Below are 71662 nucleotides of genomic sequence, written 5' to 3'. Positions count from 1 at the left end.
TGCATTCCTAGGTTTAGATTCTAGGGTTAACGATAGGGCGTGGTCAAATTCTTTTCTTTAATGTCAGTAACACCATGTTATAGGTTTATTGTTGACGGACGGGTCAGAATCACTTGCCATGTTTAAAGTTTATTCAGCTTGTTTTCTTCTCAAAATTTTCCAGTTAAGGTTTGCAAATTATACTTCCTTTTCTGTTCTAGTATCTGTTTCTAGGAAAGGGATCCCTTTCTAAGGCCTATGGTTGCTCTATTTGGCTCCTTTTCATTTACTTATTATTTTTTATCGTCAGAATTTATTCAGTTAGCTTTCTCGTCACTTTTTGATGCAGGCTTACTCATTTGTTTTCATTCTGGTTTTCCCTGTCAATTTTCTTTTGCTAAGTATGCTTTCGTTTCCCCATTTCCCATATCACAATCTTCTTTTTATAGGGTTAAGTTTTACTAATCTGTTCTGCTTTTAGTTCTTCCAGTAAATGTGCCTCTGCAAACTATCAGTTTTTAGTTTTACTCATCCGTGTTTCTCTTGGTTTGTTCTTCTAGGGACTAAATGGCACTCATGCATTCCATTTTTTGCAGAAATTGCTTTCTTTTGTAAACATTGGTTATAAAGTTTTGTTTTTTTTCATTCAAATATAATCATTCATTTAGGCTTTCGTTTAAGTAATCTCTTTGTTTGAATAGAATATTGTCAGTTTCATTGTTCATTTCACTTGTAGCATAATGTGCACTCGTAGATGTTTGCATCATCAGTCCTGTTGTTTGTTGAGGAGGAAACATGGCTGGCATAACAATAGTGTTAACTTTTGAGGATATTTCTGCCAATTTGCCATGTTAATTTTCTTTTAAAAAAAAGATGTTAAATGTTGTTTTCTTGAAAATCTAAGTCCTTATTACGTATCCAAATTTGGAATAATTAGGATAAAGTTCTAAGTTCTAGCTATTCATTTATTTTCACTATTCATGTGTTAGTTCTTAGTTTATGTCAAATGCAAAAAGAAGCATTCATCGATATATTTTTGTTTAAACCTACCACATTCATCATTTAAGTTATAGCAAGTGCAGCTTTCTCTCTGTCTCTGTTTCTGCCTCTTCAAACACAATCAGTTTGTTGAAATTCTTCAACATTTTTCTCTCTCGGTCTTTCCATTCCTCCCCCACCTCAAGCTTGGGATGTTGGATTCCCGTCTTATCTCATATTAAAGCTCAACCCTGACTTTATTCCAAATATCTTTTGCAGATGTGACCATTTTCAAGGCACTATTTTTGTTACAGTCTTAAATGTGGGGTTTCTAGCGTTATAATAAGATTTGAATTGAGATTTTTATTTATGCTAATTGCATGCATGTAGATAAGCATACCAACCGTGAGACATGCATATAAGCATACAAACCGTGGGACATGCATATAAGAATAAATACATGGATGCATTCATACGATAATGCATTTATGCATATTTCCATGCTTGCATGTGTGCATATGCGTGCATATACTCATGTTACTAGAGATTCATAAAAAGGTTAAAAACATCATGTAAAACTGTGTCACATGAATTTGTTAGAAGGCCAAAATTATGCTCTAAATTGTTGAAGTCAAATTTAAATTTTTCGAAAAACATTTGTGCCTGTTTTGAATGTATCTCTGCTGGATTGACATATGACTGTATCCATATCATTGCAAAGTAAGACTGCAGCCATATAGCATACAAAAACAATTCTTATGTGTCTTCAAGACATGGTAAATGAGAATGCTTTCAAGGTTGGGAAATATCATGCTATCCCAGTTATTTTAAATGAGCATTGAATGTGTCTCCGCCGGATATGGTGGTATGACTCTATCCTACAGCTGCACAGTTAATCCGCAATCGTATGGCATACGAAAATAACTCTGGTGGGAGCGTCAAAAAAATCGTAAAGGAGCATGTATACCAAGGTTGGAAAAGATCATGCCCTCTCTAGCAGAGAATTTCAGACTAACAAGGCAAGACAAATGGCCAGAGAAAACACAAGTTATGAAATTGTACCAGTGGGAGGTTGAAAGAGAAGGCTGATGAACTTATTGATGTGCACCAATGTATGAGAAGATCAGACAAAGATGTTGATTTCACTGGCAAATTCCTAAACAAGATAGCAACGAAAATCTGAATATTCCTAACTGGTTGCTTAAATTAGAAACCTGATATTTATTGCAGATCCTTGAAGCCGCACCAACTCAAGATGATCCCCCAAAGGGCTAAACCTGCAAAATATAGTTCTTGCAGCCATAAAACCTTAGAATTAGGTTAGTGTAGCTTGCAAAACAAGTGTAGCAGGGTTCTTCCTCCAACAGAAGAGCTGTAATGGCAAGCCAATCTTGGCAAATTCAAATGTGACCATATCTGTAGCCTGTAGGTCTGGAAGGGGTTTGCCTTTATTCTAAAGGCTAACACTGTGGCTAAACTTAAGTCAGATTTTTTATTCAATTAAAGCTTGATTGTAGAACATCAGGCCTTAACTAATTGCAATGCCTAACATTGACCCTATATTGGTAATGATTCATATGATGTTGATTAAATATGTCTATTCTCTAAGGTCCATCATAATGGTTGATAGTTATTATCATGTCTGAGGTTTTATATGATCTATATGCCATGAAGAACTTATCTGATAATAGTTAAAATGAAACAGGTCATGATAAGGAGCGTAACAGAGAGGTTGCCAACTGAGCTACAAGAGCGTTCTACATTTTCTGTTATTGGGGAATGTACTTTCATTTCTGCTGAACAAGATCATAGAAATAACTCTTTATCTTCCAAGGCATTGAGTACAGTAGGTAATCAACAAGTGGAAAACTGCTTACCACAACGAGAAGTGTCAGGTTGCAGTAAAGGAGCACATGGTCACACCTTTCAGAGTGGAAAGTTAAAGAAAAAGAGATCCGATAATGATTCAAATAGTCTCCATAATAGATTGCAAAATGGTTTTGTGGAAACAAGTCGCACTGACATTTGCATGAAAAATGTAGCTGGAGACACATGGATAGAGCTTTTAATTCAACCTCTGCAAGAAGGAAGAAGCCTGTATAATTGGGTTCCTGAAATGCTCAACCTTAGCATCCAAGGTCATTGCTGCAGCCCTGACTTTCATGTATGGTTTGTTGTATGCTTACAATTTTGATGGTTACATTGATTCAATGATTGGATACAGTTTTATGGACACAATAATGTATTTTTTCTCCCTCTCAATATGGCAGGTGATTTTTTATGAGCAGCCAAAGCTTGCAAGCCATCACTACTCTATTCGGCCATGGAATTTCATTTCTCAAACTAGCAAACCTCAAGAAGCTCTTGCGGGTGAGCAAATGAAGGCAGACTGGGTGATAAAGCTTGAGAAACACAAAGAATCTCCTGATATAGCAAGTGTCTCCTCCCTTCTCTTATTTGATGTATTCATTTAATGATGAGTGTTATCCTTTTCTGGATCTGACGATCGAAAGTTTTGTGGATTTTATATTGTAGGATCTGGTGATTCTACAGCTTAACTGTGCTACTGCTGCAGAACAGTCCATAAAGCATTCTTTTGCTTCTCTAGATACCGCTTTTAAGCGGCCTCCACTTAGGTCCATGTAAGATATCTTCTGTTTTTAATGATATATATCACCTTGTATTTTATTTTTATTTTTGGTGTACCTGTTATGTAGCCCTTAGATCACATTTTGTCTTTCCTGCAGTTTAACATCATTATTTCGACATCTTATAGCAGCAACAATCGCTCTTCTAGCTATTTTCTATTATATTTTAATCCAAGCAGGGTTTAACTTATTTAACACATGGCCATTTATACATGTAAATACTATTCTTGCCAAGCTTTTTAAGCTCACACACCGGAATATTCGCATAAGGTGCCATGAACTTACAGGCTGGCCTTTTATACTTTTGTGGAGAGGCTGTGGGTAAGACAATTTGTTGTTCATTCTCAAGGGAGCAAAAAACCAGTCTTCATAAGGTTTGAGTGTTTTTATTCCGTGTCCTAAGGTTCCTCTTAATATCTTGCTCAGGCGGGATCAACAAAATATTGAAGCTGCCCATATAGTTGCATTGGTCCGACATTCTACTTGGTCAGCGATTTTGTTTGATCTGTTTTTTGGGATTTTAGCGGGTGCCTTCTTTCTATGTTATCAGTCTGACATCAATCACTACATTCGGAGTATAGCCAGGAGCCTGACAGATGATATTCTACGAACTGGTTGCATATGGCTCATGGGTGTTCCAGCTGGATTTAAGCTAAATACACAACTAGCAGAAACACTTGGGCTAGTATCATTAAATATGATACAAGTTTGGTCTACATTGCTGTACTTTTTAAAGCCTGTGTTTGGACCCTGCCTCTTTCTGTTTGCGATCTCAGGAATGCTCCTAGGCATAACTGTACCCGCTGCAATGATTGCAGATATGCTTTTCTTGGCCACTTTCCACATCTCAACGCTACATCAATTGGTAGCATTTCTGTATTCCAACCAGCTTCAGGCATTGGCTGCTCTGTGGCGGCTTTTCAGGTTAACTGTTTACACATTTTTTTTGCAAACCTCAAGTTCCAAAAAACTCTAAAAATTTCAATTCCGATCATGAATATCTAAACCTAAACACCCTAGTCCCTATTCCCTCAACTCTAAACTCTAAAAGTACCTCAACCCCTTAACCCTAAAATGCTAATCTGGCTTTTGTATGATAATGAGTGAAGTCTTTTTTTTTCAGGGGAAGAAAACGCAACACTCTGAGAGGACGTATTGATACATATGATTATAGTGTGGAGCAGCATGTTGTAGGCTCACTAATGTTTACACCGTTGCTACTACTGCTTCCGACAACATCAGTTTTCTACATCTTCTTTACAATGCTATACACGTCCCTCTCAATTGTTAGATTGGCACTCCAGTTTTTCATAGCAATCTTGCACTGTTTTCCATATGCACAAGTTGCTACATGGCTTGTGCAACCTAGGAGGTTCCCCTCTGGCATATGGTTTGAGGTTTTGCCCGTTCAAGAACAAGTTTGTAAGGTTCAACAACATAGCTTGCAGAAACAAGATTCATTACCTACATCTGGTGGGAAGCTAGTAAGCTTGCTTGGGATCAAAACTGCTAGTATTGGTACGTAATTCTTTGTGTTTTGGCTTTAGTAATGTACATTATATCTGTTAGAATTGGCCAGACGTAGTAATTGCTTACTATGGCCAAGATCTTCCTAAACGAGGGCAGACTTTAATGCTTCAAAAAATCCAAGTTTAGTGTAAATTGCACTTGTAATATTTGAATAACATGCTAAGTTTCCATATCAAAGTTACTTGTACCTCCAAATTTTAAGAATAAAAGAACTTCAGATATTTAGGTATCTGCTAAAAAATAAGTTGTCAACAACTTTGGACGAAGGATGATTAGCTTTTGGTATTTCTTCATTTAATTTCAACAATTTTAGATGAAAGTTTGATGAGTCAATTGTCTCGTCAATGAGTGTATGAATGATGTTTTATTACTCATGATATGTGGCTTCCAGGGGAGCTGCTGTCTCCATATATGAAACAGCTAGGTGGTGGACTCACTTGGTCTTCATGTGCTTTATGTATTTACAAGATCTTCAGTGGTGAGAGGTATAATCCAGATTTGTTTCTTGGAAAAGAAAAATCTATACACTAATATTTTTTGGGATATTTACCAGAATACCCTCATTTTCAAAACCTCTATTGAACAGTACAGTACTCCTACAATGGGGTATTTTTATAAAATTGGAAAATTTTAAAGTGTGGTAAATATCCAAAGATTTAGGGTTAATTTGATGTTTTGCTCTTTTTTTATTCTGAATGTAAAAATTGTTGGATGATTCAGTCCGGACTATATTTTCTCAATTGATTATCTTCTAGAATGCTAACCATAAGGTTAAAACTTCTTGAATTAGGTGGCCATCGTCAATTGAGCTTGGAACACCTGTTTTACCACCATGGACTAATATCAGCGTGAAAAAATACTGGTGGCTGTGTTATGACGCAGTTTTAGTCTCTATATAGCATACTAGACTTAGGCAACAGCTTATTTGGAATGATTGTTGGAGTCAACAGCTGTGGTTCAATGTTTTTTATCAATAATTGCACTTCATCTATCAAAATTCATGGCCACAGATGATATTTCGGTGACTAACAGCGATGCACCATTAAATTTGAAATTGAGAAATTGAGGCTTACTTATGCACAGATTTTTACATGATTACAGCCTAAGACCTGATGGATGATATGAAGAATCTCATCATCACATTTTTTCTCTCCAATGGAATGATGTCATCGCAGCTTGAGCGTTTTGTCAGATGTTTGGGGGAGAGAGTAAGAGGGCTCACAGATAAAATCTGTGAGCTTGTGTAATAGTGTACCATGTGTAACGGCAGCAGCTCTGCTTTTGTCAGCAGGATCTGAAAGTTTTTAAAGGTTTATTTATTTTTGTCCATTTACTAATTCTTGTTTAATGTTTGAAGTACTTGTCTTTACTGGGAAACTGTTTATTTATGACTTTTATGTCTACATATATGTATGTGCACATGCATATTTTTGTATATACTCATACATACTTGTAAGTTGTAACAGCGTATAGTATAGTATATGCATATCTTGCATACATAATGCACACATACACAAGTCTATGCATGTGTAAGGTGTGGAATGCATTTATGTGCTTATACATCTATGTCTATCTAGTCTTACTCTGATCAGATGGAGTGCAAGAACCATCCTGTAACTGGGTTGTGAATTTGACAGATGTGTCTTTATTGCCTTGGCTTCATCACCAGCAAAAGCTTGAATGCGTGTAGGTATCTTCCAAGGGGCACCATCTTTGTGAACAGAGTCTGAAGGAGGTGTCCCCCTTTATGATGAAAAATATAAAAGGAGCAAGAGATGTTGTCCATGGCCAACTCCTAGAAGTCACTAAACTTGTGGCAACTAGTGTATATGTGTTCAAACACTTGTCTTTTGAGCAATGCCAAGTTTTCATCAAATTTTGCATTAGCAAGGATTAAGAAGAAATGCTTAAATTTAAATTTATGTCTTATTCTCTTTCTCATACCTTTTTTTTCCAAAAAACATATACTCCATTAGTTAAAATATACATAAACTCGATCCCTTTCTCAGGTAGGCCTTGCTTAGACTATCCTATCTTACATAAGAAATCTCACTTATTTATCTTACGCTTTCACATGTGTCTCTAGCCATCCCTTCATACACATTACCTACATTCACTATCCCACATGACATCTCTTTCATGCTCTTGGTTGAACTAATGGGAAGGGGAACAACCATCTGGGTACTACATGCTTCCATTGTATATCCATTACATTTGTTGTGGCCGTCGGTGTAGTACACCACCTCTTTCTAAAATTCAGCCTTATTAATTTTGTAGCATCAATAACACCATCAATCCACTCATATTGAGCTCCTAGTGTAGTTATTAATGTGTGCTCGATTGGCTGTTTTCAATGTTTTGGTAGACATTCACTTTAGCTTTAATATCAGTAGACTGTTGCTTATTTTTGTTGTGTAAACGTCCCACTTCTTAGTTGAGGGTTGGTTCTTCGAACTATCATTAATGTTCATGAAGACAAGCTATCTTTTCACATTTCTGTCTTGCCTTACCTTGTGAACTCAACCTAATCTAGTAGTTGTGCAAACATATTATGTTTGTGATGATTCGTCAAATAGCTTGATGAGATTGTGATAGGGAAAGATACCACTTGCAAACTTAAGCAATGGTATCTTCCAAGGGAAAGTTCTAGATTTTTGTTTCACAATTATATTCATTGTAAGTGATTTTCCATCAATTTCATGGATAATGTGCCAATAGATTTGTGTGTTGAGCTTTCACATGTATTTTGGTGGTGAATCTATTGTTGCTCAACAAGGTTGAGTTGGCCAACAATTTGATGTTCCTTTCAATGCAACTATGATGCTCTCATGTGGTTCACATAATAAAGAGGGAAACTTTGTAGCATGAATCATTATGAAACTCAAATGAGATGAAAATTAAAAGAGATCTAGGTTTTGTGAAAATAATTGACTAAAAAATGGGTAACTTATTCTTTTCAAATATAGTAGCTTACAAAATGCTTGTGATCGTTTTTAATTACAAGCAAATATCAGGCAATAATAGCTATGGAAGCTCTTCTAGTATACTCATTGCTTGTGCTGATTTAGAGATATAACATGGGAAACTTCATGTATGTTATGTATATTAGTTCATGTATGTATTGGAAAAATGAAATATTTCTAATAAATTTGGTATTTATAGACGTTATTAGAAAGAACATTAGGTGATATTGCTTGCATGCTAATGTGTTGGAGGGAATTATTACAAATCTTGTTCCTATGCCTAAAAAAAATCCAATAAATTGATAATAAATGAATCATTTAATCAATGGGGTGAGTCTCACATGAATAAAAATTTGAGATTTGAGTATGACGGAAGACATAGGAGTTCTATTTTGAATGCAAACATAACTTTTAAATGTTCGAATATAGAAATTAGTAAGAAATATTGATATTAAGTGAATCCTCTCTTCCCTCTTTGATGTTTCTTTGTTATATGCTTCACATACTCTTTGAGCTTTAATTTTGGGATACTTGTGTTGGGTCTGGGTCATGATAACGGATGATACCTCAAAGAACATGTCCAAGTTGGAGTGATGTGTGTTAAACGCAAATTGGAGTAGTGGTTGAAGCTTGAATATCTTTGGGTACATTCATTTGTTAAGAAGCCCTTAATGTGCATGCACAACTGGACAAACTAGAGATTCCCTCCAACTTTAAAACACAAAATGTCATTTTCCAAGTTTGAAAGCTTGGAAAAGAATATTGGTAGAAAATAACGTTTCCAATTGTTTGTCCTTACACACTAGATATTGTATAGACATCATACCATGTAGCCGATGCTTTACACTAGAGATTTCAAACACTAATGTGTATCATTCATAAAATAAAATTTGGTTTTACCAAAATAAGGTATTTAAAAACGTACATGATATGACAAGTTAATTAATAATGCATAAAAGGCCTGAAGGCTAATATGCTACATATAATAACATGAGAATGGGTTTAATAAGTAACATATTCATGCAAACACTTGTTACGTCAGGTCCTAGCTTCGATGTGGTCAAGCATGCCACCCAAATCGTAGGGCTAATAAGTCTATTGGTAGGCCCAATTTTATTTTATGGCCACATACTTTCTTTTGTTTCTCGAAAAGTAAAGATGTTGTGAATATTTCAACTTATATGGAGAGCTATTGATATTTATTGAAAACCTTTGTGTGTTGAGATTGTTTTTGTGGAAAGGTTTGTCTTTTGCTTTTCCCTTTTAGTCATTCAACCTTTACAAGTATGACACACATCAAGCCTAGGTCGAAACTTTAAGGTGCATGCTTTAGAATCCGATTGAATTATATCTTTTCGATATAGAGTTCTCTTGAGTTTTCGGAACCAAAATTATTTTCCTTTGAGACAAAGTGACAAATACAAAGCGTCTCTAAAGCTACATTATTCGAAATTTTGTACAATAAATATTTTCCACCAAACAAACAGCATCTTAAATTATTGCTATGCATGTAGGCTTTTACGTCACAACCTATAGGCATGAAACTCTTCGAGTTACTTTAGATTTTAACAAATTTATTCTTGAGCTATATGACACTCTCGAGTTTCGACTCTCAAGTGTAAGTTACATTTTTTGGTCCTCTATATCCAAATGCTAAATGTCCAATGAAGCCTAAATTTCTGGATGCATTAACCAACCCATATAATCATTCATAATATCATAAAATTAAGGTTGCTACCATGCACGACTAAATATTATGAATTGGTAAAATCTCAATATGCTTGTTTGATAAGAATAACCCACCTTATTCATTGTGTTCTCAATGGTTCACATAGGATCTAACCAACCTTACATTTAAAACCTTTCGAGTAAAAGCAAAGGATATGCTTATGTTGGGCATCAAGTAGGGTGCTTGTGGGTGTTTGATTAAAGAAAGTTGTTTCTAATGAATGCTTAAGCTTGAAAATACACACACACACACACACACAAAGGTAACTTGCACTAAAGTGTTCAAGAATTTATAAATGCTTAATTTGTTCCCTTGTATATAAAAACTTAAGATTCTCATTCATTCACCTTGTGGTTAACGTAATAACCAGCATAGTTTGCAAAGAATATGGGAACTTGCGAACCTATCAAGAACATCAATAAAGCAATGGATACACAATTGTGCGACCTACCAAGATAAACAAATGTTCTTATCATCCTGTTTGTCACATTCCGCTACCATGCGAGGTTGCAATGCAAGTTTTGAGTAGACTTTATGAAAATAATAATGTAAATATCGTAGTTATCTTAAACCCAACTCAATACAGCTCTAGTATTAGTTGCCTAGTGAACCGCACCTCAAACATTCCAATCTATGATGTGTTAGAACATTAATGGTGTTACCATAACAAATGGAAAAACATTCCACATGTTGATGTGGTGGTGCATGCCAAGCTAAAGTTTATGGAAGGAGGCAGGTCAAAACTATTGCAGGAAGTCTATTTTGGGCAACAAGCTCTTAAATCAAAATATATCTCCAAAATTGGCTCATAAATATCTATGTAAACTTCTAAAATAGCTTCCACTTGCTCATTTCTTGAATATGAATTTATAGTATTAGGATTAGGGAAGGATATCTCATTCCAATCTTTCATTTGAAATTGAGTGGATTTACTATGTTGATTGATATCTCTTGTCATACACTAAGCGATACCCTATTGGCAAGTGAAGTTTGCAATATGGTAGTGTTCACGAATGTATACTACAAGGGAAACACTTTTGTACCCTTCTGATACATGTAGTGACTTGATGAAATTAATTTGAGCTCTTGCTTAATTCACAAGTCACGAGTTCAATTGTTGCCACACCCTCTTTTGTTGCAGAAACAATCACATAGTTTATGCATGTCAACCATGTCTTTACCTAGAGACCCCATGCCCCCCCCCCCCCCCCCCCCCTCCTCTTGATCAGGTCCTCGTTGACATACTCCTTTGCAAATCTCATCCTAGAGCAAGTCATGTTTTGACCAGGCATTTGTAAAAAATTACAAGTCCCATGTGTCCTTGGAGTTATTGCAAATGTAACTTGGGCTCCTTAAGAGAAATACTTTTTTTTTTCTTCAAAAAGGTATTGTATGCCGGTCTTACGCATGTCGCAGAACGTGTATCGACAGTTTCAACTCTAAAAGATTGATATATGCAACGAGGTATGGGGGGGGGGGGGGGGGGTTGGGGGGGCCGACGAAGAGAATAAGAACAACACACAACAGAGAGAGAGTGTGTGTGCTTTGAATTGTCAATATTTCGACATCGTCGATATCAAGAGCCCTAGACAAAGTGTCAAACTGTACACACACAATATGTACATAATGTATGATGTTATGTTATGTTATGTATGTATGTATGTATGTATGTATGTATGTATGTATGTTATGTATAGATGGATGGATGGGTGGATGTATGTATGTATGTATGTATAGATGGATGGATGCATGTATATATGTATGTTATGGTATGTATGGAGTAGCATAGAAGACTTGCATAAGGGACTTTTTGTTTGTGAAATTAGTAGGGGGTGGGCCAGCCAAATTTGGCAATTTCTAAACTTGGGTCATGGCCTCGCCATCTCCACCGTTGATCTTAACTCTTCACGTCAATCGTCACCGCCCGATTTCATCCCGAGCCATTCTTCTTCTGCCTTTACATCTAATCAATGAATCAGAAAAGCGTGTCAATCCTTTAAAACAGAGTGTGCCAATCCATCAATTAGGGTGATTTAAATGGCAAGCAAAGCAGATGACCATTAGCATTAGACAATAAAGGCTCTTAATCTCGATTAGGGATATCATTAACACTTTCTGCCCTCTTGATTGCCCGTCAGCAGCTGGTTAGCGACTATTTGTAAATCGATTTGGTTGATTAGCAGCTGTTTGTGGATTAATTCGATTGGCATACTTGATGTAGTTAGCGCCCTTTGCAAATTTCATGTGTCTTAAATACTGCGACTGAAATTGTTAATAATTGTCGGTAATCAAATAAATGGAATGAATCATCAGTAGCTATCCGATGACCTCGCATTAGATCGATCGGTTTGATAGAGAAAAATCGATTTAATTAGCGCCTTCTCAGAAGACTCATCTCAAGAAATTATTGCAACAAAGAAGGTACTAATTATTTTTCTGGCTCAACAAATAAATTCAATAACTAGCTTTGCGAAGCTAATAGTTTTCATCCTTCTAATGATTCTGAAATTCGTTGTCGTTGTTATTTAATCCCTCGAAGATTCTGCTGATTAATTTCCATTAATGGATGTTCTTCCTTTAATCCTTTATCATTATCAAAATTGGGTGGGCCTGACTGATTTACTAATTCGATCTGATTTCAGGAAGTTCTATTGCTCATCAATTCCAAAACCCATATTCAAATTTGTTTTTAATGAATCACAAAGCTCGAATAATCAGCTACAATCTCTGCTTCGTTCTCTTCTTGTTCTTCTTCTGTCTTTTTATGCTACAAGACTTCCCTTATTCACAATCTCTATTGAATGATTGGAAGCTCCTTCTCAAGGGCAAAACCCTAGCTATCATTGATTCTTCTCCATCTAATGCAACCTATGATCCCTTCAAAAACCCTAATTTGATCACAACCCAAAACCATGATGAAGAGCAAGTAGCTACCCCTAACAGGACCTCTAATTTGGAGGAAGCCATAATATCTCCAAACTTGGAGGAGGGCCATGATTCATCATGCCAAGACTATCAGAATTGCAAGTCTCCCCCCAACCACCAATCTGGTAGTCTAGGGGAGAAGAGAGAGTTCCAAGCCTTTGGTGTAGGATCCCATCTCTTCATCCACATGTCCACATACAGAGGAGGCCCCAATCAATTCTTCATCAACGGGCTCGGCTCCAAGGCGAGCCACGTGTTCTCGAACGCAAGCTTCGAGTGTGAATGGGTGCCCGAGCCTCCTCCTAGGGATTGGACCATGCCCAATACCAATGCAGGGAACCTCACTCGCCATGGCCATGGTCATACCTCGGTCCAAGGTATTGCTACTAAGATGCTCCCCGATTGGGGCTTCGGGAGGATCTACACGGTAGTCATCGTGATGTGCACATTCAATCAAGACATTGGGATCGATCGCGAGGGCGGGAAGCTCGTATTGTATGCATCGCCCACGGACTCGTTCGATGAATCCTCGAATGTACAAAAAATTGTGGCACTCGAAGAGAAGAAAGGGGAGTATAATGCAACAACTTTCGACAACCCGACTCGGCCTTATGACTACATGTATTGCGGATCGCCCCTCTTTGGAGATCTAAACCCCCAACGCATCCGAGAATGGGTCTCCTACCACATGAAACTATTCGGTCCCAGATCACATTTTGTGTTGTATGATGCTGGGGGTATCCATCCCGGAGTCCGGAAGGTCTTAGAGCCTTGGGTCAAGGCTAGGAGGATCACGATCGAGAACGTGCGGGCGCAAGAGAAATACGACGGGTACTACCATAACCAATTCTTGATTGTGAATGATTGCTTGCACAAGACGAGGTTCATGACCAATTGGACCTTCTTCTTCGATGTCGATGAATTCCTATACTTGCCTGAGGATTCGTCTCTTGAGTCACTCCTGGCAGAACATGCAGAGTTCACACAAATCTTCTTTGAGCAAGCACCAATGTCACACCATCTTTGCATCAACAATGTCCCAAGTGCCAATTATAGCAAGTAAAAATTCCTTCTCTTACTTTTCACCTAGTTGGTTGGTTGATGTTTAAATTGTAATAGAAAAAGCTTAATATGGTAATAAAGACACAAGTTTTTATGCATATTTCTTTGTACTAATGTGTTACTACTATGTTTATTGTGTAGTATGTGGGGCTTTGAGAAACTCGTGTTCAAATCTACCAAAAAGGGGGTGCGACGCGACAGGAAATACGCAATACAACCACGCAATGTTTTTGCGACAGGTGTTCATCTATCTCAAAATCTCAAAGGTAAAAGCTTGCAAATTAGAGGAGACAAGGTGAGATACTATCACTACCATGGGACAACATCCTTTAACGATGAAGTGTGTCGAGACTTCATTAACATCACGTTGGATCACAAAGACACGATTTGGTTTGATAAAGAGCCATTCAATTTGGACTTGAGCATGCACAACTTGGCCTCGGCCATCAAAGACTTTGAGATTGAGCAAATTGGAGAACAATAAGTTTTTCCAATGATTTTTTTATAATCTCTAGTATATAATTGTATACATTTTTAAGCCTTGTGGACAAAAAAAATAGTATGTAACATTAGAAACAACACAAAAGTTATGATAATATAAAAATAGGTTATAAGGCAAGATATTCTTTCCTTTCCATTGTAATTATAAGAAAGTACAAATTTGTTTATTCCTTTTCATTGTACTTATAAGAAATTACATCATTGAAGATTCTAAAGTAAAATATAATCCTCCATTGAAAAAAAAGTAAACTGTGTTCCTCTATTAAACGAAACAATTCATTACAACGAATCGCGTTATTGAAGAGATGGAAGTTAATTCTTCATCCAAGTCTAGACAAATGCTTTGCTATACATATAGCTTGTAAAAGCAAAGTGATTGATGTCATAAGAAGATGAAATTTAACTAATGGAGTATATTCTTCTTTGAAAAAAATAAGAAGATGAAATTCGGTTTGAATAATAGTCATCTTGATGTAATGTGAGGATGGTGGATAACCTTTAGGTGAATTGTGAAGGAAGAACAAATGAAACATGAGTTTGATACGAGCCTTTGAGTTGAATATTGAAAATAAATACGTGAATAGTGATGAGTTCCTAAACTAACCACACTTAAAGTTATTGTTTTATCATGTTGTCATTCATCAAGATCATGAGGAAAATTTTTTTAAGGTACTGCTTTCTACAATAAATGACCTAAGCCCCCACATTTGAAATTTAAGGCCCAAATATTTGTCAAAGCGTCAAGCTATGCCAGAAAAAGGAGAAGGAATGAGGTGATACACATGGCATGTTGGATTTTGGGCCACAAAAGCTAACCAATTCTACTACAATGAGGCCCTTAGATTTTAAAGACGAATTGTAATCTTGGCATTTAAAGCATGTGGAAGAATAGAGTTCTTCCTTATATAAGTAAATCGCTTCATTCTCCCCTTTTGCTTCGAGTGTCCCTCCTTACAAAGGAATCAATGAGTGCATGTTTTCTAAGCTCGTGCAAAATGATCCATCTTTTCTATGAAAACATAAAATATAATGCTATTGCAGTTATGAAATGTTGAGCATGGTTTGGGCACACATCCCCCTAAAACAGGCTAAACACAGTGAGGCACATCCCCCTAAACCTTTCCAAGAAAAAGACACAAACAACATGGTTCAAAAATCTAATGCGAGGAAAAACATTAGATGTCTCGTAGACATTGCAACATGACTAAAGACAACTACGTGGTTGACAATAAAAAAATCTTAACGCGTATTGATGATTGGGTACAATCTATTAGGTGTCTTTATTTTTTTTATTTTTTTTTATTTTTTTATTTTCCAAAAAAGAATATACTCCATTAGTTAAAATATACATGAACACGATCCCTTTCTCAGGTAGGCCGTGCCAAGATTATCCTAGCCTACATACGAGATCTCACTTATTTATCTTACACTTTTACATATGACTCAAGCCATCCTTTCAGATACATCACCTACCTTCACTATCCCACTTGCCATGTCTTTCACACCCCTCGTTCAACTAATGGGAGGGGGAAACAACCATCTGGGTACATCATACTTCCATAGTATATCCATTCCATTTGCTGCGGCCATCGGTGTCGTACACCATCTTTTTCGAAAATTCAGCCTCATTAGGTCTGTAGCATCATTAGTACCATTAATCCGCACATATTGAGCTCTTAGTGTAGTTATGAGTGTGTGCCAAATTAGCTTAATCGATTCAGCTGGAGGGCGTTTGTGTGCGGAAAATACCTTGGTACACCTTGCTGTCCATATATGCCATATAGTAATGGGGGCAAGCAACATCCAAAGATCTTCAAGTTTTTAATTCTGTACACAAGTTGTAGGTACCCCGTTGTCAGGGATCAGCCGAACAATGCCATTCTCCCCTCTGTACTTAGCATTGCATGTGCTATCGTATGTCACCACATCAACGTCAAGACACATCCAACAAGCATGTCCCCAGTTGAGGGTGAACGAACTAGAGGCATGGCAAAGCAAACGAAGTGCCCTTCCCCATACAACCATTGCATCACGGCATTCCCATAGACAATGGGAGATGCTTTCTATCTGTCCACATGCAGTACATCTAGGGTCTACATTGGGGCCTTTACCCCACGTCCCTACCGGCAAGGCTCTATGTGCAATAAGCCATAAACACATCATTATCTTGCGGTCATATTTGTCATGCCATATCATTTTCCAGAATTTATCTAGTCTCCTTTCACTTATGCCCTCCTGCATCCAAAATTTCCTTGCCGCAACCTTGTCATGTTTTTGTTCTAGAAGAATTTGCCTCCCAATCTTCGTGTTATACCTGAAAAATTGAACCAACTTTTCCCCATCAGTTTGTCCTTGAGTTCTCCAAAAATGCCTGGCTGGGTCCCATGATAACTGATCCAAATGCCCTTCTATAGGCCAACACACTGTCACCGGTGTGATCTCCCTTGGCTTAGGGTCAATAATCATATTCTTGCCAGTTTTTACGATCAGCCTAATCGGCTTTTCTCTTTGAAAGACTGGTTGCTCACCTCTTGCCCTTTCGTGCTCTAGTTTGTAGTAGCATACCTCGTTCGATTCTACTTTCATTCCCTTAATGCCAATTAAACAGTTTTCAGCATCTATAAGACCTGTCCACGCAATTTCAGAGGTTGTTACTTCTTCCTCTTCCAATGTATTCTTGTAGCATGCAATGGCATCTGTAATTCTCTTGAGCATGCCTTTACCCCTGCTTATTCTCCATATTCTAGCCTTTTGAGTGCCCACCTCATTGGACAAAAACCTCTCCCACTCCACTAATGCATTCCCTTGGGCATTGATTAACTCAACCCATTTGAAACCTGTTTTTTGGCCTATCATCAGCCCATCCACATCTCTAATCAATGGATTCCACACAATTGGCATGTATATCCGCGCATATGCATCATTTCTCCACCTACATATGATCCCCTTTCTGATTTCTTGCCATGCTTTCATAATTCCGATAGCACAAAGACTCTGCATACTTCCCCAATATTTGGGCCTCATTTCTGGCACAAAGCCCCAAAATGGGCTGCTAGGCCAACATCCACCTTGTCTTGGCAACCACATCTTCCATCTACGCCGCCATAGAACTTTCCAAGGTGCCTCAGGAGGTTGTAGGCTCCGGACCACTAGTTTGCCTAGCAAGGTCTTCGTTTGCATCACGGGATCTATCACCCCCCCTTCACTTTTCCTTTTTATAAGTGTGGTCCAAGCAATCTTTGCAACGGCTTGTTTTTCCTCTGTGCCCCCCCATAAGAAATTTCTAATGATCTTTTTTATCAATTTCATCGACTTGGGCACGATTATCCAGCATGCAGCAGTGTGCCATATAGTGGCCATTAGAATCTGATTTGCAATCACAATCTTTCCCGCAAAGGATAGTTTTCTTGCATTCCACCATATTAGCTTCATTTTTATTTTATCCACTAGTAGATTGTAGTGTTCTGCCCGATCAATGTCCATACCAATTTTGAAGCCCAAGTATCTAGTAGCTTCTCCTTTCCTCAACCATCTAAAATTGGGGTCGGGGACCCAGTTTAACATGGGTTTATTACTGATCCAAATGCCCACAGATTTATTCCAATTTATTTTAGCATCGGATCCCCTACAAAACTCATCAATTGCATTTTGCAATCTGCCCAAGTTGTGTGCATCACCTTTGACATAGGTCATTGTGTCATCAGCATATGCCGTATCAAGCACCATAGCTTCAGCATCGGGTAAGGTAAGGCCTTGTATTTGCCAAGATCTATCAGCAATTTGATAATGCAAAGCTTCTGCTGCAATTATGTATAAATACGGGGCTAATGGGCATCCTTGGCGTACCGAACGTAGCATCTTAAAGCTCTTCCCCATACTTCCAGCCATTAACACTTGGCTGGATGCACCTCTGTAGAAGGCACCCATTCCATGGATCCATTGTTGTTCAAAACCTAGGGCTGCCATCACTGCTTCTAGGAAATCCCATGAAATCCTATCATATGCTTTTTCGAAGTCAAGTAGCATTACTGCTAGGTCCACTTCTTGCTCCTCAGCCCATGCTGAGTATTCCCATAATGTTATCACATTGTCCACAATACTCCGGTTTTCCAAGAAACCAGTTTGCGTTGTATGTATAATGTCCCCAAGTACCATTTTCAATCTCTTACTTACGACTTTGGCCATTATCTTATATGCATTGGTGAGGATCGTCAGTGGTCGCCAATTATCAAGCATTGCTAGGTCTTTACCAGCCTTGGGTATTAAATAAATCATGCCTCTACACATTGTTGTGGGCATTAGTCCTTCTACCATGATGTGTTGCATCCCTGCCAACATGTCATCCTTAATTAGATCCCAATACTGGATGTAAAAGTAAGGAGGGAGTCCATCAATTCCTGCACAACTTTGTTTGTTCATATCCCCAATAGCATCCCACAATTCATGCATACCTATAGGGGTATTTAGTTGGTCCATCATTTGAGCCGTAACTTTCCTTGGTATCCTCTTTATTATATTTCTAAAGGCAACCTGATGAATCAGATCCTTATTGCATACATTTAGTAGTTGAGTATAAAAGATTGTGGCTATTTCAAGCATTTCCTCTTTGCATGTGGTCATTGTGCCATCTGTCTTTTTTAAGCATGAAGGTTGAAACCCAGATCCTTTGCATTTAACACCTTCAAAAAAACCTTTAGTAACCCGATCTCCTACCCTCATCCAGCTTGCTGCCCTACTTCGATAGGCATAGGTACTCCTAAGTTTTTGGTACCTCTCTAATTTGCTTTTGGCCTCCTCAAGTTGCGCCTCAATCCATACATTATGTGGGTATAATTCTCTTAGTCGTTGCATAGAAGCGAGTGACCATTGCATTCTCTGCATTTTCTCTCTTATCTCTTTTCTAATTTCAATCGCTTTTTGTTGAAAAAACCCTGCACATGCCTCAAGTTTCCCAGCCAGCCTATGAAGGTACCTCCATCTGATATCATACCATATTTTCCGTATATCATCGGTCCATTTAGTATCCATAACCAATTCCTTACACACCTTCACATTATGTGGCTTGCAGCGATTGTTTTCTTGTATGTGTAACAGAACTGGGGCATGATCAGAGAACATTGTACTCGGGCAAATAATGCATCTACCTTTCCTATCCATGAGTCGAGGGTCCAAATACCATCTGTCTAGCCTAGACATCGTCCTCCCGTGCACACTTCCTCCTACTCTAGAGTAGCGAAGAGATTTTTCTTTTTGCATTTGAAAGTTAAGGGCATTCCAACAATCTATCACATTATATGCTAAACAAAACTTATCCCATGCATTCTTCTCTGCCCCCTGTACCGTTCCATTTGCATTGCCTCTTTTATCTTCTGGATGCTCCACCATATTAGAGTCTCCTCCAATGATCCACAACTCAGCATCTGGTTTCTTGGCCACTAGTTGCAACCAGAATTCTTGTCTTTCAGCAGCTGAATTTGGGGCATAAATGTTCAGTATGCCCAAGTGCCCACAACTGTGTTTTATCCTTATGTAGACAGCACGACCCTCTATTAAACTACCCCTGCCTGTACAGTCAGCAGTAAACTTAGCTTTCATAGCTATAAGTACTCCCCCCTGAATCTGCCTATCTCCCGTAGCTGCTGACCATGTATTGGTCCAGTTTCCGAGGCAAATGCTTCCTATTTTATCGATCTTGTCCCCATCTAGATGGTGCTCCTGCATCAAGATAATATCAGGCAACACTGCCTCAATGCATCGTTGAATCTCAGCAGCCAACACATTCTTTTTCATCTGGAATTGGGTGCCACCAATTCCTTGTATATTCCAAGTTAGCAAACTGAGATTCATATAAGCTGCACCTTCTGAGGCCCAGCCAATGCATTTTCCGCTTCCAATATGGTAGCTAATATCCGATCTTGGAGATTTTCCTCTTCCAAATGTGTCAGCATTTCAGGGATGTATACCATGAACTCCGTTATCAGATTAGGAAGCTTCCTAAATTTCACATTTATGAAGCATATGCCTTGTTCATTCGCCTTGCCCGAACTCCAAATCAAGGCATCTTTCCATTGTCTTTTCATTTTCATCCCTATTGCAGTACCATATGATGCGTCTACATAAACATCCATTTGTTGTTCCAAACACCCGAGGGCTTCTTCTCTACTATGTGGCTCCTTAGTTCCCAAGGCCAAAATATAGGATAGACCAGCAACCCCTCCATCACTACATTTGCCATATATATTGACTCTACATATGTTGTCCTTCTTCATCTCACTTCCACATAGTTCCTTGAACCACTTTTTGCCCGACAGATTCACTTTGATCTGTTGTCCAGTATTCGAGAGGGGGCCCGCCTTGTATTGAAGATTCCAGTTCACTCTTGGCCATTTACGCATCCCTTTATTTTTTTCCATCCCCTTCATCTCCTCTTTTTTAGCACGCATGTGCCTTTTCATTTTTGCTAGCCCCTTAATATCTTGGGTTGTCACCAATGACTTAGACTACTCTTTCAATGGGCTTACGACCTTTCCTATGTTTAATTCTCCTACCTCGCCTATACTTTCAGGAAGCATCTGGCCAATAACATCCCCTACCAAGTTGTCCTCCTGGTGTAGTTTCGTCATATCATTAATTACTTCCACATAATTACTCTCATGAGTTGCCTTCGTTCTTTCTTCCCTTTCATTAGGTTTGTATTCATTGTCCTCTAAGGTTAAGAGCCCATACTTATTTCTAAGTGGGAGCCATTCTTGTCCGACCATGACTTTTTGTTTGCCTTTATAGGTGTTATGTTTCCATCCATCTTCATTCTTACTCAATGCATGGTTCATTCGTTGATTTTTCTGTTGCATCAGACTTGTTTTACATTTCTGTCCTAGCTTCCCATTTCCATGATGCATGTTCTCCTTTCCTCTAGGGCATTCTCGGGCCATGTGCCCCATCTGTCTACATGCAAAGCATTGCCCTGGGAGTCCCACATATTCAACAGTTTGTACATGGTCAGCCATTTGTTTACTGCTCAACAACATTGATTGCGGTAAGGTCTTTACATCCGAAACAATTAGTTTGATCCTCGGTGTTTCACTTATTCTCTCCGCAAGAGTCTTTTCCAGGCATTGACCTCCCATACTTTTGCCAATGGCCGGGAGAAAGGATTCCCATTGCTTAGGTAAACCAGGAAAAAATGTCGTTACCACTGTAGGATTGCCTATATAAGCATCAGCTTTACACATGTCAAAGTCTGCATCCCAATTGAATACATAGGCCCTCGCATTGTGCCAAATCAGTGGACTGCTCTCAACAATTTTGCATACATTCATTTCCGGCATCACTATAACATGGTAGAAGCCCTTTCCCATAAATGCAATGTCCTTCAATCTACCAAGGTCTTCTTGTAGAAAACTTTGCAGCCAATCACGCAATATTGCTCTATTGGGTCGGCTACCCACCACTTTTACCACAAAGGATTCCCGTTTAAGACATGTTAATTCACTCTCCATTAGGCATTCTTCCTCCTGGGAGAGAACAAAGGCTCCCATTGCATGCATTGAGGGACCATTTTGATTGTCCACCCCTTGTGTTTCCTGTTCGGTTTCAGCATCAATGCGATTAAATAGATGTTCATGACATACCTGTGTCCCATTGATGTCCAGAAGGTTTGGGGCTGATGTTTGTGCAAGCTCTGAAGCAGCCGAGTCGTTTTTCGAAGATCCTTCTGCTGTCATCGCTCCTCACGGCTGAGTCGTAGATCGACGTCTTTGACAATGTCATTTGATCCTCCCTCTGTTGTCGGCGCCTCTGTTACTCTGCTATCCCGTCGTCGCCTCCTGTAGAGCTTCTGTTGGAAAACTAAGTTCTCAGTGAAAACTTAGGCTCAAACTTTGCCCTCATAAATCTTTTCTTTTTAGCATCCAATCATTTTATCACCTTCCAAAAATCCTCCATTAAGTTACATGGAAAAAGGAACTAGTGTCAAAACATTAACAATGCTTTGGTGAAGTCGCATGATTTGGAAGACCATTTATATGTTGTTGGAAGTCACATGATTTCACAAATGGAACTCCAAACAATTTGATATATATTGCATGTCGTGGAACTCTTCTTCTTGGATAGAGATAATAAGAGTACATGTTAACTTCAGATCGGTCTAAGAGCTATATTAGGGGGTATTGGCGACGATAGGATTTAACAACCGTCCACTTGTCCTATGCCATTGAAAATATCACATGACATATGAAAACATTTTGGAAGGGTCATGGGACTCGAATAGAATTTTCTTGCCAACATGAACAGGGGAACATATGTTTGTTGATAGTTGTCCACTTTGTAAATTGGCTTTCCAAAACAAAACATAGTATATGTTGTCTTTTATACGATACATATTCACAAAATAACATAAGGTTCGTGATTGGCAGCAAGCATCTAAGCACATTAAAAACATATGCAAGTCGTACCAAACATTTTGTTAGTTCATGACTCCCAAGTCTCTTGGATCTATGAATACCAAGCTACATTAAATTTTTATTTAATTTTTATAATTGAAGGAATTAAAATAGTTTACATAAATATTCACTCACTATAAGATGTAACTTTTGTTTCGCTAATGTGTGTGAGGAGAGAATAAAATATTCAATGAGAACATCTTAGATAAATTGTTGGAACTTCTGATTAGGCATTCCTTACTCAATATAATATAGCGAAAAGTACCAGGATACCCCTGGAAGTTCCAAATTTACCAAACTACCCCTATGTCCAAAAAATTTCACTTTATAAAGTAATTATACACTCAAATCTACAAGCCATATTTACCAAAATAACCTTCAAACACAATTTTCTTTTCTTAAGCAATTCTTTGGGTCTGTTCTACCTAACAGTTTAGTCTTTCTTTTCTTTCTTGTTCATTGGGTTGATCAATCATCTTTATCATCAGGATCCATAGAAATACTTATTGAAAGAACATCGTTGTGGAAGGTGTCGTGGGAAAGGACACAATGCTCGCAATTGTAGGGCCCCAATTTAGTGATGATTGTGCATTATTATATATTTTGTTGAGTCGATAGATATATTTGATTTTGTGGATATTTTTGGAATTACACTTTTTGTAGACGGATCAAAATTAACATGTATTATTACATTTTGATAATTAATTTTGGTTTGCGAGTATTTTTATGGATCTTGATGATGAAGATAATTCATCAACCCAATTAACAAGAAAGAAAAGAAAGACTACATTGTTAGGTACAAAGAACCCAAAGAATCCCTTAAGTAAAGAAATTTGTGTTTGAAGGGTATTCTGGTAAATACGGCTTGTAGATTTGAGTGTATAATTACTTTATAAAGTGTATTTTTTTAGACATAGGGGTAGTTTGGTAAATTTGGAACTTCCAGGGGCATTCTAGTAAATAGACAAACTTCCAGGGGTATCCTGATACTTTTCCCTATAATATATTTGTTATAGATGCATTTCATGCCAAAATCTTTCATATAAAGTGTAATTAGATTGGATCATGATTTTTGTCACTATAGCAAAGGCATTTCTCATCAATGTCACCATCATTTGGGTCAAATGTATGAAGTTGAGGAAATGAGAATATACATGGAAAATGCTCACGTGATTAATTTATATCAACTATATTCAGCATTTCATTACTACATATAATGTTATCACTTTAAAGATGATATATTTGAAGCTCTAAAATTTCCTCATCTAGAGTACTAGGATTAGATGCATACACGAAAATGGTTACAATAACTACACAAGAATGGTTGCATTATGTAACCATTTTTGGAAGGATTCACTTGCATTGATTAATCAAGAAGAATACAAAAAAAATGATGATCTATTAATGCAAGGATGAGAAATTGTTTTAGAGATCAATCAAACATGCATGAGTTTCGATATCATATGATTAAAGGGATCATTTCCATTGACAACAAAACTTAGGGGGATGATACTTATTTTGTCTGTATCATTAGTTGCACATTAAGAAGGGTTTTCCTAAGATGAATAAGATCAAAACCAACTCTTTCGTTAGAAATTAACTTGATGGTTGTCAACGATACACTTAAATGAGGTTTGTGGTCATCCATACAACAACCAGATTTGATGAGGTTTTGTAGAACGAACATTTTGATGCTTAGATTAGTATGAAGAAAAGAAGAATCGGACCACGAATAACAACATAATGTTGTTCGATGAACATGTTCTGGCATGTGTAGAAATATCATCTTTCTATAATATTATTTGGGTTTACATTGCCAATAGTTTTTCCGTGGTGTATTACATCGTCTTTCTACAATGTTTTCTGTCAGTTAGCTATGAGAAAAATACAAGTTATTTTTTATGAAAACATATTCGGTGGATTTATGAAAGTCCCTCATTCATGTACTTTTGGACAATCAACAATATTTTAGAATGTCAATGTATAACCAACTTAGAACTTTGCCATCCGAAAAAGATTGACATTTTTATAATTTATATATATCCCATGAATTTGTCGGTTGCATGTCAAATCCTAAAGTTGGACGCTTGTAATGTTTACCATGGACCACATGTAAGAGCATCATAAGATGGCAATGACAAGTGTGGAAGCGCACTTTAGAGTCATATGAAAAACATGAAATTGCAGGTTGCATGTCAAATCCTAAAAGTGACGTTAGTAATGTCAACCATGGGCCACATTTAAAGACTATATAATAAGATGGTCATTACAAGTATGGAAAACACATATTAGAGCTACACTAAACAATGTTCTCAAAGAGGAACATGGAACAATACAAAGGCTCATTGTACACATGAACCCAATTGTGAGCTTCAAGTGACGAAGAATATTTTGGTTAGTGTGAAAGAAATAGCATCAATCTCTTTTTTAAATAATAGAAATTATGAAAATTTGCCCCAAAGTTATTTTACATGATAATGATGTAAATTCCACCTTCTTTATATGGGTTCCAAATGATATATTGTTTTCTTTTTAGCATACATATATTACATTTAGATAAAACAAAGGTTTTCCCAATATCTACAATAATTCATGTTTTTTCATTGTTTATATAAATTGATGACAATCATTTCTATTTATTTTATCTAGTCTCCACATTTTTATCTACTTGTAAGATATTTTGCTACGAAGTCATACACCTTGGCACAATAGTGGGACAACTCTTTTAGAGCCCAGCTAACCTTAAAACCACCACTTACGCAAATTCACCCTCTTGTAAGATGGGCTTTCTATGATTGATAGTTGACCAAAAGGCCACCAATCAAAGTATACGTCAATCATTTCTATTTATTTTATCTAGTCTCCACATTTTTATCTACTTGTAAGATATTTTGCTACGAAGTCATACACCTTGGCACAATAGTGGGACAACTCTTTTAGAGCCCAGCTAACCTTAAAACCACCACTTACGCAAATTCACCCTCTTGTAAGATGGGCTTTCTATGATTGATAGTTGACCAAAAGGCCACCAATCAAAGTATACGTCAATCTCACGGCCCCATGTTCCACTCCATAGCATAAGGCTCGAGGTGTAGCATGTGCCATGTATATAAAGTTTGTGGGAATACCTTACACATGACATGAAGAGAGTGACAGAGAGACTCTCACTATGTGATTAACTCAGGCATCATTCAACTTGGATGGTGTCCTAGTGTTTTAATTCAAGCTAGTGTTTTATCCTCCCCTTAATATAAAGTACTTAGGTTACAACCTTCATTTGCCTTGAAGGGTACTTAGGTTACAACACGAGGGCCCATTTCGGTGAAATAGTTTCTAGTATTGCTCTTCCAAAAACCTCCAGAGACCTTATTTCGAGTAAATAGACCATTCACACCTTATAGATTAAAATCTCATACCTTCAATTTTCCATTGACGAAATGACTCAGGTCCACTACCTCCCATAAAATTTCCAATTAATCTTTAAAACACATTCCACAGAACTTAAAACCTTAGCTTTACATAACAGCAAACAGTTCTCAGGGTTTTGTTTGACTAATTTCGAGATAGCTCAGCATCTCCATGTTAATAACCCGTAAGCTGTTTAAACTGTGATACACCAAGTGACAAAAAATAATATTTGAGTTCCCAAAAGACTAACTATTTTCTTCCCTGAAGGTTCTGCACCACGAACAATCCAAGTGCATTTTTCTATCATCAAAATATTTCAGCAGGCATCAAGAATTTCAGTACTACATGGTAGACGGATGACAAAGCTAACAGAAGCTATATATAAAACATTCATCATCTCCAACTTGTGCATTAAAGAGGTTCCAGATTTCCTCTTGTGATGGCACTTCCTGAAGCCAACTATGACTAGTAAAAAAACAAAACATTCTTCTCCACACATAACAGGATTGTGACACTAACATCTTTTTCTTTTTCAGACCATTTTTACTATGCTTGGTTGCTGCTGAGGCATGAAAATGTTTCCTCTATGTAAGACATTTGATGATAGGAAGAACGAGATACAATCAATCACCATGAAAAGGTTTCCACTATGTTGATAATAACCAGCAAAAGAAAATTGGGAAATCTCGAATAGTCTTCCAAACTCCCTGCTTTTTTGCAAAAAATCATCATTTAGCTGTCAGACTCCATAAAAATAAAACAAAAAATTATACATTAAACATTCATCGTATCTATGCAAATGCTGATGATAACATTATTCAGGGGTAAATTGCTTTAAGAAATAAATGAACTTGAACATAAGAAAGGTCGCATTAACTCCTATACAATCCGATTCATCGAACTTACACCAAGCCACTATTTTTATCCATATAACCACTTGAAATAGAAACATGCCTTCAATGATACAAGATTGCCAACAATTCATTTTAAAGAACTTTCACCAAGATACGAATTTTTAAAGAACTTTTCACTATGAACTTTTTTTAAAGAACTTTTTTTCAGTATAAAATCCCCCCTGATCCGTTTTCATTATTGAGTACTTACCTAAAGCAAGCTGGCATAGGAATCACTGTCCTTCGGTGGTGGCGGTTTATAGCCAGGAGGTGGATATCCAGCCAAACTCAAGATCCGCTTGTCATCCACAGGCGATCCAATGGTGAAATGGTAGAGGCTTTGAAACTCTTTATCTTTCAACCCCAAGATACGATGAACTACCAAAAGAAACACAAGATAAGATATGTGTTGTGTATTTATATCAAATTGTACGGCTTCCATTTGATGTGTAAAGAAAGAAACCTTCGTCATCAAAATAAGACCCAATTCCTGCTCCTGAAATTCCAATTGCATGGGCCTCAAGATATAGAAGTTGTCCCAATACTCCCGACTCCCATAAGAGTCGCGGGTACATCCACGCACCACGCTCCTTAATAACATCGCAACGCCCTATCATTGCTATGCAAAAACAACTATCTCCAACTATATCCTGAGGATAAAAATAGACCAAATAAGTATAACAAATGAAGTTAGCTGGAAGCCTTGGAAACTATATGCTGCCAGTGTATAAAACACTCATAGTTAAGTACAACAATCAGGAAGATATAACAGCATATATGCACATGTAGTTAGTACAAAGAACTTGGGAAGTAAGATGTATACAATATGCAATTACCATGAAGCTTGGTAAGATATATATTAGATGTAGGTAAGAATGAAGAATACCCAAACATCCATATAATATATAGCTGGAATGAAGCTTAGAAAGAAATATACCAGATTTAGTTTATCAAGATTAGTAAGATATACAATTCATGTAGTTTGCTTGGACCATAGTATATCATATACCTACGTGGTTCGCATGAAACTTGGTTAGATATATATAATGTGCCAAATGTCATTAGCTTGAAACTTAGTAACACATATAACATATGTTTAGCACCAAAACTTAACAGAATATACACATTGGCAGCTCTCATGAAACTTAATAAGATGTATACCATGTACCAAATGTAGTTACCATGAAACTTAGTAAGACATTTAACAGATACCTTTTGCACAATACTTTAGCTTGCATAAAACTTCATAGGATGTCTACCATGCACCAAATGTACTTAGCATGAAACTTCGCAAACCACATAGCATGTACCAAACGTAGTTAGCCTGAAACTTAGGAACACATATAACACATACCTTTAATACAAAACCTTAGTTCACATGAAACTTAATATGATGTATACCATGCACCAAATGTAGTTAACACGAAACTTACCAATACATATACCATGTACCAAATGTAATTAGCATGGAGATTAGTTAAGACATATGATACATCTTTAGCACAAAAAGTCTTAAAAAGAGATATACATATGTAGCTCACATGAAACTTAATAGGATATGCACCAAATGTAGTTACATGAAGCTTGCTAAATGAATTTAAAGCCAAAAACGAAAAAGGAAAGTCTAAATATATATACAACGTGTATTTGGTATTTACAAAAACACAAAAAAGGAGTAAAAAAGATACAAAGAAGAAATAGACCTGATCACAGTGTAGCTGTTTGGAAAGCAATTCGCAGTTGGATTCAGCTAAGAGGTAAAGTGGCAAATGCTGAGGGCACTTTTCAGGTTTTTCCCACTTGAAATCAGGTCTCAGAGCTTTTCGCAAGAGCTTTTCATGGTCATTATTCCTGACCAATATGTAAAGACCCTTTGCAAGCCCACTCACTTTATGTACAAAAATAGCCATATGCATCTCCGACTTCCATGGCAACACTCGGAAAGGGAACTGAATCTGATCACCTTGAACCTGATTGTTATATCCTGAAGGCATAGATTTCCACAACATCTGGTAGAATGATTCCCTTTGCAACACAAACTTCACATCCATGTCAATGGCACTTCGCCTCTTATGAAGAATTTGTCTTAGTGTTAGGTTTAGATACGAAGATGCAAACGACATCCATTGAGGCATCGGCTTTGTACTCACAACATGTGGCTCAGATCGCTTCACAGTAGCATCAGCAGCTTTGTCAATCAAATTCCACCATAAATGTTCATTGCTAAGCTTGTTAGGTTTTCCTTTCCATTCCACATTGGCCATACGGGCACCCAATGTATGCGGTAGTGATTCAATTGGCACTGTGACATTGTTCATCTTATACACACTATCATCACGAGGGCGGCTGCGAGCAGAGAAGTCCGGTTTTCCTCGGACGGTCATTTCTTGATGTGCACGGCTAGGATGGAAAGCAATAATGCAATGTGCATGTTCTTGTTCTAGTTCGGGAAATACACCTTTCTTGGGATAATCACCATTCTCAGGTAAATTGTCCAGAGATGGACGCCTCTTCTGGCCCGCTAAACCTAAAAGATGGTCTAGGTCCTCATTACCCCACCCATCTAACAGCAATGAATCCCAACCCATAGCTGCACCTGCCATTGTGACAGACCCTATAGCATGACCTATATCTAACTCACAATACCTATACCCTCTGTCTCCATACTTCCACGCTTGTCGCCAAAAGATAGACGAAAAGCAGACAAACATGGTACCTGGAGGGAAACCTTTGGTGAGATCCTTCCAAAGGTCCGCAGGAACCTCAGCGCGAATCTCCATGGAATGAATCTTCGAGTGATAATGTGCAATGAAAGGAGAATCTCCGACACCAGCCAGAGGCGGACAAATCACATAAACTTCTGTCGGGTGGAGATTCCCACAGCTTGGGTTCACACGCAGCGGCCATTTCACATCACCTGCTTGCTTCCAAACCTCTACCGAGAAACTATCATACAAAAGCTGAGATACCGACGCTTTTGTAAGTATGCATGGATTCACAAACTCTGAAAAACTTCTAGAGTATTGTTGATCTGTGTTTATCCCATATATCGGAGGGAGATGCCGTAGCGATGAATCTGTCGCTCCTTTGTATCGACGAAAGGCCCGCGGTTGATCTTCCCATTTCAATCCCTCCGCTGAATCCGAATATTTCGCAGTTGTGTGCTTAGTTTTGTCGTGGTAAGAGAATATGGTTTGTATGTTCTCTTCAGGCGAAGAAGAGGGCGACGGTGATGATGGCGACGATGAAGGTTTGCTGGGCGATGGTGTTTCTTGAAGCTCTGCTTGTGCAGAGAAGGGGAATACAGTTGTTTTTCTTCGAAAGCTAGCGCCATAGCTGACAGCTCGAGAGCTTCGGAGACGCAGCATGTGAACGATATACAGGAGACGAAGAAGAAGGAACAAAAATCCCCTGCGAAAACCCTAAACCCTAAAGACTCTGTTCTGTCCCCTCTCTCTATATATATAAACATACATATACATACATTATTACATATACTGTATACATATGTATATACATACATACATATACTGTATACATACATTATACATAATGATATATACATAGACATATATACTGTCATACATATGTATACACACTTGTAAAATGGCTGAGATTGTGGCTTCCAATACATACATGAACTCATCCCTTAACTTGCGACACATCCATTCAATCAGTTGGTCATCTGTAACATTAATTCCCAAATGGATACCCCAAGTGTCGAAAAAATAGAGTCTTTTCTAACCATGTATAACTGCTATCCTGGATATTCTAAATCCCTTCCTTTTAGTACATAAGATGATGGGTAGTAGACATCCTCCAATTAATATCTAATAGGGATGCCAATGCAATTTGGTTCTATACAAGCATCCCCTTATCAAGATTCTCACATGAACCTCATTGAAACATGAAAGAATAATCTAGCAAAGCCCACGCTACTAGTTGCCCCCATATAGAAGATGCACTCACAATGACACCATTAGTTGCAAGCTTTTGATAATACCACCAACAAGGGATGATTACAATAGAAAACAACAATGGGCTAAGTAGGCATCCTTGACGAACATTTCTCTCTCTCTCTCTCTCTCTCAAGTGATATGGTGTTAATGTGTCTACGATATCATCTACGACAACCTCCCTACATACACACTTTTGAGATTTGTGTGTTTGTATCAGTTCAATCAAAGCTCTTAGGTGCCTGCAATACAATACATGCTCAAGCATGTCATACTTCGTAAGCACCTATAAACCCTCTGATTAATCAAATATGCCTCTAAAAGCCCCTCATATGCTCACGCAAGTGTATGTGTCTACTCCGGAACACATGATATCCATATAAATATATGCACCAAAAATGTCAAAACTTAAAAATGGTGAAGAAATGTCGAAATATTTTCGTATATCAAATGCTTGTTTATTGATATTTCATCCTCATAGTGGCATACTCCGCCCCATATTTACTAGATTCGATCTCGTGCAAAAAAGTCGTTTCCTTCTTAAGTTTGACTAGTTGTTGTCCATCATTAATTTATTGATATTGTGTTTGTGATCTTACAATTCTTACAAATTGATTGTTGTAAATGCAATACTAGCATATATTATCGTGCAAACATTTTGATTTCATGACTAGCACAATTATTGTCTCTTCAAGTGCTTCAATCTTGAGACTTGTTGAAGTAGCACCCAATTCCATGTTAATTGCATCTCCTTCGATACTCCAGATTTTTTGGTGGTTTCAAGGGTCGTCATTTCATTGTTGCACAGTCACACGACCCTTGATTTTGTTGAGACACAAGTCCCTCCGAATGGGAAGAGAAGAGCCGAGTTTATGAGTAACTCGGCCGAGGCCAAAACCGAAATCGAGGATATAGCCAACTCGGGAGACTATATTTGTAAATAGTTGAAATGTGCCCCATGTGGGCTATGTATGTAAATACCCATGAAGTTGTATAAGTATAAATACAACTAGGGCAAACTTTAGTAATGTGTGGTAGATCATTGTTGTATGATTAGGTTGTGAGTTACAAGAAGGTAGTGGCCTCTGTAACTGTGCAAGACAAAGAAAGAGAGTGTTTGTGTGTGAGTTAGAGGGTAACTTTGCAGATGTTTGTTGACGAAGAAGATCTCGAGGTCGTTGCCTCCGAGTTTCTTGTTGTACTTCCTCTCTACATATAGTGATCTGTTTTGGAGTTAGTGGACTCCAAGTGGTTTTTCCCGATTTGGGTTTCCACGTTAAAACTTGTGTTTCTGCTTGTGTACTACTTTCTTGTGTTTCTGCTTGTGTACTACTTTCTTGTGTTTTGCACCCGAACATTACCAGTGAAAATGGTTGTGCTAACAGATTTAACACCAACATGAATTTGCAAATGTTTAGTAGTGGTGGGTCTTTGTTGATAGCAACCTATCCTTCAAGACTTTCTTCTTGACGATCATAAAAGAAACTCCCTCTCTTCCTGCCATTAGCGTTGAAAATTTAAACTCAACCCTTGTGTATGGAGTATGGACATGCTCATTGAAGAACATGTGTCAAAGTCACTTTTGTAATAAGTATATGGGATTATATTCTCTATATTAAATCCACGATATTCCACTCACTCTCCCACAAGATTGAACCTAGGCCTTAAGATCAATGCTCGACTTTCATCCCTCTCTATTATAGCACATATAGTTTACTTAATTGACTAGGTGCAACTGTGGACTGTTTAACCAAGTTCCCATTTCTTAAATTCCAATTATACCACATAATCCAATACCAATGGTAGTAAAAAAACAACATTGTATGGTGATGATAGTAAAGTTACGGTTTCCTAAACTAAACTCCACACTCTGAACATTATTGTTGGGTGGGGGGTGAAGCCTTTCTCCCAAGGGGGTTACAATAGAGAGAGAGAGAGCTAGAGAGAAAGACAAAACGAAAATGACATAAAATGTGAGAGGGGAAAAGGGTATATCCATTACATGCCCCATAAGGGGTTTATATAATACATAATGTAACAGTAAATAATGACCGTTACACTCTTGTCACATGCACATAATTGTGCATGTGCTCACACATACTCATCCTCACACATCCGTATACATATTACATATTACATATTACATATTACACACCACACCATACACATTATACCCTATTCATCCCGTACACCTATACAGATAACAAACATAACCCAAATTATCTTAGAAGTTGGGCATCTAAGGAATTTGTGCTTGGCATCCTCCTTGGTCACTAAATAGAAAAAACATGCCCTCCCATTGAAAATGTGGGTGTTTTAAGGCCATTACCAAATGCAACCCACCCACTATTGTGCGTCAAAGGAACACTTTCTCATCGAACAGTAGACAATAATGGCACCATTGTATACAATAGGTAGTATACCATGTATGTGAAACCTTCATCACTAATCAAGCTCGAGCTTCAATCAACTTATGATGTACCTCATCGTATGCACAACTAGTGGCAATTTCTTAACGTCAAATAACCAATTGTCCCATGGTTCCTCTATCTCGAATCGGAACAAGTGCCACAAGAATGGACATTGTAACAACTAATTACTAAATATAGTCATATCTAGAAGGTATATGAAACCTAGCATGCACTATCCTAAAGGCTATGATTTGCAAAACAAAAGTTTGCATAGTTACCAAGCCAAGCTTTGCCATATGATTAAACTCAAACTTGAGTTTTTCTTTTCCCTCCCAATGTAATAGTCATGATACAAGCACCTCTATTGCTAGAGAGTTAGCATCATTATTATCATGTGTCCACAAAACTTTTTTAGAGTCATTAAATCAATTAGACCCTCATACACCAAACAATATTTGTTGCTAGAAAAGCAAGCACTTTGATTACAAGGTTCATCATATAGAAGAAATTGGATATGTCCAAAGGGAATGAAATATTGCGTAAATTAGCATCACACAATCATGTCACATGATGGGCTATTGAGACATAGAGCACATTCCCAATGCATCAAGAACTAGAACTCACGTCGAATGATTTAGAGAAGAGTACAATGAAGAGAAGTTTGTTTGAAGGTAAGATTGGGTAGGATGGGCTTTCTTTTTTCGTATTGATTACTTGAGATATCAGTTCATATGTTGATTTCTTAATTAGAGTTCAAGGCATTTCATGTTCAAGAGTATATTTGTCAGATCCAAACCTTGGGTTTTCATTTGTTCACTCATTGTGCAACGTAGAACTTCTTTGAAACAAATATGCTCGAGTTGAGAAACCATGTTCTTTTATAAAGAAGGATTTTTACAATCATGACATCACCTTGTACATTTCTTTACCATACGAGAAGAAGGCCAATATGGGCTTCAACCTTGTGGTATAAATAATAATACAAAGTCCTTGTTACAAGACTGAAAATACCAAGGCAATAATGGAGGCCCTTGCCTTGTAAGCCATAGCCAAGAACTCAACTTACCCTCCCCCAATTAAGAAAGAAAAAATAACAAGAAATTTCTCTCAACATGTGTACAACTTTTCGTATAATTTAGAACCTTGAGGGTCATTATCATGTCTACTTAAGGTTACATACCGGAGCCAAATGCGGTTCTTCCCCCGTAGAGAAAGTAGACTTCGGTTGTATTTCTTAAGTTAATCTCTCAAAGAACCCCCAATAAAGTGAAATACACAACAATACTCGCGTGATGGCTCAAAGCTCATCGTGTGAAAAAACGCCACCTTGCGTGTCTAGCCTTTGTTGGAGAGCCTACATTATTAAGACACCTCAAAGATATTACGTACCGAAGAGAATTGAATGAAATCTTCAAAAGTATAATTAATTAATTAATTAATATATTGATTTATTATTGCAATGTTCGCTATAAATTTATACATTTCCAATGTTCACTAAAGAGAGAGAGAGAGAGAGAGAGAGAGAGAGAGAGAATTTAATGAAATCTTCAAATAAAAAGAAAGTTTCTATATAAGTTGAGAGCAAGTTACCACTAATCTCTCCTTGAGACAAACAGTTGGAATCAAGAGTTCAGCAACATATCTACAGGAAAATTTCAAACCCTTAAATTGATTTATTCAAAATTACTACATCCATCTATAATCGTTAAGAACTCGCGCAACTTACTCGCAACGGCTTGGCTCGTCCACATCTCGCAATTCAACTTTCAAACCACAACGAAGCCGCACCTATACACACATGTATCGAGTTTCCGCTTTATATATATATATTATTCACAAAGCCCTCACCAAACCATTTTGAGTACCAACTATGTTCTCCATAAATGATAGTTCAATTCATCGATTTTCAATCTAAATAATTGAGACCAGTTATGAGAGTCACAAATTCTCTAGCATATGGAGATATATGTGAGTGTGTCTGCGCGCATGTGGATTAAAGCAAGTCCTATTTAGCAAAATCTTCAATCTTTCATTTTGAGTACCAACTATGTTTTCCAGAAATGGCGATTGAATTCATCGAAACCGAGAGCAGTTATGAGAGTCGCAATGTCTCTAGCATATGGAGATGTGGTGAGTCTGTGTGCACGCGCATGTGGATTCAAGTCAAGTCCTACTTAGCAAAATCTTCACGAGGAACATTCTTTCTTGAGGACTTGTAAATGTCAAACACACAGTTTCATAGGCTGAATAAGGACATTGGCCCCATCCCTAGGTGACTAAGATGCACAGAAATATACACGTGCAAGTGTATGTATGTCCATATTTATACATACACCATACCATGTATGCATGTGTATTTTTATGAACATTGCATTTGTATTTATGGTAAACACCATGCAAGAAATCCATGACCGTACTGAAACTGATTGTATGTATTCTCTATACCTTCAAACTGCGATCCGGACCGTTCCAGCACTTTGCACCACGTGTGAAGTGCATACTTCTGTAGTCATCTTTGAAACCATCCCAATTTCTGAAAAGGCATTGCTTGTTGGTGAATACCTCAAAAGGGAATAAGAAAAATAACTAGAAAAGAACAATATAGAAAATGATCATTATCGAAGTTTCAGAGCAATGACCCTAATGTGGTACTTGAATGCCCCTCCATCTGTAGTGCATGTCTATATGGGCAGACCTTATATGTATATCTACACAACAAGTATGAAAACATGCATTCAGAGGGCAAGTTTTTAGCACAATTCATGTTTCTGGAATCATAACGCTAAAAAAAGTCATTACTGTATATCCTCATTACTTATTTTCTTCCAATTCAAAGCATTTGTCATAAAGACTGTAAAATTCTCCATCCTTTCCTATACCATAAAAACAGCAAATATGAGTTCTTGCACTTTGAATTCCATAACAACAAATAATACACAATCAGAAACCAGAGAAATATCAAAAGAATACATACCAAAATCCTGCTTGAGTTTTTTTTCAAGGTCAGATATCTTTAACCGGATATCACTTAATTTTGTGTTTGACTGTTGGTATTCTTTACGTATCTGATCAGCTTCTGTGTTTAAAGGACCGTATCAATAATCAGATATTGTTTAAAGAAAGAGAATATCTCAACAACATAAACTATATGTATATCTACATAATTCCAATCAGAGTTTTAACTTGCCTGATTTATCTAATGGCAAACTAGGCAAACTGTAAAATCCTGAAAATGATTTTAATACATTTTTCAATTTGGTCCACAAGGAGGGTTCTGCACGAGAACCCTCCACCTCTAGATAGCATATACATATGAAAATACGAGTCAGCAATTAGTGAGTTTGGAACACATTAAAGAAATTAATACATCAATCTGATTATACATACCTGACAAGCCATTTGCCTGTTTTTCATCCGAAATTTCATCCGCATGAACAACTCCTTCACCTTGTGAGTCCTCTTCCTCTTGCTCATTCTCCATATTGTCATCATTTTCATTTTCATTTTCATCGTGAAATTTTTCTTTACCATCAATAGTTTCTTCCACATGATGATCATCTACCTGCCCATGGGATTCTTCTTTCATAAGATTTGGATTCTCCCCCGTCCATCTAGATGCCACAAGACGCCCTAAGTCTTCTCTTGACAAGCCTTCAGTGTTTTTTTGCTCTGATGAATCGTTCCCATTGTTGATTGTATCTTTCTGTAAAGATTTCAGAATTTAATACGGCCAAATATAAAAAGGACTCTAAACCATGTAATTCTTATACATGCATTCTCTTTTCTTTCTGTTACACTATCATTTTTTCAAAAACAGCAGTTGTTTCCTTCACAAGAAATATGGCGGGTTCATGTTGATCATCATCATGTTTTTGCCTACATTACAAGCCCCATAATTTGTAACCCAGTTCTTACCCCTCACTTTAGGGCTTATCAGACATTTGTATCAGCCTCCCAACTATAGGTTTCTCCATTTTATTCAATATCACAGGGCCCGGAGCTTTGGAAGTAAATGCCATACTATACTTCTATTGGAAGGTTGGAGAGTTCCATCATAGGCCTGCATTTGAATCCATCTTTACATCTGCTACTCATCCTAGTTCTCCCACATCTCGGATGACCTAGTGATAGAATTCAACTTCGAGAATCCCATCACAAAATGAATGTGACGTATCATGTACCCTCATATTCAATAGTATAGTTGAGGTAGTTTACTAGTCCTTTGTATTATTTAGGCATGAATATCTAAGCTTCAACAATCATATAGTGCAAATATGGTGTAGATATGAGAAAGTCATGAGTTTAAAAGAATAGCATGGACAAAAACATATATTGAGCTGACATGCTGAAGGCTGAAGCACACAACATAAACGAAAATAGCTTTAAGTTGATGTGCTGAATTGACTACTTGTAAATAGGCAATGTAATCATTTCAAGTTTGCAATGCAATGAAAGAATAGCTTATAATAATGTCAATCCTACTTAATGCAATGATTTTCAGATCATTTCCCATTATCAATAGATACTTTCTGTATGCATATTTCAAACGAAGAAATTTTACAAAACGACATTAAATCTGACCTGTTCTCCTTTCGGTTCTATTTTTGCTTCGAGATCAAGTTCTCCTTCCGGTTCTATTTTTTCTTGTTCTGTATTTTTCTTCTCATCCTTTTGCCTGTCTGTCTCCTCCTCCTCCTTTCTTGCATTCTGTTCCTCTTCCCGCGCAAGTTTCTCCTTTTCTTCTGCCTTTTCAATTGCCTCTTTCATTGCTGCACACATAAAAAAAATAAACGTTGTTGATAACTCACCAAAGAACTACCAATTAGCAAGAAAATTGAATAGACAGAATGAAAACTACTAAGCCAGTCCATTATTCAAGCTTTTTGGGCGTAGGTAATATAAGACATCATTCTAGCAATCATGATAGACAGAGAAACACATGTGCAGATGAACAATTAATTCATGATGCAATTTGAAGATGAGAATATATATACCACCAAGTTTCTTCACTACATCTTTCAGCTTCTTCTCTTCCAGCTTCAAGTTTGCTACCTCAAGTTTATCTTTCTGAATCATAAGTTTCGAACGTTCAACATCCCGATTTCTAACTTCAAGACCTGCTTTAAATGTTGAGATCTTCTTTCTTAGCTTATCCCTCCAAACTTTTCCTGACTCTGAGCAGGTATTCACACATTTTGCTTTCCCGTCATATTCATCACTTCCATCACAGCAATCTGCATTATATTCAGAATGAACAATCAAATCATAAGGCAAGAGTTACAATTATAGGTACAAGTGAAAACCTATCATAATGACCAGACCTGAAACAAAGCCTTCTATAACATTCCAACCAAAGAGGGCCCTTACCACAGATACCATCATTAACTCTTGATGAAAATATCCACAAAGGTGTATGTCCTTTGTTCTGACAGTAAAATTTTCCATTAGCACAGGCAGATGTTCCTGCATCCCCAGGAAGATCCACGTTAACAAAAATGTAAGAAAATAAAATAAACTTTCGTTTTTTCTATAATGTGGGTTTTTATTATTCGAATCAAGTCAAATCCATTCATGGATCAAAATGGCATAAACCATACCTATAAGACATTGACAAAGAAACCACACAACCTGATCTGACCAATGCCATATAGGGCCCTTATATTTTGTGTAAGAATTATGTCGTGACTACCTTAGCCCTTACAAAACCAGACCTAAACTAAACCTTAGTCCTTAGTCCTTGGTGATAATACAAATTTGATGATTATGTTAGCACCATGAAATCCTTCAATATAAAGGCATCTGTTATGCAATGAGTTTCCCCCAGATAAGTAATACATTATTTGATAATTGGCTAAATAGCACACTGTACTTCTGATGTCATCTCCTGGAATTCCTTCCATAAGGTTGTCTGCTATTGTTAAGCACTAGATTGCAATATTAATGTTATCAAGGTTTGCATTTATCAGGGCTTACAGGATCTAAATTGACTGATCGTCAAAGAATCAATTTTGTTGTCAAATTGTATGCCACGATATAGATATACAGCCATATGACTTATTGCAACCAGATCCACAGTGTACCAAAAAGATTGTATGTGTATTGGCCGTATACTATATATTTCAAATTCTTGGTAACTGAGCATGAACGTTTACCCACAGATTGACCTCAAAACATATATTCCATTAAAATTCTCTGTTTGTAGTATATGCCTCATACCACTTATGTGTTATCCATGCACATTGACATGATTGATAGGTAATCAGATCCACAGTATACCAGCAGATTGAGCGGATGTACTCAAACAAAATAATTCAATCAAATTTGAGGCATGTCGCCTCCAAATTATGTGTTTGTATTGAAGACTTTATACTCTGTGTTTCATTTATATTCTAAATATGTACGTTGACCTTATACTCTATGTATTTTATTCAAATTTAGGTTTATCACATTTAAAGACTAGATCAGAATCCTTAAAATAAGAAGAATACTTACCAGGTTCATCAGTACCATCACCACAATCACAGAAATCATCATTCAGATAATTAGAAGAAAAACTCTTTGATCCATCTCTACACCATATAATTCCTGTCTTATAATAATTCTCATCTACAAATAATATTAAAAGAAAATAAAAAGGCGATATTAGAAATGAAAGAATTATAAAAACATACCACTAAATTTGTTTTATAACAAAAGTCATTCCAAAGAGTTTAGGAAGGAATCCATTATGAATGCAAAAGGGAAAATATGTAATTCATCAGTAATATATTTTCTAGGAGGAAGAAGAAGCGCGACGACCCGTTTCAGGCAAAAATCAATTTGCTAATATATTTGCTAGAATGAGTGACCGATGTTAAGCTTCTTTACCTTGAGGAGAGATGCCTCTGAAGTTAATAGATGAAGATGAAGATGAGAGAGCTCGGGAAGTGAGAGCGACGGAGATAAGAGTGAGACAGAGAGCTATGGCGCCCATTATACAGAGAGATCGAGAATGCTCTGTAAGCAATCGAACTCTCTCTCTCTCTCTCTCTCTCTCTGTCTGTCTCTAACTCACACTCTACTAACTTGACCATGGTTATTCTTTAACCCTGGTTAAACATTTGTTGCACTCCTTGTAAACATTGAGGTGCAGTTCCATGGGTTTAGTTAGGAAGTAAATGGTTTCCTTAAGTCATCACTCCCAAGTAAGTCTGAAAATGGGTAACTACATATATGTATATATGTATGTATAGTCTTCATATCCATGGGTTTATTTAAGGCAATTCACATGAAAGTTGCAAAGGACTTGAATACAAGGTGATGGTAAGACACATTGTCCATGAAACAATTTGTTTAGTCTAGGTGATGACTCTATCAGCATGGGGTAGTATCTTCGTGATGGGTAATGGCAACCCTCTACTAGCCCAAGTGAGTTGGACTCCTTCACACGCAAAAAGGATGGAATTTATTAAGCAGATGTCGGATCTTCTATTAGAAGGCAATATTTAGCGATCTGAGAAATCTAATCTTTATGGGTTTGTTATTGACCCTTTGTGACACAAGAGTAGTCGATCTTAGACAAATAGGCTAGATGAGGGCTCTTGGATCATCATTACCCATGTCTCTTTCTTGTATGGTCATTTCGAGGCGCCTAGGTTGTCATCTCGGCGTCGGTATGTACGCCTCATGTGCTTTGAGGTTGTTAGTGCCCTTCATGGATCCGATTGTCATCGTGCATATTTTGGGGTGTCTTTAGTCATTTGCGTAGTCTGTGGTGGTGGATTGGTCTCGTGCGAGATCACCAAAGTACCCTCAACATATGCATTGATCTGGATCGATATCCATCTATTCCATTGCAATTGAATGCATCAATTCAATTAATACCGTTTACTTAGGTCGTCATCGATTTGATTCAAATTTGTTAAACGTATGATCCATTTTCTTGGGATGTCTACTTTGATACCATTGCGATCGATTGGATTTAAATTCGTCAACGTATTGATCCATTGCAATCGAATGGATCAATTCAATCGATACCGTTTACGTATTTCATACTCCAAGATCGCCAGAGTTACCCCCCTTGAGTTTTTGATAATTACATATCTGCAATTATACTCCAAGATACCCTTGACAAGTTTCTAGATATTTACATATATTTGTATTTGATACTCCAAGATCACCAGAATTACCCTGAGTTTTTGGGTATTTACATATTTGCATCTGATACTCCAAGAGGGGTATTCGGAGAAATCTCTCTGCTTTCTCTTACATGGTGAAGGGAAGGGAGGTCGTGGAAGATCAAGAGTATCCGTCAGAAGAAACAGAGCATGAAGAGTGTTCTATGTAGAAGAACACTCGCTCTTCCTTTTACCTTTGTGGGCGATATAGCTTCTCTGAGAAGAAGAAGAAGAAGAAGTAGCAGAGTAGGAGGAATTATATCCCACCCTGTTTCCCACAAGAAACTTCTCCATTGCAGTACCTCAGAAGAAACAGGGCACTTCCAGAACGACCCAATCCCGCAAATAAGCTTTAAACCTCTCTTTGAGCGGTGCCCAACTCACCGTTACACTGTGAAAGAGGTATTTTCTTGGACAACATGGGCCCAATCCATGGCCATGGAGGTTGGGAAGAAATATATGGAAGCAGATGGTGGTCCTTCTTCAGAGGAGCTTCTGAAAGAACTAGAATGGATGATAGAAGACGGATTTTCAATGAAATGGAGAGAGATTAAGCACTTAAATGCTCACCAAAGTGTTATTGTTTACTCAAGAGCTAGATTAGAAGAGTTTTCCTCATTGTGGACACAGAGGGTGCAAGATAGGAGGCCATTTCAATATGTTGTAGGATGTGCTCATTGGAGGGACTATGTGCTTTGTGTGAAAGAAGGAGTTCTTATACCGAGGCCAGAAACAGAGCAAATGATAGATATAGCTCAAGAGGTTGTGAAATCATCTCCTCATCTCAGTAAAGGTTTGTGGGTTGATATGGGCACCGGAAGTGGAGCCATTGCCATTGGACTTGGACATTTCCTTGATCCCGAGAGTGTCGTTTTGGCAGTCGACAATTGTGTGGACGCTTTGTCCATCGCTTCTCTCAATGTTCGACGGTATGGCCTCCAGGTATGAACCATCGACATGTTTGTGTCTGCACAAAAGAAAGGGTTCTGGTTTTTCATGTTGAGAGAGAGAGAGAGAGAGAGAGAGAGAGAGAGAGAGAGAGAGAGAGAAAGAAAGAAAGATGTATTAACGTCTTCTAAGGCCAAATTTGGCCCATGAGACAATTGGTTTACAACAATAGAGTATTTATCCAGTCATCATAACTAAAAATAAAATTAAGTAAAAAAAAATAGAACTTAAACTAAAAGAGTAGTGTACAATATGTAGTATACTCGAAAGTGACTATACACTAAGCCTAATTTTATTTCCACCCAAGCCTCTCGAAAAGAAGTGGGGGGTCAAAGGGTCTTGATGTGGGTTCCAATGTAGAGAGTGCCCTAGCCATGGCTTCTAGGCGGTGTAGCTCACGTTCCCTTATTTTCAATATTGCTTCCACATCACGTTGAGTTGCTTTGAAACCTGGCACCCGAGGACGTCTAGTTCTTCTCTGGTTTTCTGCCTCATCAATGGAAAGGCCGAGTGGTGCAAGTGTGTCGGCATTCGTTGTCTCCTCAGGTTCCTGAAAAACTGCATTTGTTACATGTTCGTGATCATTAGCAACATTATTGTCAACATTTTGTAATTTAGAGAGAGAGAGAGAGAGAGAGAGAGAGATTGCCGATTAACAATTTGCAACGGTTCGGTTCGGTTCAGTTCAAGAGTGTCAAAACCGAACCGAACCACGAAACCGTTAAACCAAACTGTTAAAAAAAATTCAAAACAAAATTAAAATATTTCATTATTTAAAATTTAAAATATTTCATTATTTAAAATTTAAAATTTTCAAAATTTTAAAGATTTTACTAAAATGTGAGAATAAGGCTTGAAAATGAAAATATTGTTTAAAAACAATTTAAAATTTAAGGTTTTCTTAAAAAAATTAAAAATAGTTAAAATAAAAAATCTTTAAACTGCGGTTTCGCGGTTCGGTTTAGTCGACTGTTAATTAACTTCTTCTACGACCAAAATTGGTCCATGAGACAATTGGTTTACAACAAAATGGGGTATTGACCCATTCATCGGAAGTAAAAATAAAATAAAATAAAATAGAACTTAAGCTAAAGAGGTAAGTATTATGCAAAAATATGTTATGATGTAACATGAGTTATAGGACAGACCCAAGCCCATGGCATGGATCGAACTTGGGCTGTCTATTAAAATTGATGACTTTTAGTGTTGTGATATAAAACTCCAAGACAACAACCAGAGGGAGAGAGGAATATAGGAAGGTTTGAATGTGGGTGCATGGCCGAGGTAAAAACTTGGCTTACCCTAAACCATAATGAGAGAGAAAGAAAGCGAGTGAGCAAATTGGGACATAGTGGAGATGGTCATGTCGACAGTTTGGATATTGCAAGGTCATTTATTTGACACAATTGATGTCATCTTTGAAGGTCAAATATGACCTATGAGACCAAAAACATAACATTTTCATGTAATACATGTGAAAGTGAGTAGCACCTCTCTATGTTCAAGAATGTCACTTTCGAGAGTGCACACTGTGACTGTGAGAGAAATTCGTGGAAGGGTTGGGTTTGGTCGATGATGTGTGGAAAGCATAGTTGGATGTGATCAAAGATAGAGGATTGTATCAAAATGTGATACTCGAACTTGTTTAGAGCAAAGTGTGCATAGTTTATTACTCTCATCAGTTGTGCCCCAATGCCTTGTTTCATACCGTAGTTAAAGCTTGGAAGCAATGGTTTGGATGGCAAACAATGGGATGGGCTCTAACATGTATTGATGTGTGTGGTTTCCTTGTTTGGTGAAAAACATGGTTTTATAGTTAAGTGGAACATATGTAATATAATGTGTGAAGTGTGAGCCCCATAACTTTTTTGAACCTCAAGTATGTTCTCGACAGCCATAGAGAGAGAGAGAGAGAGAGAGAGAGAGAGAGAGAGAGAGAGAGAGAGAGAGCTAACGAGACACTTGAATCTAAGAATAAGGTGAAAATTGTACGAGGTTCATGGTTTTCGAGTTTGGAAGATAGAAGAGGAACAATAGCCGGAGTACTAAGCAATCCACCATACATACCCTCTTCATGTCTTCACACTTTGCAAGCAGAGGTAGGAAGACATGAGCCGCATAAGGCACTTGATGGAGGAGTCCACGGAATTGACGATTTGAATGTAATATGTGATGGTGCAGCATGGGCACTTCAGAAGGATGGATGTCTCATTCTCGAGGTCTTTATCCCTTGTATTTCTTAATTGTCTCTGTTGATTGAAGAGTAAATTTCCAGTTCTTCAACGTGTGTTCGTATTTTATTGGAAATTTCTAATCATAATAATAATAATAAAATACATTGGGATATGTTTACAGACAAATGGTGGAGGCCAAGCTGAAATTATAGCTGAGCGTTTGGAACAAGGACCTTTCTATAATGTGCATATTATGAAAGATTATGCTGGCATCACTCGATTTGTAAAAGCCATTCATGCTTGATAATGCTCAAACTTTACATGGAGGTGATACCTATAAGGGACTTGAGGTCAAATGTTATGATCATAATATATGATAGATCATTGGTTCAATCATTAGTTGTCATAAAGTGGGAGCTATATACACGAAAAAGGTCAATTGTGCAAATAGCATGATCGGAAATGGCATCGCCACACCCCAATCATCTTCACGAAATTATCTTGGGTTTGAAAAAGAAAAACTTAAGGCATACCTTCTTATGGTAGGTATTTGACATATGGTAAGATGTAATATGGGAATGGACATGAAAGCTTCACATCTAATGCTGAAAGGGATATTCAACATTTCATGGTAAAGGAAAGGGGGAAACTTGTGTTTTAGTCCTTCCATAAATTGATGGCAAGCACATTCCATGATGTTTGTAATATGTAAGTGAATTGTTATAAAGGGAAGTTCAGAACATGAGTTTCAAGTTGTCATTTTATTTACGTGAATGTGTGAATGGAATAAAATCACAAGTGTATTTCTCAATTTCAATAAAGATCAATTCCATCAAGCATTTTTTCAAATGAGGTACTTCTTTGTAGAAATTGCTTATAGTTCTATTAGAACACATCAAGAATGCTCCTTTAAACATAGTTGTGCTCAAGTCTATAGTTATGGTTGTGCTATTCATTGTGTTGTTGATGGACTCTAGAGTTCCAAGAAAAGCATAGATAATTGTACGGAGATTGGCTATGTGGCATCTTAAAGAAAATCAAACAACTTAAGCCTAGGTTGATTTTTGGAGTTTTTTGGGATTATACATGATGAGTGATATCCATATAGTCCAAAATCCTCAAATTTGGGAACTATATATATATATATATATCAAAATCCCTCATGGGCTTAACCTAACTTCTCTTTGCTTGTTTCGTGACACATACATAGGATAATAATTGTCATCTACCTTTGTATAATGAAACAACAATTCATCGTGATGCTCTCATCATAGTGATTATAGGATGCCTTGGGTCTATACGGTGAGTAATCAGCCCTCGCCCAAGCATTGACCCTATGGTTGTACTTTGGCTTGGCAATGTGAGGTTCCATGCATGAGATTAAATGTTGTGGTAAAATAGCTAGTGGAGATGGTTTAGGTGGTCTAGGTGGGAACTTGAGTTGTTCTGCCTAGGGCCCTTGACCTAGCCAGTCTTCATGGCCTTGAGAACAAAATAAATCCTTATAAGATGTGACACTAAACTATTGTGTAACATCTTTTGCCTGTAGAAAATTCTACGTGTTTTTGAAATTGAGTGATCCAATAGATAAAATAGTGAGATAGGTACCACCACATGAAAGATCATCGTAGTAGGCTAAGGTAGAGATCCAAATTAATCTCAAGCATTATTGCATTTTCTCCACCAAATTAATTGGTATCTATGCCGTAAATGGTTGTCTTTTCCCCTCATCCACGCACATAATAAAAATATGATGATATTATTGTGAATTCATATGCCTTCCATTGCATGCAATATCACATTAGAATCCAACTCCTTAAATATTTTGATATCACATCCATGCCACCTATAGTTTTTGCATTGGTTCGCTTAAAGACAATCTTTTGTCAATGATAATAAAATCTAGAATGGGGTAATTTTGGCCTTCTCTTTGTGTGAAGTTTTTGTAAGGTCAAGAAAGAAAGGGTAAAGGCAAGTTTTGCTTTTTCTTTCATACTTTTCTAGCTAGATATTAGAATAATGTATTTGCAAGTTTAATATTAGTTTGTAACATATTTTTCCACTATTTGTTCTAGGCTCCCTTTACAACTTATTGTAGTCAATCTCAAATTAACTTATTGTAGAAAGTCGATATCCATCTTTGCCCTGAAGTGATAGTGTGTGAATGCCAACACCCACTATCTTGGTGTCAAATAACAACATGACAAAGCTTTCCAAATTGGAGAAATGTAACCCCAAATGAGATGAGCAATCAAGAATAATATAAATGATGAGTTTTATCTTTGGCTTGAACTGTGTAAAAGAAGCAACAACTTGTTGTGAGTCTACATCTATTTAGAGCAAATCCCAAAGGGAAACCCCCCAATGAATACTCTCCAAATGAAGACCATTTACTAAAAGGGGCAATTTAGAATGCTAACTATGTTTCAAGGTTTACCTCCATCCATAATCAATGTTACATACCTTCAATGCTTGGTTATCCATAATTGTCATTGAACAAGCTCAATGGAGCAATTGCACCAATGATTATAAGTCACTTGTAAAAACTGTGTTTAAGTCCACCAATGCCACTTAAACTATGGTTACTCTTCGTTTGTATAGTAAAGGAAATTGTCTCAAGAACAATAAGATGTTTGCTCCCACAACTCGATTAGGTATATTCTCATCAAAAGTTAAGGATATAAGATTATTAATTAACTTTTCATTGTTTTAGGCTCATCAAAATTGGCAAAAAAATGTTGTTGGTCGGAGGAAGGTTGACGAATGCTTGAGTTTGATTGATAATCAAGGCTTAACAAGTTGGTTACCATGATGCCAACATGAAACCTTTTTATGTGTGTGTGTGTATGGGATAACAAGGAGCTCCATAGATTTAGATACCTCCTCTAATGCTCACCCTTGGTTTCACTCCGTAGAATAGAAGGTATGATAAAGCACAAAACCTCATCTCATTGGAAACTTCTTAAGTTGTTCACAAGAGGTAGCATTCTCACTAATGACATGCAACATTCTACTTCTAACCACAAATTAATATCTATCTATACTATAATAGCAACAAACAAGGACAATTGTGACAACATTATAACATCACTCTAGCAACTAACAACAACCCTTTCTCAAGTTAGGTGGCATAATATTGTGTCGTGATCAATGATAATTCTTCCCTTATATTAGCTCATTTCCCTCTAATAAATTTCAATCATAGTGTTTTTGAACTATTGATCATTTCATAATCCCTAATATTCATCGACAATGTACTTGAGCAATTGTCTAGAAGTAATGGATTCTTAAATTTGAAAATGGCTACTAGTACACATGCATCGAGGCTCGCCTACTTCATTGAATTTAAGTCTAGTTGACCTCTTGAACTTGTGCGTCTTGAATTTAGGCAAGCCCTAAACTTGGCAAACCTTAAAAAGACATTTCAATGATATCATATGACGACTATGAATTCTCCAATGCATTGGACCTCTACATCTACTGCTTTTAGGAAATCTTCAATCTTAATCCTCCCTCAATTTTGTCAAATGAGGTTGGTCTTTCTTGGAAGAAAAATAAACTTGTCCATGTTTTGCCATCCAGAGAGAGAGAGAGAGAGAGAAACATAATTTTGAAAATACGGGCATTTCATGAATCTTGAAAAACATGAGGCACCTAGGAAGTTTTGTGGAAAATTAAGAGTATTTAGTTGGTTTGCTTCATTTGAGTACTTTAGAAGATAAACTAGTAGAGGTATTTGGTTAGTTAGCTTACCTTTATGTGTTTTTAGAAGATAAATTGTTTTACTTTTTCACAAGGGTATGTAGTGATATCATTGCATCCTTTTGATCTTTCCCCATAATTGTTTTCCCTGGTATAAATATATGTGTGTTATTTGTGACCTTGAAGTTCACGACTACATGTGATACTCATGAAGGCCAATGGTGGGGTTGGTTCAATGTATGTGTGTGTGTGTGTGTAGTGGAAGACCCATTTCAAAAGGTATGTGCACGAGGGCTTGGACTTTGTGATTCATTAATTGACAATGACCTATCTATCACTTAAAACCAAGCACAGCCTCCAAATTCGATCACCAAAGTAGTTTTAAAAGTAATATCTAGATATAAAAGTTAGGATTTTACAATAGTCTTTTTTATAAAGAAGTCAAATAAGTGAAAATATAAATAATTGTATGAGTAATGTTGTCTAAACAAATTTGGATGATATTCTCAATGTGGTGATGTAATTGTACATCACATAAATATGTGAATTTTTTCATCTATAAAGCTTAGTCTAAGAGTTTGAGCTTGGTGCACCAAAAGAAACAAAAAGTCAACATTGTTGAGCATATATACAAGCCCATGTGTTTGCCCATTGTGTATGTGTGTAGTTTTATGCATTATGTGTAGTTCGGACCATTCTTTGGGTTGAATGTCATGCCCTTAGAAGCTTTATCCCATGTACGACATAATGGATCATTTTAGTCACCTATGTTCTCCAAAATAGTAGTGAATTACAACATCAAGTTGACCCAATCTCTTATGTGTTCGCTCGTGTACTTACCATCACTATCGTCTTTTTCGAGCGATATTCATTGCTTCGTAAGCAAAAAAAAACAATCCTCATCATGTTCATGAACACAATGAGTTGCAAAAGTTATATAGAAAAAGGTATCATTTTTACAAAACACTTTCTTGTTTTATAAAACATCAAAACGCAGCATAAACATCCACATCATTGTAGCAAGTTGCCACCCCCTCCCCTCTCTCTTTAATAATGCAAAGCATCCACATGGGTGAGTGTTGGTGCATTTTCATTCACACCTTCATTGATTGCATTACTTGATTATTGTGATATTTATATGAAATTTGCAAGATGGGGTACTTATTATACAAAAAAATAAACTCTAATTCAGATAGTGCACAAAGTATGATATACACACAAGGTAAAGTGAAAAGAGTTGAAACGTCATCGATACATTGTTTTTATATTGCACTCACACTTAAAAATTTTATCTAAGACATGGATGGCATGGGAGAAGTTTGCTCCACATTGCCCACCATCTTTGACCTAGAAAGACTACAAATAAATAAAAACGCTTCGAAGGAGGAAATAAAGACACTAGATGGAAATCAACCTCGTATAGGGAGCAAACCCAAATGCATTTCAAAAGAATGCATGGTTATCATACAAAACGCCTTTCATGTAACTCGATGACAAAAGAGTTTGGACAATGTGACAAATGCTTGCAATATCTCCCAAATGTGAACACAACTCCGATGGACGTGAAAGGAGATCTACAAGCTCAAATTTTAGTATGGGCTTCGGCCAGATCTTCGAATATGAGCATGACAAGAGACTCACTTGTCCAAAATGTAAGTGAGTGGTTTGATTTTGCCGGTGGATCGAAGCACGATCCTCACCCCCCATGTCCTCTTAACTCGTCATTCGTACATGAAAACAAAGGCTTCGTGTTGAAACAACTTCAATGTGTTGAGTGTGACTTGTGTATGGAAAACTACATCATTGGTTGTGCTGAAGCCATGGTAGAGGAGGACCAATTGAAGAGATTAAAAGGATCTACTTCATAGTTTGGCACACCTTCCTCTACATCTACTTCTACACCATTGGATCTATTTTGCCTATGAAACTCGTCAAACATGTCTGCAAAAAGCGTGTGATCGTGATGATGGTGCATGTACGATGTGGCATCTTCGGCACAAGAAGCGGAATCCAACAAAGACACCGTGGGCAACAAACAAGCCGTTCTTATGTTCAAGCTAGAGGCCATTGGAGTCGAACACATGTCCGTCGGAGTTGCTCTCTCATCGGCTATGGTCCCTTCCTCTCCATATTGTTGCCTCGATCTCATCTCCCCAATCCCATCATGATCCGAATGGGGTGACAACCCCACATCACCAATCATTGCATCATGATTCGAATGAGGCGACAATGCCAAGGGCTCGATCTCCTCATCCTCGATATCAAGACAATCTGGAGTACTAAGCTCACTATTGCTACAAGGAGACTTCTCTTGCATCGAACTTGTAGTCATGGTTTTTGAGCTCATTGCCGTGACCGTGGATTGTGAGTGTGAAGGCTTCGTGGATCCGGCCAATGCATTGATTCGATGGGTGGGCCAAGGATGGTTATGGTCGGACGTATAGGTCACCACAAGCACCGATGGGTCGGCGGGGTTCCTCTCTACTTGCTTCCGGGCAGGGCAGCCCTTGGAGCTACTACATCTATAATAACCCCTGCAAAGTGCAAAAAGACAACATAAACTAATTCACATCAGCACCTAAATAAACATTTAGACCCCAAATGAAGGCAATTGTTGTAAATTTATATCCATGGAGATGTGTGTATCTGAATGTATATACGAAAATATATACATACATAAACACATACATACATGCATACATACATACATACATACATACATACACACACACACATCTATGCATACACACACACATACATACACACATATATACATATATACATATATACATATATACATACATACAATTACAAAGAGACACATGCATATACATACATATATAGACACACATACATACATACACATACATATACAGGCATACACACATACTGACTGATATATACAGATACAGATATGTCTAGTACCTTGGGTGAGGTGAACCCTTGATGGGTTTTTGGCCATATTTTCTCCAGGCCCAAAGATCAGAAGGAATGGTTTCCCCTGTAGCACCAGCTCTGCTAATTGAATTAGCACCCCCAGCCCCAGTGGCAGGCATATATACAACCCTTTTTTGCTGTGCTTTTCTACTATAAACCAAACATTAGGGGGGGGAAACATTAGGGTAAAGAAATGAATGTGTATGAAGGTGCACATGCATCTGTATGTATGTAGCCTTTTGTTACCTCTTTTTGGGAGCCCTTCCTTTGATGGGATGATTTTGTTCCTGGGGGAAATGATTCTTATCTTGTTTGAGGGAGCTCATCCTGATAGCTTGAGAAGCTGCAGCTTCTGCCAGAATCTGTGCAACTAAGCTTCCTCCTCCATAACCACAATTGCTGTTATTATTCTTGCTACTAATGTTGTTGCTTATGATGTTATTGGTAGTGTTAGTGCGTAGAGGAGATGAAAGACTTGTACAGTAAGGGGCCATGGAAGCAAGTGGTGGAGAGAAGAAAGAAGGAAATGGAAGGTGGGTCTTGAAGAGGGGTATATTCGAGTTGGGTTTAAAGGTAAGGTTTGTGTTAGGGTTTTTACAGAAAGGGGGCTCGAGCAGAGGAGGGGGAGAAGGACAAGAAAAGGATGGAGAAGGAGAAGAAGAAGAAGAAGAAGGTGAAGGTGAAGAAGAAGAAGGAAATAGAGATGGAATTTGGGTTATTTGTATTCGTGAATTAGATAATGGTGATGATGATGATGAAGAAGATGAAGAAGAAGAAGAAGAAGAAGAAGAAGAAGAAGAGAAGCTTGAGCGAACAACAGCAGAAAGGTCTCCATCATCAGAAATAATATGGAGAGAATCCATGGCGGAAACAAAAGAGAAAAGAACAGGAGGAAGATTACTGTGTGAGAGAGAGCAGGGGCAAGAAACAGAGCACTCTCTTCTCTAAGTTCTGATGAAGAAGAAAGAAAGAAAGAAAGCAGACACTGGCTGAGAGACAGAGAGACAGAGAAGCGCTGACTTTGTATATATATACATACATACATACATACATACATACATACATACTATACATACACACACACACATACATACATACTATACATACATACACACACACATACATTCATACATACATGAATGCATACATATATACACTGACTTTAGTAGCTATGCACATGCATACATACATTATACACACTCACATGGTCATATATGCATGCACACACATGATACCACATACATCCCATATCATATCACTGTTGCTTTCATGCTATGACCATGCACACATGCAATATGCATCCGTACCATGTGGCCATGTATGTACCATATGCACCTCGCACATACATGATCTTTGACCATATATCCATCCACATACCCCCCAGCCCATACTTATATACATATGTGAAACCATCATGGCATCACACTTCATACAGTCCACCCATAGGGCCATATCCTTATCATATGACTAAGTCTCTCCAATACACACATACATACATTATACATACATACATGACCAATAATCATACATTGCATGCATATGCCATACATCCATGACCACTTGCTTATCCATGTATGTCAGCATGAGTCATGCCCCGAGCCTGCTAGTCACCATCATATGTGTCAAAATACGTTCTCGTTGTGTCGTTTATGTACTCCTCGACCGTGGGGGGGGGGGCGTGAAATCATGACTGCATAAATTTTACCTCCCAATATCATGAAAAATAATTGCATGTATTGCAATGCTTATGGTTAAAAATGAAGAAGGAGAAATGAATAATATTTTTATCAGCATAAATAGATGCCTGCGAAATCTATATAAAACACAAGAATCGCTTCGTTCTTATTTAAAATCGGATAACCCTCGTCCTCTCGTACGAAGGTTTCAAGCCCTTGAGTCATCGAACAATTGCTACTCGCTGTAAACACAAGGATCGGTTCATATTCGGATAAACCGACAAACTTGATCTCACTTAGGAAGGTCTCTAACCCAGTCATCGAATGATCGTGGTTCGTTCCCACTTGGCCTACTTAGTGTTTGAAAAATACCCGCAATTTATTATAAGCTACATTTTCTTTTCAACGTTTAGTGTAAGTTGGAGTTGCATGATTTTCGGATTTTAGTGTAAGTTGTAGTTGCATTGATCAAAGATCGTCTTTATGTTCTGAAATTGAAATGGTATATTCCTCTAAAGTGTTGTGTGTGTCATAAGAAGACAAGATGAAATACTCAAATACTTTGCTAATAACTAATTTCAAACAATCATTGTGAGTATGAGTCCGTAAGTCACCATCCTATGTCAAAATAAGGCACCCCCGTGTATGGGCACTCTTCTCATTGTGTTCTCTCCTTCTAGGAGGGGGGTCTCATGTCCAATCTGCATTGATGTTCTAAGATGGTTCACATTTTACTTGAATCACAATCTCGAAGATACCAATAATAGGCACCAAATTATTGAGATATTGAAGGTAAAAACCTTGGCATAACCATCGTTTAGTATCTAATTTCCATCATTCAAAATTCCATTTAATTTTGAAATTGAAAGTATAGACACATCTTAGCTACGACATGTTTTAGATGAAAGACCATCAAATATCGAGACATTCTGTTGTTTAATCATTACAACAAATTTTAATGAAGTTTTATTATTACACTTTCATTAAAATTATGTTTTTCAACACGTACACAACACCTCCTTTATTCTAAAAGAACACCATTGTTTCATTCCCCATTGTCGTCCATAAAGGAAAACTTTCAGGGCTTTTTATGTACAAATTGTTGCTTTTCAATCAAGGCTTTTGAAAAACTAGGTTATCTTTGTACATCCCAAAATCAACAAGATTGGCCCAATTTTGCAGATTCGCGGGAATATTTGTTAACAACTTAATTTTACAAAATTTTGAAATCCTACCATTATGTATATAGGCCTTGTTATGTATGCTTTAGCTCATCAATAAACTGGATCTGGGCTCAAAACCCTACAAGTATATCTTTGTGTAGTATCCATGGAAACATCTAGATCTTTTAATAGATCTTCCGCGACATCATGGTGAAGTAATAAACGTAATTGTGAGTCTATGGGAGATTGTTTTTGGGGGCATCTAAAAGTCCCTTATGTGATGCGTAAATGCAAATTGCAACTCTCTCATGTTGCTTGAATGCATGTTATCCTGTTTGAAATGTTAGAGTCAATGTAATTTCTTGCTCTTTAACTCGATTTGGAAGATTGTTCACTCTCTATTTAGAAATATTGTCAATATTATACTCACAAGTCCATCAATGACGACTATGGATTGGCTTGAAATTGTTGTCTTGTGTACATGGGGTCATGTTTGTTGCATGATGAAATATTTATGTTGGCATTCCTTCCCATAACTCAAAGTTGACTTGTTGATCCCATGGTTGGTTCACTAACCTCTCTTTATTGTATTTTTAAGCATTCATGCATTGCATGACTGAATTTTGGAGATATGTCACTTACCGGATTAATACCACCTTTATAAAGGTCTCTAAATATGTGTAAAATTTGCTAAAAAGGAAAGACAATCTATGAAGGTAAAAAACCATGCCATATCGACCATCACGTTATATGTGTGTCTGTGTCTGTTTGTGGACCACTATTATTCAAAATAATTAGCACTTTGCTCCATGTGCACGCATAGAGCATAGGCCCTAGACCCCACACACTATGCGACAAAATATATTTAGACGAGACCCCACACAACAACTTCATGTAAGGGGATAAGATTGTTCTCATGTTTGGGATGAAATAGGCTCATGCGCTAATACTCCCTCTCCAAGTGCATGTAGCTAATAATTCATCAAGGAAATGGATTTCGAAAAGGAATTCCATCCATTAGAAATGATCTTGAAAAGGAATTCCATGCAATAAAAGTTTAACTCAAAGTAAGAAACTGCGACATATTAAAAAACCTTAAAGGTACCATGGATGTATGAAAATTTTGTAAGTGTCGTTGTGGGATGTTCTCTAGGTCAAGACTTTAATGACATGAAATTCTTAAATGTGTTTATCGTCTCTCAAGGCAATATGATGGTTGAAAGATTTTTAAACCATGTCAAGCAACTATATAGTCAATATATAGTTTCGTCAACTACTTGGGAAATAGCCATGAGTCCACACAGGGAATTGAAAGATGTCACATTCATTCACATTTACACTTTTATAATGTTGTCTATCCAACCAGGTTTTCTAGCTTGCCATGAGTTATTCGAAAACTAGATTTCTAAGATGAGTTATATGAAAATAAGAGGCTTTCTCAAGGAGGTAAAATGGTAATACAAATTTATGTCTTGCCTTCCTAAATGATTTTTTCTTTCTTTTCAGGGATAAACAAACAAAAAAATTCTGATAAAGTTAAAGTTAAACATCAACATCAACATCAAAGGAAAGGGGGCATTCGATGTGTGAATGAACGAGGGCATAGATTGCAAAGTAGAGGAGAGGAACGAGTTGCATGACACATCTCTAGAAACATGATTTCTGAGTGAAATTTATTTTTATCTCTAAAGTTGTTTGTCTCGTTATTGCACTGACATTCTCTAGGTAGGTTCAAATCCAACGTATAACTTATTCACCAATGTAATGCATTGTTTATTTACCATCCCCTAGAATAAACTTTCTATATGCTTGCACTATCTCTCTATCACTACCCAAAACATTATTGCCATTTGGAACGTCATCGCACAAAGTTAGTATTGCAAACCCTTTCTTTAAGAATTTGTTTCCTTTGCAAAACTAGACCTCCTACCCCTCATTATCATAGTATTCTTCATGTTTACAGAGCCACCTACCCTTATTTGATGTCGTATCAACTCTTTTGGACCATATAACGCTCTAGTGGAAGTTTCATAACTTTACCGTGGAAATGACTCATTTGTAAAACACATACAGGGAAAATAAGATGAATTTATATTGGTAGTTGTGAAGTTACATCACGTACCACCTCCATTGAATACAATATACGTACTAATTTAGCTTATCAAAACTAAGCGTCTACCTAGATTAGTCTTTTATGTATTTATAAATTTAATGATGCACCAATACAAGCACGAGGAAGTTCTGACCTTGTAACTAATGACTTCCGAGTTTGTTACATTAGAGACAACAAAGGAAACAAGGTCAACTAAAAAATAGTCTCGCTTAGTGATTGTTTTATTACGAGTTGCATGTTCAAGAGGTTCTTTGTAAACCTAATAAGCTAGACTTTGGAAATGATCCAATGATGTTTCAAGGGGATGAACCAAATCTTGCACTATTGATGCATTTGGGGGTTAGTAAAGAATCTAAGGCATGGGATATGCTTTCGCCAAGTGGCAGAATAACAACAAACGCTTAAATATGCACTCATCTCAAACTTGATATTAACATCAAACTGTATTTGAATGCTACTACTCTCCTTCACCAAATACCATATTCAAATATCGTGTTAGTGTATTGACTATGATTTGACAATTTCTTGACACTAGTAATCAAAGTATGATTGGATTGGTGTGACACAAATGACATAAAACTCACAAATTTGCACATTATTACCGCGTATCTAAAGGAGACTATTGAAATGTTAAAATTTGGATTGGTCATCAAGAAAGATTAGATGTTTTCTCATGTGCTCATGTTGCACAAATATCTCCAACTTTATATCGTAACCAAAACACATGCTAGATCAACACACCACCATATAACACAAGCACTATAACAAAATTGTGCTATTATTTTAGTCCAAGTACAAGCATGATAATGCGTGCACATACCATTATCACATCCACACGATACCGACTTGGTGATTATAAACAAGCATTACAGTACATGCTTAGCAAACTACCATAGTACCATGTTGGTGAGTATGGACATCAATGAACAAGCATTATTGCACATGTTTGGCAAATTAGCCTTTTCAAAGCTTTGGAGTGTTAACCAATAGAGTATTCTACGAAAAATAATTACCTGCCAGGCAATGCTTTAAATCAACTTCATTTTGATGGACATCAAAATCAATTTTTGGCTTGGATGAAACAAGTCGCTTGCTTTTCTAATTGGCTTGTATTCATATTTATACTTGTGGAAATCTAGAAATATTAAATGGCAAGTAAAACTACAAGTTTGGTGCTGACACTCGCATTAAACATATTGTGCAAAATTACGAACAAGTTTCCACATGGGTAGGACAATTAAGGTTGGGGTTCAACCTCGTTAATACATGATATCATGAATGTACAAAAACAGATTCCCTACTACCTAGTCTTAAAATCCATGGCCATAGTTTTGCAACACAAGGTTCCCACATGGGTATTGCATCTAACTCTATTTTTAAGGTATGATATCATGTATGCATATTGCCACCCCCCTACCTCCGTACCCTAGACCTAATAAACACTCAGAGAGTTTCTAGTTGTAGAAAAAATAAATAAGAATCTTGCGAGTAGGAGTTAGGGCCTCTAAAGCTTCATCTAGCTTTGTTGTTATAATGTGATATCACGTCACATACAATATAATGTTGGTTCGCTCGTATTCACTTCCTAGACGTAAAACACAAACATATCATGAGGTAAATGCGATGTCGGTCCCCTCACATCCGCACTCTACTTTGAACGTTTGAGAAGGTGTATTTGGTAATTTCAGAAAGCAACGAGAGACTTTCTACATGGGCAAGGAGCCAAGAGGACATCCAAGGTTTTCATGAAAATTCATGACATGTCACACAAATCTTTTGTTCGATCATTCAAGTTGCACTCTCGGAATTTCTTATATATAAGGGAAGCATTCTCGATGTCACGGTATGAATCACGAGGACAAGAGCTCATAAATGGGATTTCTAGTGATTCATGCCATGCCATTGCCATTTTTGGCATGCAAAGGGTACATTGAGGTTTGGTTAGTAGCGGTTTCGAGAAAACCACGGTTTTTGCAAAACCGCTGATAAGGAAGGTCACCGTTACGGATTGTCAGCCTGAAGCTGTTTAGTAAATGATGAGTGAATTTATGAGGAAATAAAATATAATAATAGTTTATCATCTACATATTCAAAAATGAATTAATAGAAGCAAGAGAAATCGTACACAAGGAAAGGATTTCCTTATTTTTATGTTATTTTCATTTTAATTATCTTAATTTTGATTTTTTGATTTTTTTGAGAGTCGATAAGTCAACTATCCTCGTTAAACGCAATTCACATGCCTTTTCCTTTTCCTTTTCTTTTTTTCTTCTAATTTCCTTTTACCTTTTATTATTATTATTATTATTATTATTTTAAGTCAACAAGAGGCGTTTCATGCGCCGGCTCCACTTTGTAATATGTGTCCGCATCATTAATACGTGCACACACACACACACACAATGCCTCTCTCTCTCTCTCTCCCTCCCTCTCTCCCTCTCTCTCTCTCTCTCTACCAATCCAACTTGGTATGCTAGGGATGGTATTCATACCTAGCATTCATCAACCTCGGGCCAACATACAAGAAAAGCACAATCTTCGTATCCCGATTCCCAACTAACCCTCATCTATCACTCACCACTTTGGAGGAGCTTCGACCGAAAGAACTACTTATGATTTCCTCGCTTCAAAACATTACAAGCTTTGTTGCCATAGCCATATTTTGTAGCTCTTAGGGCCCGCGAGATAGAGAATTCATGTATATACAATCTTAGAAGACAAAGACCGAGCCCTAAACTCCCGAAGACTCTATTTTATTAGTATGCAACTAATTGTAGAAGAAAACGATGCTCACAAAGAGTACCATATGGAATGGGAAAACGTGGAAAGACTACACCATGTTGGTATCACTCATGGTACCAGCAAAACCATGAGCTCTACTCTACATTAAATATTTAGAGAAAATTTTGAGAGCAACGGATATGGTAGTTACACATATTTTGAGCAATGAGTTTGCACCACCTCCTCCATTTTCCCTCCTCTTCCATGGAATTAGTAACCATTGAGTATAAACAAGGTTAGGCTTGCTTGGTACACAGAGAAAAATACCTCCCCCTTCAGCTACTATTGGATGACCACATTTTTGGAACTTTATATGTTGAAAGTGAATTGGGTTATAAAAGTTGACATACCAAGGTGGTGATGTATAAACTCATTGACAACACATTTTGTCTCGAACAAGTTCACAAATCTCATTATCATAGTCTACAACTACATTGTGTGACCTTTGGTCATATTCAATTTTGTTCTCCCCACATTTTCAACCTTGATCTATCCATCACATATTTTTGTCTTAGTCACGTTTTCCACTCTTGATTGCAATGTTTGTTAGTAAATTCTTGAACACCTAGAGTTATGTACCAACTTCACAGACAATAGGTGAAAATGTTTCACTTTGATCCCATAGGTCATATTTGATCTCTAAGGACGACAATAATCTCATGCTCAGTCAATCAATCACTCACTCACTCACTCACTCACTCACTCTCTCACACATTCTCTGTCTCTCTGTCTCTCTTTCTCATGGGTACACATCTCGTTATTGTAATACAATTTATCTCATGGGGCAATTTCAGTATTAGAAGACGTCAACATATCTTTATTTCTTTCTCGTTCAATTGTGTGAATTAAAAAAATCTCCGAGTTGATACATCATACTCCCCGATTTTTGGGGTTTGGGGAAACAATGCTTTTTGCAACGACCATAGATTACACAACTATTTAATGAGCACTATGATAATTTAATGAAGGTAAACTTATGCAAGGAGGTAGATCTTCCAAGTTCCAAATGCCCAAATTTATGAAAAGTAAGTTTTAAACAAATTGTCATCCTTTTCATGTCTTGCAAAATTCAAGATAAAAACTTTGACTACTGGTGAGCTAACTTTCATGAATTTCAATTGAGTAAGGTGAACTCGGCCCATGTTCACTTGATGAAGTAAAGATCAAGTTTGTGATTCCATCACTTGCTACATCAAATGTTTTTCGTGACTGAGGCTGCAAGGTCAAAGATGACATTTTCTCCATGTTCACACATCGGTGCAAAACTCTTGAAATTTTCGACATTAAGTATTCTCTTGGATCATGTTTATTGGTCTCTTAGGTAGTGTTACTCTCCTCTTCATGTAATCCATATCTTACCTCTCCAAATTCTCTTAGTGGTCACTTGAGAATGGTAATTGTTTTAACTAAAGACCAATCAAACATTTGTTATTATTATTAACACATGGAAATGATAGAATAATTTATTATCTTTTGTAATAGAGAGTTTAGAGGAAGAAGTCATCACAAGATTGGGTTCAATTGAGCACCCTTTTATGTTGTTGAATATTGGTAGGCCATCTTCCACATAAGATTATTTGTCTTATATAGAGATATGTCAATGAAAGGCCAATACAAATGACAAGCACAAATCCCAATCATTAAGGTGATCAATTTTCTTTCGTACTATCTCCTATAATTAATCTCTATATTAGATTCAATATTGTTACGACATTAGTATACTAAATTTCGAAGGAGATTGGTTTATGAACATTGTTTCTTACTTTCTTCTTGTTGGCTAGGTAGTTTATGTTGTAGTATGGAAAGTTATAACATTGACAAAACACACCAATCCTTGCTATGAGGCTCGACCCCATTCTTAATATTACAATATAGAGATATATCAATGAAAGGCCAATACAAATGACAAGCACAAATCCCAATCATTAAGGTGATCAATTTTCTTTCGTACTATCTCCTATAATTAATCTCTATATTAGATTCAATATTGTTACGACATTAGTATACTAAATTTCGAAGGAGATTGGTTTATGAACATTGTTTCTTACTTTCTTCTTGTTGGCTAGGTAGTTTATGTTGTAGTATGGAAAGTTATAACATTGACAAAGCACACCAATCCTTGCTATGAGGCTCGACCCCATTCTTAATATTACAATATAGAGATATATCAATGAAAGGCCAATACAAATGACAAGCACAAATCCCAATCATTAAGGTGATCAATTTTCTTTCGTACTATCTCCTATAATTAATCTCTATATTAGATTCAATATTGTTACGACATTAGTATACTAAATTTCGAAGGAGATTGGTTTATGAACATTGTTTCTTACTTTCTTCTTGTTGGCTAGGTAGTTTATGTTGTAGTATGGAAAGTTATAACATTGACAAAACACACCAATCCTTGCTATGAGGCTCGACCCCATTCTTAATATTACATTTTGGTATATTGTGCTCTAATCTATCTATATCTCCCCCCCCCCCCCCCCTTCTCTCTCTCTTTCTTGCAATGACTCCACCCGAGAACATTCATACCAAAGTTAAGGAGAACAGGTGGCCATTTGGCAAAAGCCAATCAATATTTTGAGCTCATCATTTGGAAAGTTTTGTAAAGGGAAAAATAATGACATAATGTTTGCATTTTATTCTGAAACTCCTATAAAATTTTGGGTTTCACCCTAAATGCGTACTATCTCAAGCAAGAAATGAAGGTTTTATCTACTATTAAAATAAGCACTTGTTAAAACTTTGATTAGTTTCCCATTCTTAAGCATGGATTATTATACAATAATCTTCATTTGCTTTTTTACTGTTGACAACATGTAGTGCGGGGGCAATGTTTGAACCGCAATCTTCAGGTCATGAGCCTGACGAGTTGGCCATTTACTCCATCCCGCAAGCAAGCAAGCAATTGATCTCTCTCTAGCGAATCGGAATTTATTTTAGAAAAAAAGAAGCCAGCCAACTCCTATTCAATTTGCTTCTTGTTAGTCAATGATCCATAGGTTGCTAGGTATAGAGCATTGCAAATGTGATAAGGTTGCATAAATCTCTTTCGATCACACGTATATATGTGATTATATGAGCATATGTAAACATAGATACATGTGTAGCAATCTTATTAGGTTAAAGGGGCCAATCGATAGATGGGGATAAGGATGAACAAGTTGGGCAAGACAACTTGCATATTTGTAGCAAGTTATAAAGTTTACAAAAGGCCAATGTTCCAGTCTCGTGGTCCTTGCATTTATTCGTTTTCATTAAAATGTCTCCTTGAGTGTCAAATTATTTATCCTAAAATATGATGAACATATAAAACCATGTATCTATCATATTTCTCTCTAGAAGCATACATTTGAATTGTTGCCCCTATATTTAGAACATGTCATGGGCTATATACCATTTTTGTATAAAATTATGGATGGAAAATATCAAACTTGAAGGAAGTGTTCAAAGTTCAAACCCTTTCAAACCCTTTACCCCATTGGAAAGTATTAGGATAAAAATGTTGTGTGTCAAGTTAATGATGTAAGTGATTTCATGTTAATGCAGATGTGTTAGTTGCTCCTCTATTTTTAAAATTAAGGAGAAAATTGTGGGTTTGGGATTCAGTTGACCTATCATTTGAAGGCCATGTACTTGTAGCTAATTAAGTTCTTCTTGCAACTATTTGGTATATCACTTCTACTACGTTGTTTGCTAGGTCATGCATTTTGCACGAGCAACGTCTTATTCACAATTACATTTGGGGAGGAAAAACAGGTCAAGATAAAAGGCCTAAAGTAGCTTGGGCAATATTGATTGATGCACAACAAAATAATGGGTTGGGGTTGGTGGATCCGGAATCACAATGTAAGGCTTTGCTCTCTAAATTTGTGTGTAGAGCTATGTTGTCAATGCAACGTGTTTGGAGTCTACTATGTGTTTGACAATAAGTGGAATATGACAACCCTCACTAAGGTGGGCATTTATTTAGAATTTTCATTTCCTTAAAACAAACTTACTGGAAGATAGATTTTTTAATGGAATTCTTACAAGTTGGGCTGCTATTAAGAAATTTCTGGTTCGGAAAATGCCTTTGACAATGAATGACTTGTTGAGACAGCCATTGACCTGGAAATTTCTCTTCTCTGATGCGAGAGGTTTTTTGCTTGGTAGCCATCCTAGGCTAAATTGGGCTTCTTTGGATGCATCAGTTGCATGTAATGTTCTTTCATGGGGATGCCATGTTATGAATTAACCGTTACAATGTTTATCAATGTATTCAGTTCAAGGAGGTGGTATTATTTGTAATGATATGCAAATGACATTAGGAAAATTTATGGCTTCATTGTCCCCCTCAAGTAATCAGATATGGTTTGTTTTTGTTTCTCCTTTAAAAGTTATTTTAGGAGCTGAAGTAACTAATGCTACATGTGATGCTATGTACTTTAATGTTGATGATGATGGTAGGTTGTGGCATGTATACTCTGTATCAGATGTGTGGATGTCCGCCAACACTTCTATTATTCGAGTAGTTGCAAGATAGGGAAAAAAATGGTCTTTGGATCCACCCTTTCAAGAATGCTTGCTTTATTACTCATTGTGGGTTTTTTTAAAAAAAAACCTCAGACTTCATAATTTGGACTAGGATCCGTCTGATTATCAATGGAAAAAGCCGAGTTTTGGTGGAAATGGTAAACATTTGGAGTTTTTCCAATATTCGGTTAAGCTAGGTAGAAATTTGTTGTTCTAGTCAAAGTATAAATGCCCTACTGAAGCACTGGTTTGAGAATAATGTGTAGGAATTGCAACTTGCAAAATTTTGGAAATGGTTGTGGAGCATGCAGTTGCCAAAAAACGTTATTTGATTTCGTTAGTTGTTGACTCATTATGCTCTTCTTGTTGATGATTGGTTGAGGCAACGTTAGCAATATGGTTGTGGATTGCATTGTGACACACCTACTGAATCAATTTTGGATGTGTTTTGGTTATGTCCCAAGATTAAGCATTTTTGGAGTAAGTTGTTTTTATTGTTGAGACAGCACTATTCTCGTTCAGTTTTCTCTTGGGATGCAGTATTGTGGGGTGTCCTTCATGGAGAGGTTATGAGGTATGAAAGTATGCATGCTTCTCATGTTTTTCGTTTTTCTTATGGACACCTCTCACTTACCTCGTTTCCTTCTTCTATTCAATGGTTCAGAATTAAAAATCTGGTTATTTGGCGTACTATTACGTCATTGGCTCTTTGGATAATATGGAAAGCGAGATGTGATTTTGTTTTTAATAGTGTTCACATACATCTCAACACTATGCTTATTGAATTCTGGATGTTATTTGTCCACACACTACGTGGTTAATATGATGATTTACAGGGTTCAGATGATGTTCTGTGGCAACAACAAATGGCCTTTAAGAATCGATGGCAAGGACTTCACTTATTTTTGGATACAACTGCTAGTTTGAAGTGGAATTATGCCATACCTTCTTTTATGTTGGATAGTTGATAGTATTGTTCTACTTGTTTTATTTATGACATCATATGTTTGATAAGATGCTTATACTAGATTTCGTATCTTACAATAAGAAGTGAGATGAAATCTCTCCTTCTATTTTCTTTATGTATAGTTTTCAAGTAATATATACTAAGGTGCATCTTTCTAAATAAATAAGTCAATAAATAAATCAATAAATAAAAAAAAGAAAATGTAAGTGACTTAATGCCCATTGTCCCTCTATTTTGCTCGAACCATATATATATGGTATACTCTTCGGTGCCGGATTGTGACTTTTATTAGTAACACTTTCTTTTTTAATCTACATTGTGACTTAACTTTAGATGACATTTCTTTGTTTTAATATGAATAAATTGGCGTTTGTGAAGGAGATTTAACCTTATGAGCTTTAAGAGAAGATAATATATGATTGTTTTCTCTTTGCCCTATTTTAAAATAGGGAAAAGTACCAGGATACCCCTAGAAGTTCGTCTATTTACCAGAATGCCCCTGGAAGTTCTAAATTTACCAAACTACCCCTATGTCCAAAACATTACACTTTATAAAGTAATTATACACTCAAATCTTTTGTAAATAGGGCTAGTTCGTGTCCATTTCTTCCATCTTCGGTAAATAGGGCTTGTAGATTTGATTGTATAATTACTTTATAAAGTATACTTTTTTGGACATAGGGGTAGTTTGGTAAATTTGGAACTTCTAGGGGCATTCTAGTAAATAGACGAACTTCCAGGGGTATCCTGGTACTTTTCCCTTTAAAATATATCTTTTGGCTTATGAGTTCCAACATCAACTGAAATGTTGGCTTGAGACTAAATTAGGTTGTTGAATCACAATGTTGCGTAGCGACATGCCATATGTATGTATTCCATCCCAAAAAACTCTTGGAAAACCCTCTTCCTTTTTTCCTTGCGTAATATGTAGGTAGGGAGGATCTCTCTAGGAGAGATGACAAATTATTTCTTTAGTAGGATTTGGCACCCAAGAGACATTTATGCATGTACACGCCTCTTGATAAAGCAAGTCATATTGTAAAAATAATTTTCCTTTAGTAAACATTAAAATGGATTATTGAAGGTTAATGATTAAGTGTGGCGTAGTTTAAAGATGAATATGAACAATGTAGTAACCATTTCCTTAATTACCTTCAATGATTTTAACAAATAATGCATGATTTGGCTTCATTTAGACTATACATTAAATTTGTCTACAAAGTTTATTATGCCCTTTTACTTCCAATTGTCGACATAGATAATGGTGAATTCCTAAAATTTCATGATTTTACCTACAATTGTGGCATCCATGATTTTATTATCTCTCCCTCCACATGTTCAAAATTCCTAAAGTGCCATATGTCACAATATGCTTTGGTATTAGGCTAATTCACATTCATTGTCTCACTAGTGAAACAATGAAATGTAACTTTTCAAGATGAGAAGACTTGGTTGTCTTGCACATCTCTCTCATGGTAATAAACTTCAACAATGATGACCACCAAGCAAAAGGGCAAGATAGTTTTATCATACTTTCATTTTGCAACATGTGGGATTGATTTACTAATTGTTGCACAAGTTTACCTTCAACACATATACGTAATAGTGTTGCTTGGTAGGTGTACATTCATCAATCTTCACAAGACAAAAAGACGAAAGGAGGATCTTGAGTCTCGACTCTCAACAAACACAAATAGTATATGCATGTATGAAATATCCAAAGAAATGTCCTTTCGTACTAAAACTAAATACCATTCCTTAATAATAGAACATTATGACACATGCAATGTCAAAAGTGAAAAGACATAAAGTGACAAAGAGTACACGGGTTGTTTGTCAAGGTATAGTGTACATTATCAAAACAAGAGTTTGATTTAGCATCCATACACCATATTATTATAAATTATAAGTTTGGACTGTCTCCAACCTTGACTTCATTAATTCTATATAAGAAATCCCAAATCTCACATAATTCATGATTTATTTAGATCTTTTTCATTCAACACATTGAGTGCAAACACAAATCCCATAACTAGTGTGGTACTATGAAAGGCACAAACAAGGAAGTATTTGAAGGATGAGAACATCTCATTCGACATGCCACAAGGGATGACTTTAAGTCATAATGCATGGTCATCTAAAAAGGGAGACCTTCGGCAAACAATAGGCTTTGACTATACAAAGTCAAAGCGAGACTTCTTGAGCTATGTTCAATATTTACATTTAGTTACATTTACACCAAAAGTTGCTTTCAAGAGTATATGCAACATATTCACAAAGATAACATATTTGTACATGCATTGATAGCAATAGTGTGATGCTCTCATATCTCAGTGATAAAAAGCTCAAATTAAATTGAGATATTTATTTGTGTAATTATTTTGCATCATTGAAGGAGAAATCCCTACATTTCCATAACACAATCCATGGCTCGAATGAGTTAATCCTATATTTTGCATGGTTATATGCCTGCCTCTCTCTTGTTGTGTTGTGTTGTATTGTCAAGCTTCACTCCCAATGCCATCACTTTCATAAATTCTTCACATTGTTCCTTATCTTCTTAGAAGAGTATCATCAATCCTTTCGCCATCTTTAGGGACTTTTACAACTCCATCTTTGTCTTCCAATAGCATTATCTCAATTGATTTCCTTATGAATGGAAGAATTTGATGTTTGGACCACTTTTCAGTACTATGGACTCCTCCACCTTATGTTTCATTGTTTATGATAATTCCATCATTCACCTTGTGATATCCCCACAAACGGTTACAATGAGATTTACAAATTGAAATTGTAAATAAAAAAGAAATGCAAGCCCACTCAAGTTACCCTTACGTAAAACGAGATGTGGATATGGGTGATTATTCCCATTAGCCATCAAAGACAACAAATGGAGTGCACAAATGAAAATGGTAGATTTCATTGAGAAGTACCTTAGCTAGATCTGGAATGTAGGAGTTGAGGAACATACAAACCTTTAAATATATGAAATGTCATTGTATTGGGAAAGCTTATGTCGTAATAGTAACAATCTTAGTGATATTTGATGTGACAATTTTACGTAATGGAATCATATTTTTACTTTGAGATAATATAAACTAACGCGTTGGTCCTAAAATTTGGCTTTTATAATATTGATAGTGACACATTTTCTGAAATACAAGACTCAAGGGTGGAAATGCTAGCATTACCCCTTAAAAAGGTTTTCGTGCTTTGATTTTGAGATCATGCAAACTAACAATTTCCTCCTTAACATATGCCTTTACAACATTCCAATCGATATTAACACACTTTTACAATGATTGAAAACATTAGCTTTGGCCTTAAAAAGGCAATCAAAACTAACAAAGTGGAGGGGCTAGCTATGAATATATGTATGTATGTATGTAAGTTTATTGTAGGCATGTATTTCTTCTCCATATACACCATTACATAAAAGCAAGTGTTGTCAATCATAGTTTTCACAAACTCTGTTGGACATTGTTAGTTATGTAAAACTATGTAACCACAGGAAATGCATTCAATTGTGTCAAACATCGTGCTTGATGGATTTCCTATTTGTCCCTCAACCACAACCATCACAATCAACCACCACTAATCTATATACTACCTTTTCATAGTCGTCGCCATTAGCTCGGCATGCTTTAGTTACTTTTCAATATAACATAAAGCATCCTATACTTTTTTGTTTGAATGTTTTTGGCGGTAAAAGTTCCACAAATTCATGTTTTAAGGATATTATATAGTTTGTTGATAGAGGTTCATTACTTGGCCAAGCCGTCATATGTGGTTACATATTTATGTAAAACTACGTAACCATAAGAAATGTTTTCAATTGTGTCAAACATTGTGCTTGATGGATTTCCTATTTGTCTCTCAACAATGGCCATCACAATCAACCACCACTAATCTATAAACTACCTTCTGATAGTCGTCGCCATTAGCTCTGCATACTTTAGTTACTTTTCAATATAACATAAAGCATCCTATGCTTTTTTGTTTGAATGTTTTTGGCGGTAAAAGTTCCACAAATTCATGTTTAAGGATATTATATAGTTTGTTGATAGAGGTTCATTACTTGGCCAAGTCACCATATGTGGTTCAAGCTAAGAAAGGAAAGCAAAGTAATCCTCGAGGAGAGATGAGGGTGCAAACCGTATGTGTTATTGGAGACTTCTTGGTTTGTATCGTGTATTCATTCGCTATGGGATTTCACATGTCTTGAAATTTTCCACATGTAATATAATGTATTATAAATAAAAAGTGTGCATGTGTGTGATAGATAAATAGAGGGATTTGATTTGATTGATGTATTTGGTGGTCAAATATGACATATGGAACCAATGTTAATCATGTTCACATAGTATGTGTGGAATTGATAAGTGACCCTTGAGTTAAGGACACTAATGATTAAGCAAATAGGCGAGTAAATAATGAAAAGAAAAGGATAAGGTCTCTTTTCCACCCAACCACTTCCAAATGAGGAACTAATACAAATCTAAAACACCATTGGCACCCTATACCACCAAATATTGCCTAGGATTGTACCTCAAGTTCAATCAATACAACAATATGATAACAAGAGCCTCACCACACTATTGTTGTTTCACAATGTTCCAGCTAAGAAGGTTGTCTCGCTGGTTTCGCGAATTTAGCTAATCCTATAATATTGCAAATTGTAGACCCTCAAGTTACCACATGTCATGACCCTGCGTGAGTTGCCTCAACTCCTAGGATAATCAGCAAATTAATTATCCTACCCCTAAGTCCATTAAAATTCACCCTTAAATGATACATTAAGTTTTTGCACATAAAATGCACTCTTACCATAAAAATGTAGGAAACACAATTTTTAACGTTCACTTTTGTCCCAAGCAACATCAATAATAGTTAATCTTGCCATTTAAGCTTAAATTTTCAAATATATTTACCAGGAAGATTTTTAGCTCTAGAATTGAAAATGTGCTTTAGCACATGCTTGATTATAATACAAATCGTGAAACATAACTAGATCATTAACTGATACAATGTTGTTATTAGAGCCCATAAGTTATTTCACTAATGTGTTGAAGGATCGAAAATGATCCTCAATAATGCAGGACTAGTTTTGCAGTGTTGTCCACTCTATCTTAAAGTGGTTTTGATATTGTGTTCTGCAATATGCACGTTTCTTGTATATCCCTTAAAATAATTTATGTGCTCTCTAATTCATCATGGAATGTATTATCATCAGTTAGGTTTTTGGAGAAAAAAAAACATTTGTTAGGGCTCATGGTAATTGGAAGCTATACATAAACATAAAAGGACTATATCCAATAATGATTGCGTCATCTATTATAAGCAAACTTTAAAATAAGAAGACATTGTTGCCATATAGAAGTCTTTTTGTGACATAACTTGAAACATTCTCTTTATGTTTGGTTAGCGTGATTAGTCTTTCAAGCAAATTGAGGATGATCAAAAGAGCCCGAGCTCAACATAATCTCTAGCTTTCAAAATGCTTGGAAACTCTATCCATTGTAACTCATAAAGCAAATTACTAAGCTAATTGAGTTGTCAATGTTGTTTTTGAGGAGATAAACATAGCCAATTTTGTTAGTTGATAAACAATAACAATATAGTGTTGTGACCCTTTTGTTCAAGGAAGACCAATAATAAAGTTGGTGCATAAGAAAAGAAGAAAAATTCGTCAGACATGGAAGCCAATACCTCTATGGTTGGATGGGACACATGAAAACTATTGGAATTATGTGCCACCACGATGGTTGTTTCCTCCGCCTAATCCTTTCTTATTTCAGAGCACATAACAACATAACTTGTTTATAAACATAATAAGTCATTTGTTTGTTGTAAAAGGATGTTGTTATGGGAGGAAGAAGTGTTCCTATGATGTGATAGGGAGATATTTATAGATTTCTATTCAAAGTAATCTGTATTGTTGGATACTTTTCGGCAGGTTTTCTTGCTTACCTAATGGACTATGAAGTAGTGTCGTTGGACATGATAAGTGATGCTGTTGGTGGAAATCAAGGACATGGCAAGCCAAAATTTGGTGCCGATTAGCGAGATGGCAAGATGGTTATTGTGGACGTAAGAAGCAAATTCTTTTTGAAGCAACATTCTTTTGAGGGATAAGGACAAGTGAAGTGGTGTGGGGTTTGAAGCATCGTATCATGAGTTGGTGAGGGTGTTTTTTACACTAATATGTTTGCTGTCTATAGGTCAGGATGCTTTATGGAATCTGAAAATGGACAGATGGTTGATGTTGAAAATGAAGCAGATTTTCTATAAAGATGGTGTTGGAGGGGGAAGCAGTTTTTTATGAGTGCTTGAGGAGAGTATTCATTCGATTTTTCTGAGGGTGTATATAATATTATACTTTATTATATTTATTGTTTGTTGTCTATATGTCAGGATGCTTGATGGAATCTAAAAATGGACAGATGGCTGATGTTGAAAATGAAGCAGATTTTTATAAAGATGGTGTTGGAGGGGGAAGCAGTTTTATGAGTGTCTGAGGAGAGTATTCATTCGATTTTTTGAGGGGTATATAATATTATACTTTATTATATTTATTGTTTGCCGTCTATATGTCAGGATGCTTGATGGAATCTGAAAATGGACAGATGGTTGATGTTGAAAATGAAGCAGATTTTCATAAAGATGGTGTTGGAGGGTGAAGCAGTTTTTATGAGTGTTTGAGGAGAGTGATTCATTCGATTTTTTGATGGTGTAGGGGCTGAAGCATACTTTCATGAGGGGAGAAGGAGAGCACATTGGATGTTGGTCATCGCGTATTCCAATCTCAAGGACCTTCGTAGTAAAAGATGACAAGGATGACTAACAAGGATGATTGACGATGGTGTCGAGGGTAGAAGCATAATTTCATGAGGGGATACAGAGAGTAGTGTCATTATGTTTTTTCTTGTACAGGGCTTCGGTGGTCTGTTGGATGGGGAAAATAAAACTGTTTCTTGTTTGATAAGGATGAGTCATGAGGTTGGCGGGGGTTGAAGCATACTTCACGATGGGAGAGTAGATGCATTTTCTTTTTTCTTTTTTTTTGTTTTACGAGTGTTGATGATGTGGATTTGGAAGCTTTT

General features: G+C 36.8%; 6 protein-coding genes and 1 non-coding gene across 10 annotated transcripts in view; 3 read left to right on the top strand and 4 right to left on the bottom strand.

Annotated features, from left to right (window-relative positions):
- LOC147864714 (N-acetylglucosaminyl transferase component family protein / Gpi1 family protein) overlaps nucleotides 1-6470 on the top strand; it is a 7391-nt gene extending 921 nt beyond the window's left edge. Inside the window, exons 2-9 of the mRNA XM_087318844.1 lie at nucleotides 2663-3121; nucleotides 3228-3389; nucleotides 3493-3599; nucleotides 3705-3926; nucleotides 4032-4529; nucleotides 4729-5123; nucleotides 5527-5620; nucleotides 5926-6470. Coding sequence (XP_087174970.1) covers nucleotides 2663-3121; nucleotides 3228-3389; nucleotides 3493-3599; nucleotides 3705-3926; nucleotides 4032-4529; nucleotides 4729-5123; nucleotides 5527-5620; nucleotides 5926-6034 — 2046 coding nt within the window. The 3' untranslated portion in view covers nucleotides 6035-6470. The remainder of the gene's footprint in view (nucleotides 1-2662; nucleotides 3122-3227; nucleotides 3390-3492; nucleotides 3600-3704; nucleotides 3927-4031; nucleotides 4530-4728; nucleotides 5124-5526; nucleotides 5621-5925) is intronic.
- Nucleotides 6471-11899: 5429 nt separating this feature from the next.
- On the top strand, nucleotides 11900-14433 carry LOC147864713 (galactan beta-1,4-galactosyltransferase GALS1-like). Its single transcript, XM_087318843.1, has 3 exons — nucleotides 11900-12248; nucleotides 12470-13811; nucleotides 13956-14433. The coding sequence occupies exons 2-3, from the start codon at nucleotides 12520-12522 to the stop codon at nucleotides 14296-14298; spliced, it is 1635 nt and encodes a 544-aa protein (XP_087174969.1). The 5' UTR covers nucleotides 11900-12248; nucleotides 12470-12519; the 3' UTR covers nucleotides 14299-14433.
- Nucleotides 14434-26521: 12088 nt separating this feature from the next.
- Nucleotides 26522-30492, bottom strand: LOC147864712 (uncharacterized). Its single transcript, XM_087318842.1, has 4 exons — nucleotides 28761-30492; nucleotides 27521-27707; nucleotides 27269-27435; nucleotides 26522-26871 (listed from the first exon to the last, which is right to left on the bottom strand). Exons 1-3 carry the CDS (start codon nucleotides 30423-30425, stop codon nucleotides 27269-27271), a joined length of 2019 nt encoding a protein of 672 aa, XP_087174968.1. The 5' UTR covers nucleotides 30426-30492; the 3' UTR covers nucleotides 26522-26871.
- A 3784-nt stretch (nucleotides 30493-34276) lies between these two features.
- Nucleotides 34277-40462, bottom strand: LOC147864711 (glucosidase 2 subunit beta-like). 2 transcript variants are annotated; one of them, XM_087318839.1, is made up of 14 exons: nucleotides 40292-40462; nucleotides 39917-40030; nucleotides 38792-38887; nucleotides 38419-38658; nucleotides 38006-38193; nucleotides 36812-37127; nucleotides 36612-36719; nucleotides 36399-36500; nucleotides 36240-36297; nucleotides 36064-36132; nucleotides 35870-35957; nucleotides 35151-35212; nucleotides 35015-35066; nucleotides 34277-34778 (listed from the first exon to the last, which is right to left on the bottom strand). In XM_087318839.1, exons 1-14 carry the CDS (start codon nucleotides 40395-40397, stop codon nucleotides 34722-34724), a joined length of 1656 nt encoding a protein of 551 aa, XP_087174965.1. In that variant the 5' UTR covers nucleotides 40398-40462; the 3' UTR covers nucleotides 34277-34721. The 2 variants fall into 2 exon arrangements, with proteins under 2 accessions (XP_087174965.1, XP_087174967.1); XM_087318841.1 differs by lacking the exon at nucleotides 36612-36719 and having other exon boundaries at nucleotides 40292-40461.
- Nucleotides 40463-41671: 1209 nt separating this feature from the next.
- On the top strand, nucleotides 41672-45188 carry LOC147864710 (RNA methyltransferase family protein). Of its 2 annotated transcripts, none has more exons than XM_087318838.1 (3): nucleotides 41672-42522; nucleotides 44508-44747; nucleotides 44884-45188. In XM_087318838.1, the coding sequence occupies exons 1-3, from the start codon at nucleotides 41731-41733 to the stop codon at nucleotides 45004-45006; spliced, it is 1155 nt and encodes a 384-aa protein (XP_087174964.1). In that variant the 5' UTR covers nucleotides 41672-41730; the 3' UTR covers nucleotides 45007-45188. The 2 variants fall into 2 exon arrangements, with proteins under 2 accessions (XP_087174964.1, XP_087174963.1); XM_087318837.1 differs by having other exon boundaries at nucleotides 41673-42522; nucleotides 44502-44747.
- A 4439-nt stretch (nucleotides 45189-49627) lies between these two features.
- Nucleotides 49628-52298, bottom strand: LOC147864709 (uncharacterized). Of its 2 annotated transcripts, none has more exons than XM_087318835.1 (3): nucleotides 51588-52298; nucleotides 51330-51491; nucleotides 49628-50938 (listed from the first exon to the last, which is right to left on the bottom strand). In XM_087318835.1, the coding sequence occupies exons 1-3, from the start codon at nucleotides 52202-52204 to the stop codon at nucleotides 50200-50202; spliced, it is 1518 nt and encodes a 505-aa protein (XP_087174961.1). In that variant the 5' UTR covers nucleotides 52205-52298; the 3' UTR covers nucleotides 49628-50199. The 2 variants fall into 2 exon arrangements, with proteins under 2 accessions (XP_087174961.1, XP_087174962.1); XM_087318836.1 differs by having other exon boundaries at nucleotides 51330-51488.
- Nucleotides 52299-66884: 14586 nt separating this feature from the next.
- Nucleotides 66885-66954, bottom strand: LOC147864708 (small nucleolar RNA SNORD36). The gene has a single exon (XR_015529734.1). It is a non-coding gene; the product is annotated as a small nucleolar RNA SNORD36 (small nucleolar RNA).
- Nucleotides 66955-71662: the final 4708 nt, after the last annotated feature.

Source organism: Azolla caroliniana, unplaced genomic scaffold (genome assembly GCF_043228905.1).
Source record: "Azolla caroliniana isolate FFs.n. ecotype wild unplaced genomic scaffold, voAzoCaro1.0.p SCAF_4, whole genome shotgun sequence".
Lineage (NCBI taxonomy): Eukaryota > Viridiplantae > Streptophyta > Polypodiopsida > Salviniales > Salviniaceae > Azolla > Azolla caroliniana.
The sequence above is the reverse complement of the archived record's forward strand: the minus strand, read 5'-3'. Positions and strand labels throughout refer to the sequence as shown.

Bases quoted from the DNA above. Each gene is read 5' to 3' on its own strand.
- LOC147864710 (XM_087318837.1), top strand. From the start codon at position 41,731: ATGAAGAGTGTTCTATGTAGAAGAACACTCGCTCTTCCTTTTACCTTT. The intron at 42,523-44,501 runs GTATGAACCATC...CTTGAATCTAAG, and splicing joins TTCGACGGTATGGCCTCCAG to AATAAGGTGAAAATTGTACG. The intron at 44,748-44,883 runs GTCTTTATCCCT...ATATGTTTACAG, and splicing joins ATGGATGTCTCATTCTCGAG to ACAAATGGTGGAGGCCAAGC.
- LOC147864713 (XM_087318843.1), top strand. From the start codon at position 12,520: ATGAATCACAAAGCTCGAATAATCAGCTACAATCTCTGCTTCGTTCTC. The intron at 13,812-13,955 runs GTAAAAATTCCT...TTTATTGTGTAG, and splicing joins CCAAGTGCCAATTATAGCAA to TATGTGGGGCTTTGAGAAAC.
- LOC147864712 (XM_087318842.1), bottom strand. From the start codon at position 30,425: ATGCTGCGTCTCCGAAGCTCTCGAGCTGTCAGCTATGGCGCTAGCTTT. The intron at 27,708-28,760 runs GTCTATTTCTTC...TTTTATCCTCAG, and splicing joins AACAGCTACACTGTGATCAG to GATATAGTTGGAGATAGTTG. The intron at 27,436-27,520 runs GTTTCTTTCTTT...TTCTTTTGGTAG, and splicing joins GTCTTATTTTGATGACGAAG to TTCATCGTATCTTGGGGTTG.
- LOC147864711 (XM_087318839.1), bottom strand. From the start codon at position 40,397: ATGGGCGCCATAGCTCTCTGTCTCACTCTTATCTCCGTCGCTCTCACT. The intron at 37,128-38,005 runs GTCAGATTTAAT...AAATCTTTACAG, and splicing joins TAGAACCGAAAGGAGAACAG to AAAGATACAATCAACAATGG. The intron at 36,133-36,239 runs GTAATGAGGATA...CTTGTTGTGTAG, and splicing joins TTTGAATTGGAAGAAAATAA to ATATACATATAAGGTCTGCC.
- LOC147864709 (XM_087318835.1), bottom strand. From the start codon at position 52,204: ATGGATTCTCTCCATATTATTTCTGATGATGGAGACCTTTCTGCTGTT. The intron at 51,492-51,587 runs GTAACAAAAGGC...TTTGGTTTATAG, and splicing joins GGAAGGGCTCCCAAAAAGAG to TAGAAAAGCACAGCAAAAAA. The intron at 50,939-51,329 runs GTACTAGACATA...TGCACTTTGCAG, and splicing joins AAGGGTTCACCTCACCCAAG to GGGTTATTATAGATGTAGTA.